The 62171-nt window shown below is 43.3% G+C and overlaps 1 protein-coding gene and 1 pseudogene across 1 annotated transcript; both read right to left on the bottom strand.

Annotated features, from left to right (window-relative positions):
* Positions 1-39129: 39129 nt before the first annotated feature.
* On the bottom strand, positions 39130-40466 carry LOC113612169 (60S ribosomal protein L34 pseudogene; annotated as a pseudogene).
* Positions 40467-40498: 32 nt separating this feature from the next.
* Positions 40499-56172, bottom strand: LOC113612189 (methionine synthase-like; the record flags this gene model as incomplete). The annotated part of the gene is made up of 8 exons (XM_027091859.1): positions 40499-44312; positions 44766-44878; positions 46319-46511; positions 47210-47410; positions 50275-50471; positions 51985-52140; positions 54669-54744; positions 56053-56172. Coding segments are annotated over 8 exons (1143 nt in total), but the record flags the coding sequence as incomplete, so codon positions are not given.
* Between the last annotated feature and the right edge of the window lie 5999 nt (positions 56173-62171).

The following is a 62171-nucleotide window of genomic DNA, read 5'->3' as shown; positions in this document are numbered from 1 at the left end:
AAAAAAAAAAAAAAAAAAAAAAAATCTCCCTGAAAATTGTCTGAGATCTAAAGCATGTAGTCAATGTAGACACATGTGAACTGTGAATGACTGAGTCTCGTAATTTGACCACGGCTCATGTGTTTTGAGCGCTAACTGGGTATCAGGTACAGTGCCAACTATACAATCGCATTATCCTCACAAGAACCTGGTAGGAATGTTCCTTAACATCCCTGTTTTATGAATGAAGAAATCGAGGCTCTGAGAGCTTGAAGGACTTGTCAAACTCACACAGCTAGTTAGTGGGGGAGCCAGGATTGATGCCCAAGTCACACCTGTCTGAGCATCTCAACAGGATGTGGGTTCAGAGGCAATCAGTGCCAGGAAGGTCCCATTCCTAAGCCCCTGTTGTAGCTCTCCCAGGACAAGCGTTTAGACCTAGTCATGGTAACTGGGCCTGGAGCTGCTGAGCTCATAGGTTTTCTCTGCTCCTGACGTGGATTCTGACAGCTTATTACCTTACCGTTATCTCTGCACCGTGTCACTGCTTCCTGGCCTTGGCTGTGTGCTCAGGCAGATTTCCCTGACCCCTTTGGAAATGTGCTGCTTGAGATCATTGAATCAGAGACAATGGTCTGCATCTTCTAGAAGGGAATGCCCAGTTGTCATTATCCCCTGGCTCTGGCTCTGCATGGACCTACCCACCGTTCCATGGTATCTGCTTCAACAACTCAAACTCTGGAGGGTTATGTTTAGCTAGATCTACTTTCTAGTTTGTAAATCTGATGAAGCACTATATTGTGGAATCAGATCCCATTGCCTTAAAATGTATTCCATTTGGCTATTAAACGGTTTTGAGAATAGTGTCAGACCAGTGAGTGTGTGTGTGTGCGTGTGTGTGTGTGTGTGTGCATGTGTGTGTGTCCTGCCCACCCCATCTTCCCTGTCACCCAAACTACAAACTGGGGTCATCTTCAGTTTGCCTGGACACACACACCCACAGCCTGCATCCTTCCCTCAGTCCCCCAGGTGTCCTTTTTGGGGTCTCCTCCTTTCCTCTGGCCCCAGACAACTCTAGCAGTCTCCTGCCCTATCTTCCTTCATCATATTAATGCTGAATCATCACCCAGAAATAAGGTCAGCCATGTGACAGGCCTCCGAATCCCACAGGACTGGTTCCCTGGTCAACACGCAGTAGCATCGCATCCTGAGTCCTGCAAAATCTGTCTCCAGATTTACCCCCCAACCTTATCACCTTAAAATTCATCCCACCAACTGTGTTGAGAACCAACATTTATTGAGCCTCTGCTAAAGGCAGCGACTCTGCACCTGGTAGGGCACTCTGGCAATGGGATGTGAGCCTGTGATCTGTCCTGGTCCTACAGCCCCTGTGCCCTCCTGCGACTCTGTCCAATGCTGGCTCTGTTCCCTCTGTTCTCTTTCTTGCCTATTAAAATCATTCTCATCTTCCAAGTCAGGTGTCTACTCTCTGTGACATTGACCCTAATCCCCTTGAAATTCCCTCCTGGAGCCTGAGTACCTGGGTTTTAGTCCTAATTTGCTACTAGCTAGGTGTGTGACTCTGGGAAATTTTTAAAATCTCACTGAGTCTCAGTTTCCTCATCCTGAAAAATTGCAATAATAAAAAATACTTCCTCACATAGATGTTGAGAGGACTATGTCACAGTGAGTACAAATGAGATTTTTTTCTTAAAGCATTGAAAACTGGGTACAAAATTATTTCTAGAATCTTGGCTCCCAAACGTTGCTTTTATTGCTATTTGCCCTCAGATCATTCTGCCTTCCCTTTGTATCTGCTTCCTCTAGTTGATTTTTAGTTTCTTGAGTCCAGGGACTGTCGTTTTTTATTATTATTTTTTGTGAGGCTGAGAAAAGAGTATTTTATGTTATTTTTTAACATCTTTATTGGAGTATAATTGCTTTACAATGGTGTGGGGACTGTCATTTATCTTTGCATTCTAGTGGGTCAGCTAATAATGAGCTTTGACCATAGTACATGTTGGCTTAGTTGATTTTGATTGCTGCATGATTATAGATATGCTGAGAAATTGTAAGGTCATTTTACCTATTCCCCTGCTTCAGGTAGGACTTTCCTACTTCTGGGTAGATGAGAATCTGGCCCATTGGCAACCTATTCCACTTTCTTTTACTTTAAATGAACTGAAGGAGACCTCAGAGATTATTTCATGCAAGGATAACAAATAGATGCCCTTTTATGTGCTGACTCTAATCAATTAATAATGGCTTTCTTGAGTGCTGGCAGTGCTACAATGGATTAATGATGTCTGCTCCTTGCGCAGGTTGGACAGTTAGTAATGTGCATGTAGTGTATTTACCTTTCCCAATTTAGTCCATCGCTCTCATTTGCACATGAGGAAACTAATGTCCAGAGAAGCTGGGTGCCATACTCAAGGCCAGAGAGTTAGTTAGAAGCAGGGTATAAACTGCAGGAGGTCAGATGTTCTGGAAACTAGTTCAGTGTTTTCTTTTTTCTTTTCCTTTTCAGAGAGACTAGAGTTTGGAAAAGATCCAGTTGTAAGTCTATGGCCCATTTACCCATGGATTTAAATGCTCATTCTCCTCATTCTGTGGCCTGGGGACTGTGTCTCTGAAACACAGCATGTGAGCAGCAATGACCTAGGGGAGGAGTTGCTCCTTCAAACCATGGACACAACCTTCTCTCAGACCATCTGTCCCAACCTGGAATTGCCAGATGGAGCCTGCCCGGACCACAGAATGGCAAGGCTGAGTCCTGGGCTACTTTAGAAGCAGAGACATCTCAAACAAATTCCCATGAATTTTAAACTCTTACAAAATAAGATTAGGTGCATGGTATGCTCCCTGGGGGAATAGCCTCTTCTTTATAGTGTTGAATTTATGATTTCAAATTTGAAATGGAAACATTGAAAAGAATTCTTTGTGGATGGGAAGGGGGATTATTCTGCAATATTCAAAAAAAGTTGTAGATGGGATTTCCCTGGTGGTGAAGTGGTTAAGAATCCGCCTGCCAATGCAGGGAACACAGGTTCAAGCCCTGGTCCGGGAAGATCCCACATGCCACGGAGAAACTAAGCCCGTGTGCCACAACTACTGAGCCTGCACTCTAGAGCCTGCGAGCCACAACTACTGAAGCCTGCGCACCACAACTACTGAAGTTCATGCGCCTAGAGTCTGTGCTCCACAACAAAAGATGCCACTGAAATGAGAAGCCCATGCACCGCAACGAAGAGTAGCCCCCGCTCACTGCAACTAGAGAAAGCCTGCATGCAGCAATGAGACCCAACGCAGCCAAAAATAATAAACAAATAAAATAAAATTTTTTTAAAGTTGTAGAATTCAGAACTTCCAAATAAGCTGAAATTTCTGGAGAATTCAAAATACATATTTTATGTCAATAGAATTTAGACTCTGCTTATGTACACTAAGCACTAAGAGGCAAAATTCATTAAAAACCAGGCATCTGCTCTCAGGAATGATTAATGTTCCAGCTGCAGACTGTGCAGTGCCATTGCTGAGTTACACTGCACTGTAGCTCTCACCTAAATACAGCTTGATGCCAACTATCAAATGGCATGCTTTGTTGTATATCTTAGTACACAAACACCTGTATGTAGAATCATGGGATATTACAGCTGGAGAAGAAGTTAAAGACCATGGCCCAAGCCCCTCTCTTTACAGATGTCCCCAAAAGGTGGAAGGGCTTAGCCGAGGCCACACTGCCGGTTACAGGCAAAGCTTGCCCATATACCTGGGAATCTCCATTCTAAGTCTTTCTGCTGTCCAGTATGCACATCCCAGAGTTACACATTTTCCATGGAAAGAGGGATAGACCATTAGAAAGAAAGTATCCAAAGAAATTTAATTCATCCCCAAAGATCAGTGTTTGCATCACCTGAGTTAACAATTCCATATGTTATCTTTTCCTTTGATACAGCTTCCCAGCCCACCCTGAAGATTTCAGACTTGACAGCCTCCATAATCTTGTGGGCCGGTTCCTTAAAGTCAGCTCTCTCTCCGTCCTACCAGTTCTGTTCCTCTGCAGAACCCTGGCTGATGCACATGGGGCAGGCCCCCTTGGGCACCTTTAGGTCTCCAGCAGAAGCCTTCTCGGCACCCCCCACCCAGGCCCCTCCTCTTGGGGCCCACACACTGACCTCCATTTGCCCTGTGAGAGGTAGGGGGCTGGAGGGCCACCTCCTCCCACACCAGAGCCTGTCCCTGCCTGTTGAGAGCACCTGAGAGCACAGGACGAGGTTGACCATCCCTCAGCTCCTGCCACAAGAAGCTCCACCCCTTTGTATGAGGGGGGAAGGGAGCGGGGGTGCTTTGTAACCAAAGATTCCATTTTACCCCTCCCGCGGATTTGAGCTTCTGCCCCCGTTTTTTAATTTAATTTTATTTTATTTCTTGGCCGCTGTGGCCTGTGGGATCTTAGTTCCCGGACCAGGGATGGAACCCGGGCCCTCGGCAGTGAAAGCACAGAGTCCTAACCACTGGACTGCCAGGGAATTCCCTGAGCTTCTGCCCCGTGGAGAGCAGAGGGGAGGGAACCTGGAGGTCCCCCAGGGGTTAGGGTGTGTGACCAGCTTCTCAGTCTGTACCACTCATACATGTCTGGTCGCCAAGGGAGGGGTTTGCAGCATCCGTGTGGACCACTGTGAGGGGGGCAGGGAGTGGTGGTTCTTGGCACCAAAGGCCTGAGTCCCAGCGAGAGTGTGAATCCTGGAAGTCAGCTGGGCCAGGGCTCCTTCCAAAGCAACTTAAACATCTTTGTTTCCTTCTCTGTGAAATACCCCATTTCACCCTGTATTGATTTGAAAGTCATCCATTCTATTTCTATTCTTCTCATCTATAGAGTAAAGCAGTATCGATTCAGTTGAACCAAGTGAAACTGCCAATATTGGGACATTTTTTATTTACAAACATGTAATTTCATGTGGTCTGACAGGTTCCCCCAGCATACAGCAGGATTCATAAGACACGTTTTATCTCCCTCAGGTACACAGACTTTCAAGCCCCACTTCCTTCATCTCAACATCTTACACTGATACCAATCTCGGGTGGCCTCGGCCTGCAGTGGCTTGAAGCAGGGTTTCGGTTCCTGGCCAGTGATTGAGGTCAGGTCGCGGCAGTGAGAGCACCGAATCCTAGCCACTAGACCAGTGGTCAGTGACAAGGCCCTGGCCCTGTTGCTTCGCAGAAAAAGAATTCTCACAAAGACGGAAAGTAGTGAAACAAGTAAAGTATTTATTAGGAGAAAAAGAGTACAGTACGTGTGGATAGACACATGGGCGGGCTCAGAGAGACGGTCGCACCCTCGTGGCAATTTAAATCACTTATACGGGGCGTTTCTTCCATGTTTCCTTTGACCAATCATTTTGATTTGTCTGATTCAGAGTCCATATTTGGTGTATCTCAGGATTTTCCCATGTGTGCAAGTGCATCTCTTAGCCAAGGTGGATTCTACCGAAGAGGCCTATGGTAGACTTAGCCACTTAGCATCACTCCCCTTTTGACCTCCAAGGAGCCTTTCTGCGAATGTGTAGTCAGGGAGGTCTCCTGACTTCAAGAATGAGGAATATGTGGTCTCTTATCTTCTATCTGGGCAGAGCCCAGCCTCCTCTCTCAATTGTCCTGTTATTCTCATTCTCAGAGTATTGGTCCACAAGGAACGAACTCAAACCGTTTGCCCTGGGGCTCATCTGTCTTCTGCCTCAATATTTTCTGCAAATTTAGGTCCATATTTCTAATAAATGGCTGTTTTTGAAGCAAGGATACATTTTACTTACTTTTTCTCATTGTTACCTCTTGTATGACCCTTCTTGCCACTGCATTCTAGCATCTTCTAATGGGAACACAACCTCTTGTAGTTTTTCGGTGGAATCTATGGGTGGTAACTTCTTAAACACTTCGTATAACTTAAAATGCCTTTATTTCGCTCCCACTTTTAAATGGTTATTTGCCTAGATATAGAAGCACAGTTTACACTTTTTCCCACGGCACCTTAAAGATATTCCTCCCTCATGTCCTGACTTCCAGCGTTGCCAATGAAGAATCTGTTGCTTTTGCAAAATTGTATTTTCTGTTTTCAAGATGTCCAAATAGTCTTTTTTCAAAGCTACATGCTCTTATTTCATAATCACCAGCTTTAGGGATGTGACACCTTCCCTTTATTTGAGAATTTTATTTGTTTTTAGGTGTCATTTGTAATAGCTTTACTGAAGTATAGTTTACATTCCATAAAAAGACATTCATTATAAGTGCACAATACAGTTATTTTTAATAAGTGTGCAGAGTTGTACAACATCACTGCTGTCGAGTTCTAGAACTTTCCCATCACTTGAACAAGTTCTGCCGTAGCGTTTATGTTCAATCTTCAATTGCCTCCAGCCTGAGGGAATCACTGATCTACTTCCTATCTCTGTATTTTTTCTTCCTTTTTTGGAAATTTTATATAAATGGTATCATATAACACATGGCTTTTTGTGTCTGGCTTTTTTCCTCTTAGCATAATGTTTTGGAGGTTTATCCATGTAAGCATGTATCAGTAGTTCTTTATTTATATTGTTGAATAGGATTCCATTGTGCTACATTTTTATCCAGGGCTTCCTATGTGCACTGTTCTAAGCCTCATTCAACGTGGTTTATAGTCTGCATGGGGGATAGAGCCATGACCATCTAATCTGGAGCCATTTCTGGAGGAAGACATGGTCATTTCCATTTCTCCAAGGAAGACATACAGATGGCCAGCAGGCACATGAAAAGATGCTCAATATCGCTAATTATTGGAGAGATGCAAATCAAAACTACAATGAGGTACCACCTCACCCAGGTCAGAAGGGCCATCATTAAAAAGTCTACAAATAACAAATGCTGGAGGGCGTGTGGAGAAAAGAGAACCCTCCTACACTGTTGGTGGTAATGTAAGTTGGTGCAGCCACTATGGAAAACAGTATAAAGGTTCCTTAAAAAGCTAAAAATAGAGTTGCTATATGATCTAGCAATGCCACCTCTGGGCATATATCCAGATAAAACTATAATTCAAAAAGATACATGCACCACTATGTTCATAGAAGCACTATTCACAATAGCCAAGACATGGAAACAACCTAAATGTCCATCGACAGATGAACAAATAAAGAAGATGTGGTACCTATACACAATGGAATATTACTCAGCCATAAAAAAGAATGAAAATGCCATTTGCAGCAACATGGATGAACATAGAGATTATCATACTAAGTGAAGTAAGTCAGAAAGAGAAAGACAAATACCATACACTATCACTTACATGTGGAATCTAAATTAGGACACAAATGAACTTACCTACGAAACAGAAACAGACTCACAGACATAGAGAACAGATTTGTGGTTGCCAAGATGGAGTGGGGAAAGAGGAAGGATAGATTGGGAGTTTGGGATTAGCAGATGCAAACTAGTATATATTGAATGGATAAACAACAATGTCCTACGGTAGAACACAGGGAATTATATTCAATATCCTGTGATAAACCATAATGGAAAAAAAAAAAAAAAAGACATGGTCACTTCTTTAACAGAGCCAAGCCCAGCCTCATCACCGACCACTTCAAGATGAACAATAGTATTTTCCTTCCACAGCTGGTTAGAAAGCAGGTGTCGTCCTGTGAGTCCAAGCCCCTCTCTCCATGGCTCACTGGCTCCTGTGCTAGCTTCCAGGTTAGTGAATCTTAGCTGGTAAAGGCTGGGGGGCGAGGATGGAGGGTAGCTGCCAGCATGCAGCTCTGGGGAGGGGCCTGGAACCTGGACCTTTCCCATTGCTCCTGTAAAGCTATACGTTTTGTTCTGAAGCATGCTGTTTAAAGTTGACTCTTCCTTGAAAGGAAAATGTTCTGAATTTTTTAACGCTTCAAAAAGGAAAGAGAAAGATAAAAAAGAAAGGAAAGAGAGCAGGCAAGGAAGAGCCATTTCCATTTTCCTTCTCCTTTAAATCCATCTCTGGACATATTCAGTGGCAGCCCTGCCAGCTGTTAAAAGTATTTGAGAGTTGGCAGAGGGCTACAGTGAGGAAATCAAATCTCTGCTCCTCCAGAGAACTCCATTAGCGAGATATTTAAACTGTGGCTTCACCTGAAAGAGGAAAGACAGCAGCCCACAAGGCAACCTCCCCGCTCCTTACAGAACTCTGAGAAGCAGCTGGGTCCTGTTTCTCAGGCCTTGACAACACTTCCCACTCCTTCCGCCTACAGGAATATTCTGAAAAAAGACATTAGTGCACTTGAGACATCACCTCTCCTCCCCTGCTCCATGTCATGCAGCCAGAACCTAGCTAGATGCAGTTACTAGTGTTATCAGCAGGCTGGAAGGGGACAGAGGGGGAACAGAAATGTTGCCCTCATGCACAATATTATAGCTCCCCAATGCTGAGAATACACTCTTCATAAGAAGACTGATAAAGTTGGTCTATCTGTAAACAGAAGTATACATTTCCATATTATGAATGTAATACAGAAGAGCCAGTTTATATTTTAAAACCAGCAATGTGATACAATTTTATTTGTGTGGCAGTTTGTTTGGAAAATTCAGCATTCATTTTACAATTAAATACATGCTATAAATACATACCAAAAGCCAAGGAAGTGTTTATAATCATTAACCCTGCAACTCCACTGCAAGGAATGTGCCCTAAGGCCACCAACTCAATGGGAAAAGAGAGCCCAGATGCTCAATGACTGTTCCTATTGTTAAACTGCAGAACTAGATACTGTCATTTGCCACAGAGAAAAATGGTTAATTAAGATAAATCAGCATAGGGGGTGGTGGGGGTGGTAGGACGAATTGGGAGATTGGGATTGACATGTATACACTAATATGCATAAAATAGAGAACTAATAAGAACCTGCTGTATAAAAATAAATAAATAAATACAATTCGAAATTTGGAAAAAAGAGAAATCGGCGTGTTGTGACATGTAAGTATTTTAAATGATTATGATTTGTTATGATGTTATGGGATGTCAATTGTGATTATTATGATATCACATGGGAAATATTTGTGATATAATGTTCAGTGAAATAATCAGAAGATATAGCTGGTATGTGGCCCAAGCTCACAATTTCACAGCAATATTTCTGTACATGGGGGCTTCCCTGGTGGCGCAGTGCTTGGGAGTCCGCCTGCCAATGCAGGGGACACGGGTTCGTGCCCCAGTCTGGGAAGATCCCACGTGCCACGGAGCGACTAGGCCCGTTAGCCATGGCCGCTGAGCCTGCGCGTCCAGAGGCTGTGCTCCGTAACGGGAGAGGCCACAACAGTGAGAGGCCCGCGTACCGCAAAAAAAAAAAAAAATATATATATATATATATATTTTTTTTTTTTTTTCTGTATATGGACTTGCCAAGAGAGTGTTACAGAAAAATGAAATTAGTTGTTTTAAAGTAGTAAGAATATGAGCAAAACTTTTCTTTGGGGACTTCCCTGGTGGTGCAGTGGTTAAGACTTTACCTTCCAATGCAGGGGGTGTAGGTTCAATCCCTGGTCAGGGAGCTAAGATTCTCACATGCCTCGAGGCCAAAAAAAACAAAACAGAAAACAGAAAAAAAAAAAGTTTTCTTTTGATGGGCCGTTTTTAAATAAAAATGGAAAGAAAAAGCAATGCAAATTTTAGTTAGCTCTGTGCATCAATGCATAATAACCCTTTTAACTTACAGGTAGTTCATCTAAGTACTAATCGTTTCCATCCTCAGTTCTAGGGCCTAAAGACAGGCTCTGCAGAAGGAAAATTAAAGAGAGAGAAGGAGTGGGGAGAGAAGACAGAACTGAGGAAGGAGGGGAGGCAGAGGAGAAAACGTAAGTCAGTATGTCCAACCACCTCATCTTTGGTCTCTATTTGCTTTTAAAGTTTTGTCTTAAGCTGAACTTATTTCTTTAACTTCCTCAATCAATTCCTCCCCTGAATTACATTTTTTTTTCTGATTTCATATCTCTCTCTCTCCAACCTGAATATCAGATTCTGTCTTCAATTAATATCATCGTAAACCAAGATCTATGGGTTTTAATAACTACTTGGTTAAAAATCAGCCTGGCAAATGAAAGAGCAAGAAGATTGTCTTCTTTTCAAAGACTACTGCCTTCACCCAACAGTTTACTGCAATAGAGATAATATTTTAAAACCTGGTAATACTTGATTTCTTACCTTCCTAATTGCATGACCTTCTCCCAGCCAGTCCAGAGCATCCAGGCACAAATTGGAAGAAGGGGATGTTTGGGGGAAGATTAAAAATGTCACAGAAAAAGTACAGAGAGAAAGACTTAGTTTCATATTCAGCTTTCCACAGGTAAAGTAGGATTAACTACTAAGGCAATAGTGTTGCAACCAGGCTACAGCTTTACTAGAGGATTTTTAAGATATCTTTCTCTCCTCCACTGGAATATTTAACCATCAAGTCTGGATGACTCGGGTCATGGAGTCATCCATCGAATGAAGAAAAGGCAAATCCATTTGTCCGTAACAACTAGAGGGTGGGGATAACCCTACAACTTGTGTTCCTTTACGGCAGAAGCGGAATAGTTAGAAGTTGAACTGTGTCCTCCTTCCAAATGTATATTTTGAAGTCCTTAAACCCCAGTTTATGACTCAGAACATGTCTTAAACTGACACACTGCAGAAGTAATCAAATTAAAATGAGGTAATAGGGTAGACCCTAATCTAACACGACTGGTGTCCTTTTATAGACGGAAATTTGCACACAGACAGCTATACAAGGAGACTGACATATGAAAATGAAGATGGTTATCTATAGGCCAAGAGGGAGGCTGGAGACAGACCCTTCCCTCACAGCCCTCAGAAGGAACCACTCCTGCCAACACCTTGATTTCAGACTTCTGGCCTCCAGAACTGGGAGACAATAAATATTCTGTTTTTAGGCTACTTGGTTTCTGGTACTTGTTACAGCAGACCTAGCAAACTAATACAGTGCCCAAAGGAAGATAAAAAGAAAATCCCTGCTTTCCACTCTGGGGGGTAATGGGAAGAAGAACAAAAGGACGCTCTTCCCCTCTCCTCATTTGGGGCTCTGGAAAAAGGCCCAGTAGGAGGCTTCCCTGGACCAACCTTGATGCCACCACAGCAGAGCAAACCTGCCACACAGGATGGTCAGGTGAGCAGCCCTTGGGCACATGTTGGCTGGGCTTTCCTCAGTTCAAGTGAAGTACATTGTAGGGGAGGAAAAATAATTTTCCCTCTAAACTTCTAGGTTCTAGGCTGAGATGCCCCCATAATAAAAGACAGATTAGTAGAAGAAAAATAGAAACTTAGTAACATGTAACTGAATAGTTCCCCGAAATGGCCCAAGCCACCACCTTAAATACCACCTCCACCTAAAGACAAAAGGAGATGTTGGCAGGGGGGTTGGGGGGGCCAGTTATGGGAGGTTATCAAGCAAAGCACAGAAAACAAGCATGCGGTTGTTATGCAGGTTTAACTTGCTGTTTTCTCCATTGATAAGCATTTCCAATGATTGAGTCATTATCCTCTTCCTGGTACAACCTTACGAATGGAGATTTCCCTTGTAAATATAAACATCCCAGAGGACCTTCAAGATGGCGGAGGAGTAAGACGTGGAGATCACCTTCTTCCACAAATACATCACAAATACATCTACATGTGGAAGAATTCCTACAGAACACCTACCGAACGCTGGCAGAAGACCTCAGACTTCCTAAAAGACAAAAAAATCCCCATGTACCTGGCCACGTGGCTGACAGGGTCTTGGTGCTCCAGCCATGTGTCAGGCCTGAACCTCTGAGGTGAGAGAGCCGAGTTCAGGACATTGGACCACCAGACACGTCCCGGCCCCATGAAATATCAATTGGCGACGGCTCTCCCAGAGATCTCCATCTCATCGCTAAGACCCAGCTCCACTCAATGACCAGCAAGCTACAGTGCTGGACACCCTATGCCAAACAACTAGCAAGACAGGAACACAACCCCATCCATTAGCAGAGAGGCTGACTAAAATCATAATAAGTTCACAGACACCCCAAAACACACCACCAGAAGTGGCCCTGCCCACCAGAAAGACAAGATCCAGCCTCATCCACCGGAACACAGGCACCAGTACCCTCCACCAGGAAGCCTACACAACCCACTGAACCAAACTTACCCACTGGGGGCAGACACCATAGACAGTGCCTGCGAAGAGGAGACCCCAAAGCACAGTAAGTTAAGCAAAATGAGAAGACAGAGAAATACGCAGCAAATGAAGGAGCAAGGTAAAAACCCACCAGACCAAACAAGTGAAGAGGAAATAGACAGTCTACCTGAAAAAGAATTCAGAGTAATGATAGTAAAGATGATCCAAAAAACTGGAAATAGAATGGAGACAATACAAGAAACATTTAACAAGGACCTAGAAGAACTAAAGAGCAAACAAACAATGATGAACAACACAGTAAATGAAATTAAAAATTCTCTAGAAGGGATCAATAGCAGACTAACTGAGGCAGAAGAACGGATAAATAACTTGGAAGATAAAATAGTGGAAATAACTACCACAGAGCAGATAAAGAAAAAAAGAATGAAAAGAATTTAGGACAGTCTCAGAGACCTCTGGGACAACATTAAACACACCAACGTTCGAACTATAGGGGTCCCAGAAGAAGAAGAGAAAAAAAAAGGGACTGAGAAAGTATTTGAAGAGATTATAGTTGAAAACCTCCCTAATATGGGAAAGGAAATAGTCAGTCAAGTCCAGGAAGCACAGAGAGTCCCATACAGGATAAATCCAAGGAGAAACACGCCAAGACACATATTAATCAAACTATTAAAAATTAAATACAGGGCTTCCCTGGTGGCGCAGTGGTTGAGAGTCCGCCTGTCGATGCAGCAGACACGGGTTCGTGCCCCGGTCTGGGAAGATCCCACATGCCGCGGAGCGGCTGGGCCCGTGAGCCATGGCCACTGAGCCTGCGCGTCTGGAGCCTGTGCTCCGCAACGGGAGAGGCCACAATAGTGAGAGGCCCGCATACCGCAAAAGAGAGAAAAAAAAAAATTAAATACAAAGAAAGCATATTAAAAGCAGCAAGGGAAAAACAACAAATAACACACAAGGGAATCCCCATAAGGTTAACAGCTGATCTTTCAGCAGAAACTCTGCAAGGGAGTGGCAGGATGTATTTAAAGTGATGAAAAAGAAAAACCTACAACCAAGATTACTCTACCCAGTGAGGATCTCATTCAGATTCGATGGAGAAATGTAAACCTTTACAGATAAGCAAAAGCTAAGAAAATTCAGCACCACCAAACCAGCTTTAAAACAAATTCTAAAGGAACTTCTCCAGGAAGGAAACACAAGAGAAGGAAAAGACCTACAATAACAAACCGAAAACAATTAAGAAAATGGAAATAGGAACATGCATATCGATAATTACCTTAAATGTAAATGGATTAAATGCTCCCACCAAAAGACACAGACTGGCTGAATGGATACAAAAACAAGACCCGTATATATGCTGTCTACAAGAGACCCACTTCAGACCTAGGGACACATACAGACTGAAAGTGAGGGGATGGAAAAACATATTCCATGCAAATGGAAATCAAAAGAAAGCTGGAGTAGCAATTCTCATATCGGACAAAATAGACTTTAAAATAAAGACTTTATTACAAGAGACAAAGAAGGACACTACATGATGATCAAGATATCAATCCAAGAAGAAGATATAACAATCGTAAATACTTATGCACCCAGTATAGGAGCACCTCAATACATAAGGCAAATGCTAACAGCCATAAAAGGGGAAATCGAACAGTAGCACAATAATAGTGGGGGACATTAACACCACACTTTCACCAATGGACAGATCATCCAAAATGAAAATAAGGAAACACAAGCTTTAAATGACACATTAGACAAGATGGACTTAATTGATATTTATAGGACATTACACCCCAAAACAACAGAATACACTTTCTTCTCAAGTGCTCATGGAACATTCTCCAGGATAGACCATATCTTGGGTCACAAATGAAGCCTTGGTAAATTTAAGAAAATTGAAATCATATCAGGTATCTTTTCTGACTACAACGCTATGAGACTAGATATCAATTACAGGAAAAAAACTGTAAAAAATACAAACACATGGAGGCTAAACAATATGCTATTAAATAACCAAGAGATCACTGAAGAAATCAAAGAGGACATCAAAAAATACCTAGAAACAAATGACAATGAAAACACGACAACCCAAAACCTATGAGATGCATCAAAAGCAGCTCTAAGAGGGAAGTTTATAGCAATATAATCCTACCTTAAGAAACAGGAAACATCTCGAATAAACAACCTAACCTTACACTTAAAGCAATTAGAGAAAGAAGGACAAAACCCCCCAAAGTTAGCAGAAGGAAGGAAATCATAAAGATCAGATCAGAAATAAATGAAAAGGAAATGAAGGAAACCATAGCAAAGATCAATAAAACTAAAAGTTGGTTCTTTGAGAAGATAAACAAAATTGATAAACCATTAGCCAGACTCATCAAGAAAAAAAGGGAGAAGACTCAAATCAATAGAATTAGAAATGAAAAAGAAGTAACAACTGACACTGCAGAAATACAAAGGATCATGAGACATTACTACAAGCAACTACATGCCAATAAAATGGACAACCTGGAAGAAATGGACAAATTCTTAGAAATGCACAACCTTCCGAGACTGAACCAGGAAGAAATAGAAAATATAAACAGACCAATCACAAGCACTGAAATTGAAACTGTGATTAAAACTCCTCCAACAAACAAAAGCCCAGGACCAGATGGCTTCACAGGAGAATTCTATCAAACATTTAGAGAAGAGCTACCACCTATCCTTCTGAAACTCTTCCAAAATATAGCAGAGGGAGGAGCACTCCCAAACTCATTCTATGAGGCCACCATCACCCTGATAGCAAAACCAGACAAAGATGTCACAAAGAAAGAAAACTACAGGCCAATATCACTGATGAACAGAGATGCAAAAATCCTCAACAAAATAGTAGCAAACAGAATCCAACAGCACATTAAAAGGATCATACACCACGATCAAGTGGGGTTTATCCCAGCAATGCAAGGATTCTTCAATATATGCAAATCAATCAATGTGATACACCATATTAACAAATCAAAGGATAAAAACCATATGATCATCTCAATACATGCAGAAAAAGCTTTTGACAAAATTCAATACCCTTTTATGATAAAAACTACAGAAAGTGGGCATAGAGGGAATTTACCTCAACATAATACAGGCCATATATGACAAACCCACAGCCAACATTGTCCTCAATGGTGAAAAACTGAAACCATTTCCACTAAGATCAGGAACAAGACAAGGTTGCCCACTGTCACCACTATTATTTAACATAGTTTTGGAAGTTTTAGCCACAGCAATCAGAGAAGAAAAAGAAATAAAAGGAATACAAATTGGAAAAGAAGAAGTAAATCTGTCACTGTTTGCAGATGACATGATACTATACATAGAGAATCCTAAAGATGCCACCAGAAAACTACTAGAGCTAATCAATGAATTTGGTAAAGCAGCAGGATACAAAATTAATGCACAGAAATCTCTTGCATTCCTATACACTAATGATGAAAAATCTGAAACAGAAATTAAGGAAACACTCCCATTTACCGTTGCAACAAAAAGAATAAAATAGCTAGGAATAAACCTACCTAAGGAGACAAAAGACCTGTATGCAGAAAACTATAAGACACTGATGAAAGAAATTATAGATGATACAAACATATGTAGAGATATACCATGTTCTTGGATTGGAAGAATCAACATTGTGAAGATGACTATACTACCCAAAGCAATATACAGATTCAATGCAATCCCTATCAAATTACCAATGGCATTTTTCACAGAACTAGAACAAAAAAGTTGCACAATTTGTATGGAACCACAAAAGACCCCGAATAGCCAAAGCAGTCTTGAGAAAGAAAAATGGAGCTGGAGAAACCAGGCTCCCTGACTTCAGACTATACTATACTACAAAGCTACAGTAATCAAGACAGTATGGTACCGGCACAAAAACAGAAATATAGATCAATGGAACAGGATAGAAAGCCCAAAGATAAACCCGTGCACATATGGTCACCCTATCTTTGATAAAGGAGGCAAGGGTATACAATGGAGAAGAGACAGCCTCTTCAAAAAGTGGTGCTGGGAAAACTGGACAGCTATATGGGAAAAAATGAAGTTAGAACACTCCTGAACACCATACACAAAAATAAACTCAAAATGGATTAAAGACCTAAATGTAAGGCCAGACACCATCAAACTCTTAGAGGAAAACATAGGCAGAACACTCTATGACATAAATCTCAGCAAGATCCTTTTTGACCCACCTCCTAGAGAAATGGAAATAAAAACAGAAATAAACAAATGGGACCTAATGAAACTTAAAAGCTTTTGCACAACAAAGGAAACCATAAACAAGACAAAAAAGAACCCTCAGAATGGGAGAAAATATTTGCAAACGAAGCAACTGACAAAGGATTAATCGCCAAAATTTACAAGCTCACACAACTCAATATCAAAAAAAACCAAGCAATCCAATCCAAAAATGGGCAGAAGACCTAAATAGACATTTGTCCAAAGAAGATATACAGATTGCCAACAAACACATGAAAGGATGCTCAACATCACTAATCATTAGAGAAATGCAAATCAAAACTACAATGAGGTATCACCTCACACCAGTCAGAATGGCCATCATCAAAAAATCTACAAACAATAAATGCTGGAGAGGGTGTGGAGAAAAGGGAACCCTCTTGCAGTGTTGGTGGGGATGTAAATTGATACAGCCACTATTGAGAACAGTATGGAGGTTCCTTAAGAAAACTAAAAACAGAACTACCATATGACCCAGCAATCCCACTACTGGGCATATACCCTGAGAAAACCATAATTCAAAAAGAGACATGTACCACAATGTTCATTGCAGCACTATTTACAATAGCCAGGACATGGAACCAACCTAAATGTTCATCAATGGATGAATGGATAAAGAAGATGTGGCACATATATACAATGGAATATTACTCAGCCATAAAAAGAAACGAAATTGAGTTATTTGGAGTGAGGTGGTTGGACCTAGAGTCTGTCATACAGAGTGAAGTAAGTCAGAAAGAGAAAAACAAATACCATATGCTAACATATATATGGAATCTAAAAAAAAAAAAACTGGTTCTGAAGAACCTAGGGGCAGGAGAGGAATAAAGACGCAGACGTAGAGAATGCACTTGAGGACATGGGGAGGGGGAAGGGTAAGCTGGGACGAAGTGAGAGAGTGGCATTGACATATATACACTTCAGAAGGGCTACGTCCTGGCTGGACCCTCACCAGGGAGAGAGAGACCAATTCACAAGTTATGTGGCTGTAGGTTTCAGCTGCAAATGCTAGCAAAGTGAGCAGCTCCCAGATGGACAAGAAACATCACCCCCAAAGACCAGAGCACCACTAAGCACCCCGATCCCCCCCGCCACACGAGATGTGTGTTAAGCCTCACCCGCTCCATATACCATCCTAGAGAGAGAAGGGTGCAGAAAACATATCTGAGAGATGGAGCATTTTTAGTCAGGCGCTGGACAAAACCAAATGATCAGATCAGACTAAACTTCAAGCTGGGATGGACATTTAATTATTTTTGGTCCCACCCTACCAAGTTGTATTCTGAGTTTAAATCCTACAGCATATACACAAAATGCTTCATGATCAGAGGACTTGGGGGCAGTGGGAGAAGTAAAGTGGGACCATTTAACATCAAGGTCACTATTTCAACAAAACAATTTTAGAAACTCCCTCCGGGGGATGGTCATAGTGGCTTCTCTTGTGGTTTCGAGAATGGGCTGGATGGATTCCGAAGATTCTCAAACTGTTTTGGTGTCACTAGCTCCAAGTCGTGGAGTTTCACAGCCTGCAGGGTGCTAATTAAAGTCAATATCAGCTCTGCTAACCTGCCACCACACCCCCAATAAACAAAGGCACGCCCTGGTCTGTCAGCCACATTGGACGCTCAGGAGCGGTACTGAACTGTAAGTGAAAAGCTGTCAGGGCCGAAACTGAAGTTAGCAGAGCTGTGAAGGGCTAGTGAAGCATGAGCTGGGGGTGTGCAAGGTGTGGAGGCTGCCCTTTTCATCTGGGCATACCCGGGAGCCCCGGTGCACTTCCTGCTTGGGATGAAGAAATCCCTCCCAAGAGGGAAGTCCACTAGCCCAAGGCGTTTTCAGGTAGAGGAGGTGAGTCTTTGATGAAGATGAAACGTTCATTGTAAAGAAACAGAACAGTTTTTTAGATATGACACCAAAGTGAACAGCATGACTGACAGATGGGTGGCTGTCTTCAAGAGCCCTGAGAATCCCAGCTCTTAACAGAGACCTTGCCCTAAACAGAGCTCCATCACCCAGTCCCACTTCATATTAATAAAGGCAGCCAGTAGACATGGTCATTGCCCAGGTAGTTACCTAGTAAATACTAACAGGCCAAAAGGCAGCTCTCAGTGACTGGCACGCAGAAGGAGCACACAAGACAACAGTTGCTTTTCTTCCGGGCATTTGGGTCTCCCCAAGTGGGAGGCAGTGTGCGGGGGCACAGGAGGGAAGGGTGACACGCAGATGTTCAGACCCAAAACCTGAAGAAAAGAGAAGCAGCTGTGCATGGTGCAGTGGTTCATTCTTATGTCCATTCGACATGCATTGATTGGACACTGGTCGTGTGCTGGTACAGCAGCAGGCAAAGCGGTATGCTTGCCCTCGTGGAGCTGATGCTCTAATATAGGAGACAGACAGTAGCCGACACGGACTAGAATACCAAGTAGCGACGTGTGTTAGAAGAAAGTCGATCAGCAGGCTAGACCGTGATGGGGTGGAGGAGAGAGGAGCTGCCCTTTTATGAGGCGGCCAGTAACATCTCTCCAAGTGGTGATATTTGAGCAGGGACCTGAATCTCGCTGGGGAGGGAGCCACGAGACCCTCTGTGTGGAGAACATTCCAGCAGGAGAGAGCAGGACCAGGGAGGCTGGGGCTGAGAGCACGCTGGAAGATGAGGACAGACCCAGGGGCTGGGTCCCACAGGGTTTAGACCTGATTCTGGGGGAGAGAAGTCATGGAAGGGTTTTGAGCCACAAGGCTTGTAGTGAACGCCAAGCAGAGCGCAGGATGCAGGGGCAAGAGTGGGAGCACAAGTGCCATTAGGAGACCATGGCCGTGACTCAGGAGATGGGTCCAGGGAGCCAGAGGGGCATGAGAAGGAGCTGGGCTTCTCAACGGGGGTACATTTGCCGAGAGAGGCAACTGCACGTACTGATGGATTGGGTGTGGGTGTGAGAGAAAGAGAGGGGCAAGGATTGGGGGCCTGAGTGTGGAGGGGTACCTGGCTGACGCGGGGATGGGCTGGGGGGCTGTGGTGTCTGCAACGAAGGTCACTGAGCATCCAAGGGCAGAGAGAGAGAGACAGAGAGGATTATATCCGTGTCTCTCCCCTCTCTTCTCCCCATTCTGCACCAGTTCCTCTTCCTTCATCCTTCATCGGTCTTCACTAGCTCTTGCTGTGCTCGCTCTCTTACCCCCACACGCATTTCTCCGTCTCCCTGTGGCACAAGTTCCCCTAGGAACACACCGGTGTCCCCATCTGACCCCGCAGGGCGCCTTCTGTGGTGTCTTCACAGGCGCTTAAAGCAAATTTCCTCTCTCTGGTGAAATACAAAAGGTCGAGCTTGAAACGTCCTTGATGTGAACGCTGCTCTTCCCTGTGCACAAGCCCCTCCCCCAAACCTTCCAGACAGGTTTCTAAGCCTCAAGGCTTTGAGGAAGACTTGGTGCCCACTGTCAAAGCATGAAGTTTACAAAGGTGGGAAGACGGGAGGACTAACTGCCTCCCTCACCCACAAGACACCAGTCTTTTGATTTTCCTTCATCACCCGTTCGTTTCTCTCTTTATTCCTTCATCTCCATGTCAGTATTCGACAGGAACAAGAGTGAGTCATGAAGTTTCCTTCCATTTCCAAAACAAACCTTTAACTTTGGAATGAAGAGGAAAGAATATTTTTTTTCTAAACCAAGAGTGTAAACCGGCTGGACTGTTTTGTAAAATGATCACACCCTCTCAACGCTTCGCAGATTTGCCTGCTACCAGATGAGTGTCTTTTCCCTTCTTTAAATCAACTCAAGTAAATACACAACACTCAGCCAAATCACATCCGCTAGCAGGGGGATAGGTTTTGAGATGTTTTCTTGTTAATTGTTTACCTTCATCTGAGACAGAAAAGGTGGCTCATCAGAACAAAGTTACTAAAAGGATTTTCAGGGGCTGGCAGGGGACAGGCTGCAGCTGGAGGTCTGTTATGTAACTTTTGTTACATGTCTCTTTCCAATTTCAAGGTGTTCAGCAGACCCTGACTAATTAAGACGGGAATTGATTTATGTGCTTGGGCATCCCACCCAGCTGCGACAAGCATTTCAAACTCTGCGTTGGAAGACATTCTCATTGCTTCTTTGGTAATGCAGAGCCCTCGTTGGATGATAATGACAGTCCTCTGTTGTCACTCTGTGAATAACGGAGTAAATTAGAACATGACCCACGGAGGCTCGGTGCTCATGTGATCCTCTGGATGGAGGGACTCTGGTCCAATGACTTCAACGCATCCTGACTCTCCCTGGACACGTCCAGTGAGAGCCAATTCACAACTGTCGGGTAGCTGTTTGCTGTAGTTCAGCTGGGTCGGAGTCAAAGGCAGTTATTCACACAGGTATTTCCCCCTTTGGGGATCCCAGTGGGGACATGTGACTCCAAGGAGCAACTCGAAAGACGCCCATCCAAGTCTGTACTCATCCAAGGTCAGAATTCTCCAATTAGAGCTTGCTCCTTTGAGGTTAAGAGATTGTCATGATCTTTTCATTATTATTTATTGAGCAAACATTTTGTGCCAGCCATTGTGTTATCCTCCAGGACGCAACTTCAGTAAGACCTATTCTTGGTCCACCAGGGGCTTATAGTCTAGTTCATTACATTTTAATTACTCTGAAATAGGCAAAACAGTACCGGTCATTTATAACTTTCATCAATCACACATTAATTTATTCAATGAAAATTTATTGACTAGAAGTGACAGTCTAGTAGGGAGAGAAACATGAATAAGTCATTGTAACAGGAAGTTACAAGGGCTATAATAAAGCATCACTTATTTACTTGATCCTTTTTAAGGTAACTGGGCAAGGAAAGCTTTCAGAAATGTTAATGCAGAAAACCTAAGGGCACTGAACACCTGTAGCAGTGGGAGAAGGATGCTGCCAGGAAGATCTCTTCCTTTCTGATTCTGGTCAAGGGTAGCTCAGCCTGTTGCCAGCTGATGGACTCCAGGAGTCTCTGCACAAGAGCTATAATCATTCTCACCTGTGAAGGTGGTGGTGTGGCTAATGAGAGGTTTTGTGGTATTGGCTTAATGAGGTGAAATGATTAAAATGTAATTAGCACATTTATTATTTTAATATGAATCAGTGCTTCTAAAGCCCCTGAAAAGAATTTAATCTCCAGAATAATTTAAGCCCTTTCTACAAGCTCCTTCATATTATTAAACACACCAATTTTTTTTTCTTGGTATAAGTCACAAGCTTCATCCTCCAAATAGTGCCAAGCATATGAACAGCCAGGCTAAAAGTAATTAAGTTTTATTGTAAATTGTTCTTTGGGCTTTTCTGAGAATCCCAAGGAAAGGCAAGGAAGAGCAGACCTCCTGCTAGAATCAGATTCTGATGGATTGGGATGAAAGAACTATGTTTTGGGTAAAACCAAAGATGATGCTTTCTAGCTGGAAGTCCTGCCTGACTCAGCCCGATGCAGGCAGGCAGGCAGGCAGGCAGGTTTGTGTTTTCTCCAATCACTCGTTGCCTTTGCACCTTCATGCATCAGGCTGAACAGAGAATCAATAACTAGGTGCCTAGCAGGATTTTTAAGGTTATCACTCCCAATCCTTCATTTGATGGTTGCTTAATGTTGATCATATTGACTGAATTGAAAAGTTGCCTTCTGCTGCAGGTTTGATGAGTTACCATTTTCTGCCAGATAAGGAAGTTTCTACAAAGGAAGAAAAATTACTTCTCTGGGATCTTCTCTTGTTCTACAGAAACAGAAATGTAGCTAAGAGGCTTAAAGTGGAAACACCAGACAATTCAGCCTTCACCGAGGACTATGCCTACTTATTTCTGACAGAAAATTCCTCTTGTTCCATGCATATATTTTGAAAATCACTTTTCCTTTCTGTAAGAAAGAATTTTTAAGGTGTATTTTCTTTGAAAACTCCAAAGCAAAGCAAAATCTATTAAATACCTGGGATATGGTCTTAGAATAATCCTAAGCAAGAATCAACATATGTCAAAAGATGTCACTATCAGGGCTTCCCTGATGGCGCGGTGGTTGAGAGTCCACCTGCTGACGCAGGGGACGCAGGTTCGTGCCCCGGTCCAGGAGGATCCCACATGCCACAGAGCGGCTGGGCCCGTGAGCCATGGCCGCTGAGCCTGTGCATCCGGAGCCTGTGCTCCGCAATGGGAGAGGCCACAGCAGTGAGAGGCCCGCGTACCACAAAAATTAAAAAAAAAAAAGGAGTGAAAAAAGATGTCACTATCAAAATTCTGATTTATTTTACAATAAATTCCTATTTATCAAAAGTGTATCTAAATTCCTGGATATTTAAAAAAATTCAGATTAAAAAGAGTTACCAGAGAGTGCCAGCTTTGGCAATAGTCATGCCTCCTTTCCATACATGTAACTGTTTTCTCCAACAGTGAAAAACATATGTTTTACTAACGAAAGTAGTGTTTGTTTCAGCTTTATTGCAGTATAATTGACATATAAAATTGTAATATATAAAGAGTGTACATGTGACAATTTGATGTACATATATTGGGTTGGCCAAAAAGTTTGTGCTGAAAAATCCGAACGAACTTTTTGGCCAAGCCAATACATTGTGACACGATGCCCACAATCAAGTTAATTAACACATCCATCACCTCATACAGTTACCTTTTTGTGTGTGTGTGAGAACACTTAAGTTCTACTCTCTTAGCAAATTTCAGTTGTACACTATAGTATTATAACAATAGTCACCATTTTATACATTAGATCCTCACACATTATTCATCTTATAACTGAAAGTTTGTACCCTTTATCCCCATTTACCCACTTCTGAGCCCTTGGCAACCACCATTCCACTCTCTGTTTCTATAAGTTTGATCTTTGGTTTTTAAAGATTCCACTAATAAGTGATACCATGCAGTATTTGTCTATTTCTGTCTGGCTTATTTAACTTAGCCCTCAAGTTTTGTCTATGTTGCTGCAAATGGCAGGATTTCCTTTTTTATGACTCAATAAAATTCCTGTGTGTGTGTGTTTGTATCTCAAACTTTCTTTATTCATTCTTCTGTCAACAGACACGTATGTTGTTTCCATACCTTAGCTATTGCAAATAATGCTACATTGAATATAAGGACTTGGAGGTACAGATATTTCTTCAAGATAATGATTTTATTTCCTTTGGCTAAATACCCAGAAATGAGATTGTTGGATCACATATTAGATCTATTTTTAACTTTTTGAGGAACCTCCATACTGTTTTCCACAGTGGCTGTACCAATTTACATTCCCTCCAATAGTTTACTAGGGTTCCCTTTTCACCACATCCTTGCCAACATTTATTGTCTTTTTGATGATAGCCATTCTGACAGGTATGAAGTGATATCTCATTGTGGTTTTGATTTGCATTTCCCTGATGATTCATGATGTTAAGCACCTTTTTATGTGCCTATTGTCCATCTGTATGTCTTTGGAAAATGTCTATTCAGGTCTTCTGCCCATTTTTTAATTGGTTTATTTGGTTTTTGATATTGAGTTGTTTGAGCTGTTTATATATTTTGGATATTATTAATCCCTTATCAGACATATCATTTGCAAATATCTTCTCCCATTTAGTATGTTGTCTTTCATTTTATTGATGGTTTCCTATACTGTGCAAAAACTTTTAAGTTTCAGGTTCCATTTCCCCTGCCTGAGGAGACAGAGCCAAAAAATATTGCTAAAACTTATGTAAAAGACTGTACTGGCTATGTCTACTTCTAGGAGTTTTAGGCTTTCTGGTTTACAATTTGGTATTTAGTCCATTTTGAATTTATTGTTGTATTATAATGTGAGAAAATGTTCAAATTTCATTCTTTTACATGTGGCTGTCCAGTTTTCCCAACACCACTTATTGAAAAAACTGTCATTTCCCCATTGTATATTTTTGTCTCCTTTGTTGTAGATTAATTGACCATATGTACATGAAGTTATTTCTGGGTGCTCTTTAATTAATTTGGTTCAATTAATCTATGTGTTTGTTTTTTATTTGTTTTTGTGTCAGTACCATACTGTTTTGATAACTGTAGCTTTGTAGTGTAGTTTGAAATCAGGAATTATGACACTTCCAGCTTCCTTCCTTTTTCTCAAGATTGCTTTGGCTATTTCAAGTCTTCTGTGGTCTGTACAAATTTTAGGATTATTTGTTCCAAGTTCTGTGAAAAATGTCATGAGCACCTTGATACAAATTGCATTAAATCTGTAGATTGCTTTGGGAAGTATGGAAATTTTAATAATATTAATTCTTCTAATCCATGAACATGGGATACCTTTCCATTTATTTGTACTGTCTTCAATTTCCTTCATCAGCATCTTATAGTTTTCAGAATATTGGTCTTTCACTTCCTTGGTTAACTTTATTCCTAGGTATTTTATTATTTTTGATGGAATTATAAATGGGATTGTTTTCTCTTTCTGATAAGTTCATTATAAGTGTATAGAAAAGCAGCAGATTTCTGTACACTGATCTTGTATCCTGCAACTTTACTGAATTCATTAGTTCTAATAGTTTTTTTGGTAGAAACTTCAGGGTTTTCTGTATATAGTATCTGCAAATAGTGATAGTTTTACTTCTCTTCCTATTTGGATGCATTTTCTTTCTTTTTCTTGTTTGATTGTTATGGCTAGGACTTCCACTACTATGTTAAATAGAAATGGCAAGAGTGGTCATCCTTGGCTTCTTCCTGGTTTTAGAGGAAAAGCTTTCAGTTTTTTACCATTGAGTATGATGTTGGCTGTGACTTTGTCATAAATGGCTTTTCTTACGTTGAGATATGTGTCCTCTATGCCAATTTTGTTATAGCAAAAGCTAAGAGAATTCAGCACCACCAAACCAGCTCTACAACAAATGCTAAAGGAACTTCTCTAGGCAGGAAACACAAGAGAAGAAAAGGACCTACAAAAAAAAAAAAACCCAAAACAATTAAGAAAATGGCCATAAGAACATACATATTGATAATTACCTTAAACGTATATGGATTAAAGGCTCCAACCAAAAGACACAGGCTTGCTGAATGGTTACAAAAACAAGACCTATCTAGATGCTGTCTACAAGAGACCCACTTCAGACCTAGGGACACATACAGACTGAAAGTGAGGGGATGGAAAAAGACATTCCATGCAAATGGAAATCAAAAGAAAGCTGGAGTAGCAATACTCATATCAGATAAAATAGACTTTAAACAGACTTTAAAATAAAGAATGTTATAAGAGACAAGGAAGGACACTACACAATCATCAAGGGATCAATCCAAAAAGAAGATATAACAATTATAAATATATATGCACTCAACATAGGAGCACCTCAATACATAAGGCAACTGCTAACAGTTATAAAAGACGAAATTGACAGTAATAATAGTGGGAGACTTTAACACCTCACTTACACCAATGTACAGATCATCCAAAATGAAAATAAATAAGGAAACGGAAGCCTTAAATGACACAATAGACCAGATAGATTTAATTGATATTTATAAGACATTCCATCCAAAACCAGCAGATTACACTTTCTTCTCAAGTGCGCATGGAACATTCTCCAGGATAGATCACATCTTGAGTCACAAATCAAGCCTCAGTAAATTTAAGAAAACTGAAATCATATCAAGCATCTTTTCTGACCAAAACCCTATGAGATTAGAAATGAATTACAGAGAAAAAAACGTAAAAAACACAAACACATGGAGGCTAAACAATACGTTACTAAATAACCAAGAGATCACTGAAGAAATCAAAGAGGAAATCAAAAAATATCTAGAGACAAATGACAATGAAAACACGACGATCCAAAACTTATGGGATGCAACAAAAGCAGTTCTAAGAGGGAAGTTTAGAGCTATACAAGCCCACCTCAAGAAACAAGAAAAATCTCAAATAAACAATTTAACGCTCCACCTAAAGGAACTAGAGAAAGAAGAACAAACAAAACCCAAAGTTACGAGAAGGAAAGAAATCATAAAGATCAGAGCAGAAATAAATGAAATAGAAACAAAGAAAACAACAGCAAAGATCAACAAAACTAAAAGCTGGTTCTTTGAGAAGATAAACAAAATTGATAAACCACTGGCCAGACTCATCAAGAAAAAGAGGGAGAGGACTCAAATCAATAAAATTAGAAATGAAAAAGGAGACGTTACAACAAACACCGCAGAAATACAAATCATCCTAAGAGACTACTACAAGCAACTCTATGCCAATAAAATGGACAACTTGGAAGAAATGGACAAATTCTTAGAGATGTATAACCTTCCAAGACTGAATCAGGAAGAAACAAAAAATATGAACATAACAATCACAAGTAATGAAATTGAAACTGTGATTAAAAATCTTCCAACAGGGCATCCCTGGTGGCGCAGTGGTTGAGAATCCACCTGCTGATGCAGGGGACGTGGGTTCGTGCCCCGGTCTGGGAAGATCCCACATGCTGCAGAGTGGTTGGGCCCGTGAGACATGGCCACTGAGCCTCGGCATCTGGAGCCTGTGCTCCATAATGGGAGGGGCCACAACAGTGAGAAGCCCACGTACTGAAAAAAAAAAAAAAATCTTCCAACAAACAAAAGTCCAGGACCAGAAGGCTTCACAAGTGAATTCTATCAAACATTTAGAGAAGAGCTAACACCCAACCTTCTCAAACTCTTCCAAAAAAGTGGGGAGCAAGAAACACTCCCAAACTCATTCTATGAGGCCATCATCACCCTGATATCAAAATCAGACAAAGATACTACAAAAAAAGAAAATTACAGACCAATATCACTCATGAATATAGATGCAAAAATCCTCAACAAAATAGTAGCAAACAGAATCCAACAGCACATTAAAAGGATCATACACCATGATCAAGTGGGATTTATCCCAGGGATGCAAGGATTCTTCAATATACATAAAGCAATCAATGTGATAAACCATATTAATAAATTGAAGAATAAAAACCATATGATCATCTCAATAGATGCAGAAAAAGTTTCTGACAAAATTCAACACCCATTTATGATAAAAACTCTCCAGAAAGTGGGCATAGAGAGAACCTACCTCAACATAATAAAGGCCATATATGACAAACCTACAGCAAACATCACCCTCAATGGTGAAAAACTGGAAGCATTTCATCTAAGATCAGGAACAAGACAAGGATGTCCACTCTCACCACTATTATTCAACGTAGTTTTGGAAGTCTAAGCCACAGCGATCAGAGAAGAAAAAGAAATAAAAGGAATACAAATTGGAAAAGAAGAAGTAAAACTGTCACTGTTTGCAGATGACATGATACTATACATAGAGAATCCTAAAGATGCCACCAGAAAACTACTAGAGCTAATCAATGAATTTGGTGAAGTTGCAGGATACAAAATTAATGCACAGAAATCTCTTGCATTCCTATACACTAATGATGAAAAATCTGAAACAGAAATTAAGGAAACACTCCCATTTACCATTGCAACAAAAAGGATAAAATACCTAGGAATAAACCTACCTAGGGAGACAAAAGACCTGTATGCAGAAAACTATAAGACACTGATGAAAGAAATTAAAGATGATACCAACAGATGGAGAGATATACCATGTTCTTGGATTGGAAGAACCAATATTGTGAAAATGACTATACTACCCAAAGCAATCTACAGATTCAATGCAATCCCTATCAAACTACCAATGGCATTTTTTACAGAACTAGAACAAAAAATCTTACAATTTGAATGGAAACACAAAAGACCCCACATAGCCAAAACAGTCTTGAGGGAAAAAAACGGAGCTGGAGCAATCAGACTCCCTGACTTCAGACTATACTACAAAGGTACAGTAATCAAGACAATATGGTACTGGCACAAAAACAGAAAACATAGATCAATGGAACAAGATAGAAAGCCCAGAGATAAACCCATGCACCTATGGTCAACTAATCTATGACAAAGGAGGCAAGGATATACAATGGAGAAAAAACAGCCTCTTTAATAAGTGGTGCTGGGAAAAGTGGACAGCTACATGGAAAAAAATGAAGTTAGAACACTCCCTAACACCATACACAAAAATAAACTCAAAATGGATTAGAGACCTAAATGTAAGACCGGACACTACAAAACTCTTAGAGGAAAACATAGGAAGAACACTCTTTGACATAAATCACAGCAAGATCTTTTTTGATCCACCTCCTAGAGTAATGGAAGTAAAAACAAAAATAAACAAATGGGACCTAATGAAACTTCAAAGTTTTTGCACAGCAAAGGAAACCATAAAGAAGACAAAAACACAGCCCTCAGAATGGGAGAAAATATTTGCAAATGAAGCAACTGACAAAGGATTAATCTCCAAAATATATAAACAGCTCATGCAGCTCAATAGAAAAAAACAAAAAACCCAATCCAAAAATGGTTAGAAAACCGAAATAGACATTTCTCCAAAGAAGACATACAGATGGTCAAGAAGGACATGAAAAGCTGCTCAATATCATTGTTAGAGAAATGCAAATCAAAACTACAATGAGGTATCACCTCACACCAGTTAGAATGGGCATCATCAGAAAATCTACAAACAACAAGCGCTGGAGAGGGTGTGGAGAAAAGGGAGCCCTCTTGCACTGTTGGTGGGAATGTAAATTGATACAGCCACTATGGAGAACAGTATGGAGGTTCCTTAAAAAACTAAAAATAGAATTACCATATGATCCCACAATCCCACTACTGGGCATATACCCTGAGAAAACCATAATTCAAAGAGACACATGCACCCCAGTGTTCATTGCAGCATTATTTACAATCGCCAGGTCATGGAGGCAACCTAAATGCCCATCGACAGACGAATGGATAAAGAAGATGTGGGACATATATACAATGGAATATTAGTCAGCCATAAAAAGGAACGAAATTGGGTCGTTTGTAGAGACGTGGATGGATCTAGAGACTGTCATACAGAGTGAAGTAAGTCAGAAAGAGAAAAACAAACATCATATATTAATGCATATATGTGGAACCTAGAAAAATGGTACAGATGAACCGGTTTGCAGGGCAGAAATTTAGACACAGATGTAGAAAACAAATGTATGGACACAAAGGGGGTAAGCGGCAGCGGGGTAGTGTTGGTGGTGTGATGAATTGGGCAATTGGGATTGACATATATACACTGATGTGTATAAAACTGATGACTAATAAGGACCTGCTGTATAAAAAAAATAAAATAAAATTCAAAAATTAAAAAACAAACCTGCCTTTTTTTTCATGTGGAAGTTTTGTCTCTTGAGAATCTAAAGATAAATCAAGTCTAACTGTCTTTAAAACCAACAATCCAACCCAGCATTGACAAAAAAATTAGACTTTTGTACCCAAATAAGCAAGTGGATTCTGCTTCTATGGATGTTCAAGTTCACAGGTATTCTCAGCTGTAAAGATACCCTGCACCTGAAAAAAAAAAAAAATACGTGTAAAAATGTGCTACTCAGCACTCTCACAGTCTGCAGATTGAAACAGCCTTTTGGAAAGTAATTTCGTTAAACACACCAACAGTTTTCAATGTAATGCTCCTTTGAGTAATTCATTCTTAGGACGTTCTCAGAGATGTGGAGAAAGGTGTAGTGTTCATTTATGCTCACACTTTTGTAACCTACAATGGTAAAAAGTTAGAAAGAGCCAAACGTTCCACAAGGAGGAATGGTTATATAAGTTATAGCATGTATTTAGAATAGATTGTTACATAGGCTTAAAAAAATCTTTGAAGAATTTGATTTAAAACAAGGTGGGGAAAAAGTAATATAAAAATAGATATGTATAAATCATAATGAGATATCACTTTACACCCATTAGGATGGCTATTATCAAAAATAAAATAAAATAAAATAACAAATGTTGGCGAGAAACTGGAGCCCTTGAGCACTATAGGTCATAATGTAAAATGGTACAGCTGCTGTGGAAAACAGTATGGCAATTCCTCAAAAAATTAAACATAGAATTACCAAATGATTCAGCAATTCCACTTCTGGCTATATACCCAAAGGAAATGAGAGCAGGGGCACAATCAGATATTTGTACACAATGTTCATAGTAGCGTTATCCAAAATAGCCAAAAGGTGGAAGCAACCCAAGTCTCTATCAATTAATGAATGAGTATACAACATGTGGTGTATTAATACAATGGAATATAATTCAGCCTTAAAAGGGAAGGAAATTCTGACACATGCTACAACATGGATGAACCTTTTAGACATTATTCTTAAGTGAAACAAGATAGTCATAAAAGGACAAATACTGTATGATTCCAAATATATGAGGTACCTAGAGGGGCAGATTCATAGAAACAGGGAGTAGAATGGTGGCTGCCAAGGGTTGGGAGTAGGGGGAGAGGAAATGGGGAGTGACTGTTTAATGTGTATACAGTGTTAGTTGGGGAAGGTGAAAAAGTTCTGAAGATGGATGGTGGTGATGGTTGCATAACAATGTTAAGGTACTTAATGCCACAGAGCTGTGGCACCTAATCACTTAAAATGATTTAGATGGTAAATTTTATGTTATGTATATTTTAACCAAATAAAAAATAACACTGGTACATGGATATATACAATATGTGTATGTATATTATATATATAATATGTACGTGTAGTGTATATACTATGTATGTGTAGTTTTATATATACAGTAACATATAAGTCATATTACAAAAGGTATGTGGTAAGTAGATTGATAGGTATAAAAATTGATACATTCATCGTATATTCATTTCCTGTCACTGCTATAACAAATAACCATGAACTTGGTGGCTTACACAACGTACATTTATTCTCTTACAGTTCTGTGGGTCAGAAATCAGTATCACTGGGCCAGGATCAAGGTGTCAGCAGGACTGCCCTCTTTCCAGAGGCTCTGGAGAGAATCCATTTCCTTGCTTTTGCAGCTTCTGGGAGCTGCCTCCTTTCCTTGGTTCATGGCCCTCTCCTCCATCTCCAAAGGCAGTGGCACAGTGTCTTGCTTCAGTGGTGACTTCGCCTTCCTCTTCTGCGTCAAATCTCCCCCCGCTTCCCTCTTCTAAGGACAGGTGTGACTGCACTTAGGCCTCACTGGATTAGCCAGAATAATCTCCCCATTTCAAGATTCTTAATCACATCTTTTGTCATATAAAGTAATATTCACAGGTTCTGGGGACTAGGTCGTGGACATCTTTGGGGGCCACTACTCAGCTTACCCACACATGGATGGACAGAAGGAAAGAAACAAGAAAAGACTATGGAAAGAAATATAATAAAACATTAATATTAGCTAAACGGGGATTATAGAATCATGAATTGTTCTCCTCTGCATACTTTTATATAGTTTATAAGCTTTTTGCAATGAACAAGTTTTATAATGAAAAATGCTACCTATTTTCATATGAACTTTTAAAATAATGCAAATATAACGTAGTGTATTTGGGGTGCTTTTCCAGGTGTGCTGTGGATTTCACTAAACTACCCATCATGTCTGATAATTCTCCTCATGACTGGAATAATCCATTTGTAAAACGTCAAACCTGTAACAGGAATATTGTCCGTAATTGTAGAACCAAAACAAGTTTCCCACTTATGTCTATTCAGGACTCAATCCCGTCAAAATTAAAATAAAATTTCTATAAAGAGGTTAATGTACAGAAATGTGATGCTACATTTGATAAGATACTTGACAAAACCCAAATCACCTTCTCTTAATTAGCAATGGCCTTGATTTGCACCCAGTTGGCTCATCCGTGATATTTATAGCTCCCTCTGGAAAATTCCCCATATCACCACTATTACATTGCTTGCCCCTGAACTCCCCTTGTGCCTCTGGTATTCATAATTAGAGTCACACACATTGTCTATAAATGAGGTATGTGGTCTATAAATGAGGTATGTCTGATTTTCCGTAAAGCATGGAGAAAATCAAACATCTCCCAAGGGTCTTCATTATCATTCTTCGGTTAATGAAGATTTTTTATGTTAAGCCAGGCACATGCTGGATGCCTTCTGTGGAGGACTTCATCCCAGCTCCTGCTCTATCCTGCCAGGTGAGTGCCAGCATCACTGTCATCTTAGAGAGGAAGAAGCCGCAGCTTATCGAGGCCACGTAGGTTGCCCAATGTCACCCAGCTAGTAATTGTTGGAGGTGTGGGGGGAAGGCATTGGTGAAGAGTACAGAACTTACACTACAGCTAATCACACACTTGTCCACTGAAAGACAAAACCATTCACCTCAGGCCAGACGGTTCATTAACAAACACCTAACATCTGCTCTCCTCAATCTCTTCAAAGTTTCAAAACATGCAAAGAAAGCAGAAGAGATGGCTCTTGCCCTTTTATTTTTTAAGTTTATTTTATTTATTTTTTAAAAGTCTTTATTGAATTTGTTACAATATTACAATACTGCTTCTGTTTTTTGTTGTTGTTGTTATGTTTTGGTTTTTTGGCCCTGAGGCATGTGGGATCTTAGCTCCTGGACCAGGGATCGAACCCGCACCCTCTGCACTGGAAGGCTCTAGAGTGCAGGCTCAGTAGTTGTGGCGCACGGGCTTACCTGCTCCGCGGCATGTGGGATCTTCCAGGACCAGGGATCCAACCTGTGTCCCCTGCATTGGCAGGCGGATTCCCAACCACTGTGCCACCAGGGAAGCCCCACCTCCTCTGCTTTTGAATCTGCAGTGAAGGATGTTCAAGACGTGAATGATACAAAGTACTGGAGGGAGTCAGTTCACTACTACTCTCCATGAGGCCCGGGAATGTGACTCATTGTATACCCAGCCCTTAGAACAGGACCTGGCCCAATAAATGTTTGATAAATGAACATATAAATGAATGGACTGAATGAATACAAATGAAGGCACAAATGCCATATGACAGTAAATTCTTCCCCTCTTGGGGATCTCAGCCAAAGCAAAAGGAGAGGTAATCTGTGCAATCAGCATTTTCTCTCTCTAATGTCATCAGCATTGTTTGAGCTCATGGGAAAAAAAGTTTAAAAGGTAGATGTAAATGGTTTTTCCCCTATTACAGCAAATTTTAGCAGTACAAAATAATCAAAGTTTTTCAGAATTTTACCTTTCAGGAGTCAGCAAAGTGGCCTGTATTCGTAAAATCAAAGCGATTGGCAACACACCCATCCCACTAGAGTAAGCACCCACGTCTTTTCCCTACAGAAGGAAGGCTTGGTCCCACTAGAATCCTTTCCACTCTCTCCCCATTTTTAAGGCACTCATGACTCCGTTATTCTTTCCTATGTTTCCCCTGGCTCCCCACCCTCAAATGTGCCCACAAATGTTGGCTACTTATACTGCCAAACCCTTTGTAAAATTCATTTTTGCTCTCCACCATCCAGAAATCTCAACCTCCCCACCACACACTTTGTGAGTCAAAATTTAACGGTGGCACCCAAAGCCAAACCTCACTTTTCACTTAATAAAACCCAGTAATTACTGTGCTTTCTGAAGTCAGATCCTCCTACTAATCTGATACAAACCATCTAAAATTAGCGTTTTCCTTCCCCCTCCATGTCAAGGGTGCTAAGTGACTCAGCCCTGCCAGGCACCAGCCCCTTCAGCTTCCAGGGTCTGTGCTGACACCCCGTCATGACTCCCTCCCTCTCTCTCTCTCTCTCTCTCTCTCTAGTTTAAACCATGTCAGGCTTGGCTCTTTTGCCACAGATGAGAGCAGAAGACACTCTGTTATCTGACAACGGGGGAAGAATTTCTCTTTTTCTATTTTCTGGTTAAAGGAAAGGAATCACCCTTATCATCCTTGGGTGGCCAGCCTTCAAATACCGTAATTCGCATGGTAAAATGTACCTAATACTGAAGCTATACTGAATTTTCATGAGTCTTGGATGATGAAGGCTCTTGTGGGAATACTGGAATACTTTCGGCTCATCATTATGAGTATCACTGATCACTGAGTTTAAATTTTATTGGTTTTGTAATTGTATAACTCTATTCTGGTTTTATATCAGTATAGGTAAAATAAGCTTGAGGAATTTATCCCTGATTTTATGACAGTACACATGCAAGCAATGTCATAATAAAACTATTTTAAGTCATGCTGCAGGGGAGGGGGGATTGTCTGTGAGAACATGTACTCTTTTAAAGGGGTCCAGGCTTGAAAGACACTGATCTACATATGCATTTCCTTTTAAAATAAATTTGCTGCTTTTGAATCTTATCACTGGTTTAACAGCAATATCTATGATTTCATTCTAAATATATTGAGTTTAGTATCTCAATAGCAAGTAATTCTAAGAAACAGCTAAAGATGATGACTTTAGTGTGTACTATATATTTTATGGTGGCTGAATTTTATATATTACAGTATGTATTATAAGATTTTTAAATTAATGTGCTTTTCACTCAGAACCTCAGGGTGTTTATGTGTATTCATGCATTCTGCATTCAAGTAAGTGAAACTGAAAATCTGGATTTTATACTCATTATTCAAATATAACCTATATTAATAAGCCAAATTACATGAAATACAAGTTTCAGAAAAAGTATCTTACTGAGCTATTAAAGGTTTATCAGTGAAAATAAAGAGTTTTGCAAATACAGCAGACAATGCTTTGGTCTAGATTTCAATACTGGTCCTCTGTTGCCAGGTACTTAGATTTCTTTCAATTCTTGTTTGCCATCTTCCTTGAGAAGAAGCTGATCTTGGTTATAACAACCGAGGAGGCTAGCTTTACACTAGGGGGAGGAAGAAATCCTTTCATCATACTCCAGGAGAGGCTGTCATATATAGAAATCTCCGCATCTGTATCGTCTTCCTTTGCTTTTGCTAAGATCCACCCAGCCAATCTTCCGCCAACAAATGTTTGTGTAAAACATATTTATCCTCTAGGTTGAGGTGTTTTATATTTAATCTCCGAGGAGAGTTCACCTTCGTTAACATCAGTCTCTTCTGAATTTTCCTCAGTCTTTCATCTCAAACACCATCATCCATAAATTCTGCATAAATTGAGGTAAGAAGATGCAAACGTAGCCAAAAGCCTTGGAAACACTTATTATCTGTCCCGTGCGCTCATTTTCGGCAGGGGCAGTTCACATGTCTTTGTCGCTGCCACTTGGTCCCTGTATCTCCCGAGACCTGAAGTACTTTTAATTGATGATATTTAACACTATTCGCCAAGACAACTGGATTTCACATATTTGCTCTGAAAACACGCACAAAATAAATGCCTCTTCTTTCCTCAAAGAGGATTATGTCTCGTGATTAAAGACAGGTAACCACTGAATTTCTTTCAGATAATCTGGAATGAAATGTCACTTTTCTCTATTCTGGTTTCTCTCTGGGTGAAAGAACAAACAGAACTGTAAAAAGTTCAAAGTTCTTTTCTCAGCTGCTGCAAGCTTCATACTCTGTAGGTTGCCATATGTATTTGCGTTACGGAAGGCAAAGACTGTGATAAACATCATTCATGAGTCTGTCTGGTTTTTGTTTCTTCCATTTCATGGCATATCTGCTCTCAAGGTTCTCAAAAATCATTTAATCCAAGATCCTTTCCTAGACAACAATTCCAGAGATTGCTTGTTTTATGAGTCTCCAAAAGGCTATAATAATACTTAAAAGCAAGGGAGGAGGCAAAAGATATCTTTGAAAATTACATTTGAAGAAGGGAGAATGTAAATGGAATTAGCTACTCCAAGTGTTGAGAGATGTGACCAAGTTTAGGGGTTAGTTCACTTAAGTGCTAACTTTTCACTCAGATTATTCAAAATAGCATCTATTTCAACTTGGATTTGTTGCCGAGCTAACCTTTTTAAAAGTACAGTAATGTTTATATCTTTGTTGTAAAAACTCAAAACAGTGCAGAAAGAGTGAGAAATATCCAAACCATGAGGCCCTCACCCCTGGTTCCCCAGTCCTATTGCCCAGAGGGAACCACTTAAGATATTTTGTGGGGCTTCCCTGGCGGTGCAGTGGTTAAGAATCTGCCTGCCAATGCAGGGGACATGGGTTCGAGCCCTGGTCTGGAAAGATCCCACATGCCAAGGAGCAACTAAGCCCATGTGCCACAACTACTGAGCCTGTGCTCTAGAGCCCACAAGCCACAGCTACTGAGCCCACGTGCCACCACTACTGAAGCCTAGAGCCCATGCTCCGCAACGAGAAGCCACCACAATGAGAAACCCGCACACCACAATGAAGAGTAGCCCCCGCTTGCTGCAACTAGAGAAAGCCAGCACACAGCAACGAAGACCCAACGCAGCCAAAAATAAATAAAACAAATTTTTTAAAGAAGATATTTTGTGTATCTTTGTAGACATTTTCACTGCATGTATTTCCTTCACACACACACACACACACAATCATAATATACTCTCTGTTCTGTAATCTGACAATACATAGAGCTGAACAATAGCAAGTGAGCCATTGATAAGCCATTGTAGTGAGGTGGTTTTTCTGCAGGGCTGCCAGTGTGTTGCCTTCATGGGCAGTAAAAAAAAAAAAATTGTGAAGATGGGTGTGGAGGGTGCTAGGGCTTTGATGCCCCAGAGCCTCTTTCTGAGCAAGAGAAAATCATCATGGCTTCCCCTCTGCTCACTTAAAAAACCCATGTACCGAACTACATGGCAGGGGCTGAGTTAGGCTCTGGGGACTCTGAGCCCAGTCAGAGAAGCATGGCCCTTGCCCTCGTGGGGCTCTCAGTCTGCTCTCCTTACAAACCACTGTTCCCAGGAAAGCATCTGCTCATCAACTCTTTCAAGCCAACCTTTACTGAGCACCTATCATGAACCAAGTGCTATTTTAGACACGACAAAGATGAACAAGGTTCCAAACCTACCCTTCAGGATCACAGTCTAAGGGAGAGATAGATTACTGTTACCCCAAGAGCACTGTGAAATACGCATGATGCTATTAAGGAGGTAGGATGAGGTGTGACTTCACTTAGCCCTGAGGGGGGGAGGGGAGGGGAGGGTTGGGAAGCTTTCCTGAAGCCCCAGGGTGGAGTTTGGGTGAGGTAATTTCAGGTGGAGGGGACAAGGCAAGCAGACACCTCTGTCAGGACATGTGGGGAAACGGCAGCATTTTAGGGCTGCTGGAGCGTGTGGAGCGGGGTCAGAATGTGGAGAGCTTTGCACACGTCTGAGGACTTCGGGTATATCCAAGGCAATGGGAGGAAGGGGGGCTTGTTTAGGCAGAAGGATTGGGGTGGGCTTAAAGAATCACAAGAGCTCACTCTTACAGCTGTAGGAGGCTGGGAAACTAACCCAGAGACTGTGGCAGAGGGGTCCAGAGGAGAAATGATGAGACTCTAAGCCAGGCAGGGGTATTTAGTGGGTAAAACTATCTGGGTGTGACAACAAGTTGGATGTGAAGTTTGAAAACAATGGGCGGGTTTCTGGGACTTCCCTGGTGGCACTGTGGTTAAGAATCCACCTGCCAATGCAGGGGACTCGGGTTCGAGCCCTGGTCCAGGAAGATCCCACATGCTGCAGAGCAACAAAGCCCGTGTGCCACAACTACTGAGCCTGTGCTCTAGAGCCCATGAACCACAACTACTGAGCCCGTGTACCACAACTACTGAAGCCCATGCACCTAGAGCCCATGCTCCACAAGAGAAGCCACCGCAATGAGAAGCCCACGCACCACAACCAAGAGTAGCCCACACTTGCTGCAACTAGCGAAAGCCTGTGTGCAGCAACGAAGACCCAACACAGCCAAAAATAAAATATAAATAAAAAAATAAATATTTAAAAAGGGATTTCCCTGGTGGCGCAGTGCTTAAGAATCTGCTAGCCAAAAAAAAAAAAAAAAAAAAAAAAAAAAAAAAAAAAGAATCTGCTAGCCAATGCAGGGGACATGGGTTCGAGCCCTGGTCCAGGAAGATGCCACATGACATAGAGCAACTAAGCCCGTGTGCCACAACTACTGAGCCTGCGCTCTAGAGCCCGTGAGCCACAACTACTGAAGCCTGTGTGCCTATTGCCCGTGTGCCACAACAAAAGAAGCCACCGCAACGTGTAGCCCCTGTTCGCCGCAACTAGGGAAAGCCCGCTCCAAGCAACGAAGACCCAACGCAGCCAAAAATAAATAAATAAATAAACATAAAAGCTAAATAAATAACCACTCAATTCTACCTTCCCATCCCACCCTCTTAAGATAACCAAGTAACCTGCTTCTCCTCCCCCTGTCTTCAACCCAGCACAGCTAGTCCCCACAATGCCCCTGAAACTGCTCTAGCAAGGGTCACCTGTGAGAGGGGTCGAGTTCCCAGAGCTCTCGGCAGCACCAGGCTCCGTGGCCAGGCCTTCAACTCTCTCTTCCTTTGCTTTGCCTGACGTGGCCCCCTCTCCCGGTCTCCTTTACCCCACACGGCGGCTCCTCCATTGGCTTCCCCACCTCCCCGGTCCCTGGTCCTAGAATCAAGTTCCATCTTCTTTTCAGATTCTCCAGATGCGATCCCGTCTGCACCTCCACCTCCACGTGGAAGTCTCCCAGTTCTAACGCCATTCTTCCAAAATCCCAAAGTCAGGTGTCCAACTGCCGGTATTCAGCCACAGGAAACTTGTCCAGAGCTCCTTTCTCCTCCCTGCCTACATTCTCTGCCCGCGTCAATGGTGCCACCGGCGATCATCCTCCAAAGCCCGGTATCTGGAGCCACACTTAGCTCTGGCTGGACAGGGCACAGATGCTCCACTCTCTGTCCCCACCTTTGCATTGCTGTGCACTCTGTCCTTCCTTTCTTTAAAAAATACATTTGACACACACAAAACATTATCTACAAAGTCACCACCCCAGATTTTGGCTTATTATTCCCTTTTTCCTTTATTATTTTTATGTTTAATACATTACATACAACATATTTAATACATACAGAATTCTACGATATACATGAGTTATAAAGCATAATAAACCATAAACCTACCATACAACCTAAGAACGAGAACATTACTAATAACCAGCAACTACCCATGTGTCCCTCTGTTATCCGCTCCCTCTGTTTCCCTCTCAGAGGTAAGCAGTAGGTTAAATTTTGGTTTAGCATTGTTTTGCTTTGTTTCTTACAGCATAGTTTTGCCATTTATGTACGCATAGACAATGTACTCTTTGGTTTTGCTTGGTTTTGAGCTCAATAAAAATAGTCTCAACCATACCCTGGGACTTGCTTTTTTTTCCTTAATATTTTCTGAGATTCATTCTTATTGTCAGGTATAGCTGTAGTTCACCTCTTGTCACTACAGAATAATATCCCGTAGTGTGAATATACCTAATTTACTTAAACATTCTCTTGTAGACAGAATGGCATTTCAGTTTTTCCCGTTATTAACTATTATGAAGATGTTACTATAACCATTTTTGTACACACCTGCTGGTACACAAATGTAAGAGTTTACTGGATACACAACTGGGAGGTGGAGTCATAAGCTAGATCCTGAAGTATGCAAATGTTCAACTCTGTGAGGTGTAGTTGTTCTCTAAAGCCGAGGTGCCTGTCTACACATCCACACAAGGATGAGCTCACATTCAGCACCTGGTGCTGTCAGACTCCTTAATTTTACAAATCTTGTGGATATAAACTGCAAGCTCATTGTGGTCTTTATTCATATCTCCAAGGTTTCTAGTTTCTACTCATTTATAAGCCCTATGTATTTCCTCTTCTTGTGAAATGTCTTTTCAAGTTTCTTCTGTTTTTCTTTTTTTCTGTACTTTCTAATTTTTTTTTATTACTCAAAAAGGGTTCACTTTTAAATACAAAAGCTAAATAAAGCTTTCTGACTCTGTGCTTGTACTTTCAACACTTTCACAACCATTTTCTGCTCCTCAGTAAGGAAAGTGTACCCGATCCTGTCACAGACACATTTAGCACACACGGAACCACCATAGGCCCGGCTGACATGTTTTTTTGTTTTAGACGATCTCACAAGAACTTAAAAGTCTCACAGTGCGAACTCCTTGAAGTCGGCCTGAGCACACGCCACAGGCGGATTTTGGTGTTTTCCTAATCTTCTTGGTATAAAGGTAAACAATTCTATTACCAGGGGTTCGGGACAGGCTGGTTTTGTTAAGAGACTGTATTGTAGGACAGCCTACAATTGTATGTCAAACGCTGGACCATCCTGAATGCCTCTAGATACCGTCCCCGGAAGAGGAAGGCTATTTTCTGTTTTTTTAAAAAAAAATAGGAATTCTCTATGTATTCTGCTTACTACTCCTTTCTCGGTTAACTGTATCGTAAATGTCAAGTCTTGGTTTGTCTTTCCACTACACTAAATTGTTAGCTTAAGTGCTAGTTTTAATATATTTGATTTAATCATCTTTTCTTTTATGATTAGCATATGTCTCAACAGATTCTTTCCGGCCCTAAGGTTTTTTTCCATGCAAACATTTAAGTATTTGCTTTTCGTAATCAAAACCTTAATGTATGTGGAATTGACTGCTAGGTGAGGTGCGAGGCAGAAATCCATTCCATTGTTTTCCATAAGGATAACCCTTATTCTAGCACTACTTATGGAGCCGCGCTTCCTGCCCCCACTGACCTGCCGTGCCACCTCATCACATCTCAAAGGGCAGCATATACACCTGCGCTATTTCTCAGGCTCCTTAGCTCGCTGCACTGCTCAGAGCGCCTACTTCTGCACCACATACAACACAAACTCTGTAATAAAACTTACTGTCTTGTAAAAGGTCCCCTCAACCTCCTCATTATAGTCAGAAGCAGCCCGCCATCTTCGTCCTTTGCTGTTCCACAGATGTTCAGATATCTGCCTGTCACATCCAACAAAACCTGTTGGAATTTCTGCTGGAAATGGCATTGAATCTGTAGATCATTTTGGGGAGGTTTGATACCCTTACTACCTTCATGAACAAAGACACTGTGGTTCTTCATTTGTTTCTACTTGCTTCTTCATCTTTATCCTGCAAATCCTCAGTCAAGCCTTAACCTAAACACTGCCTGCCTCAAACATGCATTTTACCTTCTCAGCTGAAAGGAGGACAAGCGTGTCTTTCATGTGCAAATTTTTTAGATAGCTGCAAGAGTCCAAGAAAAAGATGGGGTGTGTTTGAGGTTTGTTGCTGAGTACACTGAGAATTCGAGAAGAGTAAGATGACACTGGTTTGAGACACACCGAGTCTTCGGTGTGATTCAGTACAGAGGAGTCTGGATAGATTGCCCACTGAAACTGTATGACTAAGAAGTTAACTAGTGACAGGCTCATGAGGACCAGGCTTTAAACGGGCAGAGGAAGAGAAAACTATGAAAGTAGCTAAGAAATTACAAGAAACATGGAAGGTAAAACAGAAGAGTGAAGTCAAGGGGGAACCAGGGAAAGGAGATTTTTGAAGAAGTGGTTAATATTGCCCAAACCCAGAGAAGAAAGATCACTGGAAAGGCCATGGGATCTAACAATTAAGAGGGCACTAATGACAGAAGAGATGGGTAAAAAAAACAAACAACAACAAAAACCTAACTTCACTGAGTTAAAGAGAGTATGGGAGGAGAAGGTGGTCGGCAGAGTAGACACTCGGATATTTGTCGAGGACAAGCCTGAGAGAAATGGAAAGAGGGCAGACTCTTCTCTAAATGAGCTCAGCTGTGAATAGAGGGAGGCTGACGGCAGAATATCTCAGATGAGAAACAGGGCGCTGTAGGACCTGACCTCAACCACCATCCCACACACCAGCCTCCACGTTACAGACAGCAGGGTGAGCAGCAGAGTGAGGAAGGTTCCGAACAAGTGCTTCTTTAGAGGGAAAAAATGAAAATGGGATCCCTAATGGAAATGATGAGAGTGAGTGAGTGGATGTGAGAGCCACGGACGTTGATGACAAGGAGAGGTTCTGGACGTACCTGCAGAGACACAGAAAAGACCCCGGCTGCAGAATGGTCACCTTCCTGCCTTTGAGGTCACCTGACATAAACTAAGGGGTTTTCAAGCTATGTTCTATATTCTTTAATGAACATATAGGCACTTGAACTTGCACAAACTGTTTTTGTCTTTAGATAAAAGGCATCCATCATGGGATTAGATCAACAATACATTTAAGGAAGCCATTCCAACACATAACTAGTTGAGAAAAGATATGGTGCATACTTAAGGAAACTGGGAGACTCTTAGCAACTGTAATTCGGATAAAATACATTAAAATATTTGGAGGGGGTTATTCTTTCTTAAAGAAGGATGTGCCACCACCCAGAATAACATACCTGCTATGGAAGAGAAAATAAGTCCTCCACCTGAGCGTCTCGGGGAAAATGAGTCCCCGTCTCAATCTAGCACAGATTAAATGGACCTAAAGAAAGCATACAATTCTCTTCACTTTAAGGGCAAGCGATGCCTAAGAAGGCATGTTACTCTGCAGGTAAACATGTATATGCTACAGTTATGCAGGATTATCGTTTGCTAAGGTTTTTTTCCCCTTTCACCTCCAATGTACCTGAGTGTATATTTGATATAACTGCTTTGGGGCAAGGCCAGCTTACATCATGAGGGGAGGGGGCACTGTCTCGCAGACAATGAAGGCTGATGGTGCCTATGACATAGACAGTAGCTTCTCTCTCCAGTCACTGTGTTCAATGGGGCTCTAATCCCAGAAAGGGTACCTAGTATATTCAACACGGTCGTTCCCATATGCATTTCCCCAGTATCTTTTCACCTCCATTAATCTCTTATTCCCTTTCCATGAGCACCTACCCTGTGCTGAGCTCGGGGACCCCCTAGAGATCTCTACAGAAGCTGCCGTCTATCAAGCTCTCACTGTGCGCCGCAGCCCATGTTACCTGCCTACGTGCATCACCTCCTTTAATCCACACCTCATGCCTGTGAGAGAGGAGCTAGTCTCTCTTGTCTCCATTTCACAGATGAGAAAATCGTGCTGATACTTCAGTCGCACAGCAAGAACGCGGCAAACCTGAAACGCGAATCTGGGTGTGTCTGACTTCAAAGCCCTGGTTCTTAACCATCTCCCTGCGATGACCACAAACAAGTCCACATGCTGTTCCCATATCGTGCGAGTCTGGAGCTGGGGCAGCGCCAAAAAGGAAGAACTGAGTGGAGTGATGCCGCTCACCTATCCACGCTGCATGGACACGCAGCTGAGCCGAGAGCCTACTCAGTTCCGGAAAACAACCCAAGGCTGTTCACTACGCTTAGCGGCCACTCTCTCCGCCCACCTCCTTTTTCCCCCCTCAGGGTGAGGGAATATGAGATCACGAGAGGACAAAATGCTTGGAGAACGTGACTGTATCTGACCTGCCAGGGCCAGCAGCAGCCTGAGTACCTCTGATAAGCTGGCGGGGAGAGCATGCCTCTGGCCACAGGGACTTCTGCAGGCGTCTAATCGAGGCTTCAGAAAAGGAGGTCTCGGGAGAAAGAGCAGAGTGATGCTTCTCCCCTGTCAGAGTAACCGCTCTAACCACTCAGGACAAAATGCCCCGTTGCTCACAGCATCACTCTGCCACAGGGTCACATACCCCTATTCAACTGACTTTCAGCCTTTTCTCTGAGAAAGAAGAAAGAAAGAAAAGAAGAAAAAAGAAAGAAAGGAAGAAATGGTCTCCTAGGTCTGGGGTAAAAATGAAAAAAGCAAGTTGACTTGCTTTGAAATGCAAAAGACCTCCATCTCTGGCTTGTCCTAGTCCCGAGGGACCAGGGACCCCCCCGGATCTTGCTCACTGCTCTTCATTCAAAGTCCCCTGGGAAACAGCTGCTTGTTTTCCAAGAACTGTAGGAACACTCTGTTCTTCCACAAGGTCCCACCAAACGTCCACAACCTGGAGCGGCACAAAGGTCAACCAGATGCAGACAGGCTCGCGGCCGCTGTGCTGTTATTATTAAGGCACTTTTGACTGTGTTTCTTTGTGGAAACAAGTATAGACAAGGTTAAAAAAAAAAAAAAGAAGTTATTCTGTATCATATCCCAGAATGGGTCCCAGCCATTTCTCAACCTCGGCCACAGACATGCTCTTCCTCAAAGCATAATCCTCAATCTGCAAAAGATTAAAAGCAGTTTATTAAACCAAAATGATAAGACTTTGTGAACTCAAGTTTACACAGCATTCGCCAAGATACATTAAGTACGTTTTATGTCTTTTGCCTTAACAGTAATCCACTGAGTTAAATGGAGACAGATATTTATCTATTCATCGAGGTGCCTTATTTTCCGGGCAGAAAAACAACATGTCGTAACTACCTCAGGCTGAGAGCCTGGCTGGGGTGTGTGTGTGGCAGGGGTGTGGCAGGGTTGGTCTCTGTGTAAACGGCAGGGCGAGAAACGGGGCAGTGGGCTGAAGTCAAATCAGGACATAAACCGGAGTACGTCTCTTCATCCTTTCCCTCTCATTTCCTTCTCACTCACATGTAAAATGAAACAGCTCTAACAGTTCCATTCAAAACAAGACAGGCCTCTAGGGATGCCACACACAATGAAACAGCTAACCTACCTGGTCCTTGGAAATTTTCCCCACGGCAAAATATCTGGACCTCAAATTGGAGAAGTAAAGGCCGGATACCGCTGAAGCAGGTGCCATGGCCAGCGATTCTGTTAACCTGATGCCTGGGGAGAGCAGCATGGGGAGAAACGTTCGTTTATTCAGTGCTGAGACAGGCCTGCCGAGTGGTAGGCTCCCAGCATATTCTTGTTTACAAGTGAATGAGAGTGAGCTTGTGCCTTCCAGGTGGACATGTGAGACAGCATGAAAGATGTGGGCAGACTCGTCTAGCAAATTCCCGCCAAAGGGATGAACAAATTCAGGATGTGCAGATCTCCTCTAACCTGGGGGGAGAGGCCTGGAAAAGACTCTCTACATTCTTATGCCTGCCCTCCAAGATCAGCCATGGAGGCTACGCCTGGGCCTTCTAGACAAGGACTCCAACCCTGCAGATGCGGACACCACCTGGACCTCCAAGTGCACCTGTGAGGCCAAGGCCACTAGGGGAATGACAGACAGCCAGGCCCCACTGAGGATGAGCCCACACCAAGGCTATCTAGTCTACGCCATTCACATTCTGGACAAGGCAACGGAGCGACGTAAAGGCTCGGTGCTTTGCCAAAGGTCGCCCAGCTGGCTTACGGCAGAAACGGGTCCCCAAGTCCCCATCTCCTGTCTCCTGGAGCCGCTGCCATCCTGCCAGCCCAGATTCAATGAGCCTCATAGCTCTTCATGTCCATCTACATTCCTTTAACGTCTTCGGCGTGGATGGCACGCTTTTGATGAACGCCACTGAAAACAGTACACTGTGTTCACAGTGGTGCAGAAGTAAAGAGAGAGGGAGCAGAAGAGAAGGGTGGGAATTCTGTGAGACGAGGGTCCAGAGACACTCCTAGAAGTGGTGGAAGGAGAGAGCGACGTGAAATACATTATTAAAGGTTACAAAGGTCGCTCAATAGTGGAGAGACACACGTGTAATAGGAAAATGGGGCAGGGGATGTACGGGCTGATGTGAGTCAGCTAAGCTCCCATCTATTGTAGGTGAAAAGAAAATAATGAAAACTGATAAACCTGAAAATGGTGATAAAAGACCACTACTCAACAATAATTCTACAGGGCCTCCACGTGCACGAATTGAAATGAGTTTCTTTTCCTCCTGTTAAAATAATAATAATATATGGGCTTCCCTGGTGGCTCAGTGGTTGAGAGATCGCCTGCCGATGTGGGGGACACGGGTTCGTGCCCCGGTCCGGGAAGATTCCACATGCCGCGGAGCGGCTGGGCCCGTGAGCCATGGCCGCTGAGCCTGCGCGTCCGGAGCCTGCGCTCCGCAGCGGGAGAGGCCACGGCAGTGAGAGGCCCACGTACTGCAAAAAATAATAATAATAAATAATAATAATAATATGGAGGTGAAGGACTAGAACACACTGCTGGAAGTGAGAAACGACGGGATCAGGGATCTCACTGTAAGCCTCTCCGTGTCTCCCACCTGCTCCATCCGCACGCCTTCCCTCTGCTACCGTGTGTGTAACATGAGGCAGGATGCGCGCCTGCCCGGTGCTGACCTGTGTGCCGCTCCACGTCCGCCAGCCTCCACATGGTCAGCTTCTCGGTGTGGTCGGGCTGGCTGGGGTAGCCGGGCGCCGGCCGGATGCCCTCGTAGCGCAGCCTCCGCAGGTCGGCCACGGCCAGCTGCTCGCCGCCACAGTAGCCCCACAGCTCCCTGCGGACCCGCACGTGCAGCTCCTCGGCGAAGGCCTGGGGCGGAACACACCGTCGGACGGAGGCGGGAGCCCTTCTCCTGCCTTCCCTCCTGCCCTCTGTCCCGCCCGCAAACACACCTCCCTGACCCGACAGCAGGTGGGGGAACCGGCGAGAGGGATGGGCCGGGGGCTCAACTCATCTGTACTGTCATCAGCTGCTCTGCGGCTCAGTTCTGGCCTCAGCCCAGGCTCTCAAGGATCATATTCAATGATCCGAGGATCCGAGGCCCTTCAGACCTTTCTCTGACGCTCAGGCTACAGCTTGTTGTGGCCAGAAGGAGGAGCGGGGACCATGACAGCAGCCAGTGACTCTGCTGTGAGCCTCGGGAAAAGGGGAGTGGCTCCCATAGCTTAGGCTGCCCCACCCGACAGAGGAAGATGAGGGATCTACAGGCGAGCCCAACATCAGAACGAGAAGCTCTGAAACAGAACCTGTTTGGCTCTTTGCAGGGTCCTCTGGAAAACATCAAATCACAAGCACAGGGCGACGCCAGTACCAAGACAATGAAGTCAAGGCTCCACGGGCCACTCCAACTACAGCATCGCTGAAGGGTACTCTGTGCCCAAAGATGAGGCGTGAGAGTGACTCGAAAATACAGGATTTAAGAGTATGTGTGCTGTCAGAGCCAAACACACACACACGCACATGCACACGTGCGCGCGCACTCTGGCCTCAGGGCACCACGGCTCTACCTCGGCCAGCCGGTCCCCCAGCGCCTTGACCATGATGCTGCTGTAGTCGTCACACTCTTCCTCGTAGGCCTTGCTCAGCTCCTCCACCCCGAAGCAGGCGACGGCAAACAGACCCAGGTAGTCAGGGACGCCCGAGTGCAGAGGGGCGATGAAGTCCGAGAGGCAGAGGTAGGGGTCTGCGCTGGCAGAGTCCTTCTCGGCCTTGAAACACAAGGAGTGGGCAGAGTGGCCATTAGCATGGAACTGGCACCAACACACAGAGAAGAGCAATCGAGCACCTTCCCAGGAATACAGCTTCAAATGGGGCTGTTTTGTTCACTGTTACACCCCCAGCACTTAGGAGAGCGCCTGATATGTAGTGAGTGTTCAATGAACATGTGTTGAATAAATAAATGGAACGAGATTTTTAGAGAGATACGACATGGAACGACGCACACAGTCGAGAGACCAGTCAACTCGCTCGTTCACACGCTGACCGAACATTTACTGAATGCCTACAGGAACTGGAACCCTAAATAGTCATATAAAAAGGTTTTCTTTTCCTCCAAAAGTGTTTTCAATTCAAGACCCACATTAAATCCTAAAGGTATGTTCAAAAGGGGTCCACTAAGTGTGTAAGCCTCTACTTTACATCGACAGAAGCAGTTCAACAAACGGCTAAGGTCAGCAACACAGGGCCACGTGCTGTCCACCACGGGCGGTGGGTCAGGGGATGGCTAAGGACACTGCTGGGCTGGCCTGAAACCAATCAAAAAATTGAGCAGGATCTGCTTCTGGGGTTCTCTCCTCAGGCCAGGTGGCCATCCTCGCCTGCTTTCCATCTTCAGCTGATGACTGACTTATCCCTGCTACTGAGCTGACAAATAAGGTCTTACACATACTTCACAATCAACACGTTTGCTGAGAAGGTAAATAACAAATGACTAATATTTACTGAGTGCTGACTGTGTCAGGCACTGGTCTTGGTGCTTTATATGAATTAACTAATCCAATCCTCTCAACAACCTTGTGAAGTAAGTGACACCACCAGCTCCATTTTATACAAGAAATCCAAGGCAGCGAGAGCTTGAAGAACTAGTTCAAGGTCAGACAGTGGCAGGCCCATGGGTCTGATCCACAACCAATGCTCTTGACCACTATACAACACTGCTTAGGACAGATCAATTAATGAGCAGTCAACCCAGAAGCTTCACAGCTACTTGCTTGCCAGCTCTGGAAACAAGTACAGTCTAATCGACACTGGGCAAAAAACAGTTAACTGGCTGCAGACAAGAAGGTATTTGATAAAGGCAAGTGGAAATGTCACAGAGCCAGGGCCAGCTATGCAGGGAGGAGCTGCCTTCCACTTGTACTCTGCCCAACAACTGCTCTTTGCTAACAAAAGCCAGGAGATACAAAGTTTCCCAGCACCACAAGGAGAGACAGGTCACAGAGCCACACAGCTCTTTAAAATAGACAGCGATCAGAGCCACTCAGAACAGAAGACTCCCGGAGCAGTAAGTCGCTGCAGCCAGAATTTTCCAGCGTACTGGAAAAAAGCACATCCTTAGAAATAGCTATCTGGGTGGGTAATACACGTACTTTGAAAAGTCATTATATTAAATGCCCTAATACAGTCCCTCACAGACTGCCTGGACATGAATGGTGTTGGATGTAAAAAGAGGTCAGAGGACACAGGGCTTGAAGGATGGAAATTCAGGCCAGGGTGGAGGTTTCTGACCTTAATTACTTCTTTAAAAGAAAAGTCACCAGTTCCCTAGTGAGGAGGGGCTAGAACTTAACATTAGAATCCTCTTGTGTTCTGAGGTGTCTGAGCCTGAGTGCACGGAGTGAGGATGCACCAGGCCTGGGTGCAGAGACTGAGGATGTACCGGGCCTGGGTGCACACAGTAATGGTGTAGCTGTCCCCGTTTAACTTGTTATGGTACTGTTTAATGTCCCAAGTTTAAGGATTCCCTCAGACGTTGTTATAGTTAAAACATCTGACATTATGAATTACATTGTGATTATGATTAAAAGCAATACTATCACTCCTGAATGACTGAAAATGGTAATGAGACCATGCGAGAAGCACTTGCTACTGTCCTTTGTTAATGACTGGTGAATTCTGGCTCCGATTCTTGATCAGGGCAGTTTTTTTTTTTTTTTTTGCAGTACGCAGGCCTCTCACTGCTGTGGCCTCTCCCGTTGCGGAGCACAGGCTCCGGACGCGCAGGCTCAGCATCCATGGCTCACAGGCCCAGCCGCTCCGTGGCATGTGGGATCTTCCCGGACCAGGGCACGAACCCGTGTCCCCCACATCGGCAGGCGGACTCTCAACCACTGCGCCACCAGGGAAGCCCCAGCTCATTTTTTATAGCAGCTAAAGGGACATGCTTACAGATTTGCATGTTTAAAGGTGGGGTCATAGGAGAGGGAGCCGTGTGGAGGAGAGCCTGTTCTATGACCCGGGAGAAGCCAGTGGCATGAGAGAACAGCCATCGGGGTGTGGACAGGCTGGGCTCTCCCCTCCAAGCTGCGCAGCTCAGCGCACTCTCCATCAGCTTTCGTTTTCACCTCTGCAAAATGGAAACATATAAACTGCCCAACAACAGGTTGTGTGGAAATGAAACAAGATGGTCCATTAAGTGCCCTGCTAAGCAGCTGGCCCCTGGTAGACATCCAGCGAATGTCTGCTCCCCCCAACCCCGTCTTCGCCTTGAGAAAGGAGCCACCAGCCTATTTTAATGACAGGCCCGGATGCAAACCCATGTTCTTGAGCAAGTGAATGTCCACCTGTGCATGACCCCCCGAGGCAGCAGCAGTGTTTCTCCTCACCCATCCAACCCCGACAGGAAACACCTCCCTCCTGCTGGTGCCCGAGAGGCCCAGCTTCTAAACCCACACTGGCCCTTTCTCTATATCACAAATGCCTTGAGCTCGGGGCTGTGACTGGTCATTTGGGGTGAGGTGGGGAAGAGCTATGCTTACACAAAGTTCAAACTTACATCATTCTTATTTATGTTTTGTGAGTGCTTAAAACAAAGAGTAGGGCAATGTGTCCGCTGGCCGCACGGCCTCCGCACCTGCTGCCTGAGTCCGTAGAAGGTGGCGATGGGCTCCACGGCCTGGGGTGCCGCGCCCTCCGCATACAGGTGGATGTCGTCCTGGCTGCTCTGCGCTGGCCAGAACCCAACCACGCCCCTGGCGTGGAGCTGCTTCTGACTAATCAGTGCCTGCAGCATATTTTGGGCATCATCATAGACTTTTTTGGCTTCTTCACCTGTTAGGAAAATATCGTAAGAATTCACTTAGAAATGCCAATAATAACCAGCAAAGCATGCTTCTTTTTAAAACTACTACCTCTCCTCAGTCATCTTCTCTCTTCACCCCTCTCTTTTCCCCTCAAATACTTTAAAAATCAGTGTTTGCCATCAGCAACCCCAGGTGCATGGCTAAGTGTTCAGCAGTTCTGCTAAGTGCAGCTCCCATACACAGTCTGCTTTGCCAGCTCAAGCCACTTATTTTTCCATTTAACAAAAGGTAGAGAGCCAGCTCTTGGCTCCGCGCAGCAATGTGTCAGACAGAGAGCGAGACAAGGCAGGCCAGACCCTTCCACCACCACGTTCCTCATGCACAGACAGCTCCCCTGACCTCACCGTGACCCCTGGGGATGCAGAACAGCCTGAGGAGTGGAGTGTGACTTCAGTGCTGCTCCTGGATGGCCCAGCCCAGGGCCCATCCGGCCCTCACTTGGTTCCGGCGGGAGCCAGCGGGGTTAGGGTTAGGCTTTCTGTCCGGGCCTGGCCAGCCCTGCTTCAGCCACTCAACTGCTCATCTGTGATCACCCGGGAGCAGATCAGAATGAGAGGCCCTTGCCCACTGCTGCACCTTGGCTAGCCTGGGAGCCGCTGAGTCACAGCACCTAACACGCACCCCAGGGCCCCCCCAGGAAGTGGGCAAGGGCCACTCTCCCAGGCTCCCCTCAGCCCTAACCCCACACACCCACCAGTCCACCCCCCACCTCGCTCTGAGCTGGCTGTTACAGAACCCTTTGAAGGGCTTAGTGTTTTGGTCCCATGTCTCTGGGGGCAGGGCTGACAGCAAGACGCAGGGCTAGCAGTTTATCTATCAACTAGCTTGTCACCCCCAGCCCCTCCCCAGCAGGCACAATAGCCTCCTTGCCGGTCCCCAAATCAGCCCACGTGTCTGTGCCTTCCCACTCGGTCTCCTCGGCCTGGAGTGTCCTTTTCTTCATCACCACCTCACATTCCCAGTCCCAGGCCCAGTAGCTCCCACTAATCTTCAAAAAGCAGTTCAAACACCACCTCCTCCAGGAAGCCTCTCCTGATGTCCCACTCTGAGGTCTGACTCATTTCCCTGTGTCCACAGAAGCTGGGCCTTGGTCCCGCAGCACGAGCTCATCCTGCTGTACGGGAATCACCCTCCAATGCTGCACCAGCCAGCTGGGTACCAGACGGCAGCGATGATACATCTTCTTTTTGATACATTTTTCTTTTGTTTATCCCCAGTGCCCAGCATGTAACTGATGTCAATAAACATTTAGTAAAGAATGGATAAATGAAATGCGAAATGTAGTCAGTAAATAAGGACCAACCCAGCAGATTACAAACTGTCAAAGAGCCGAGCGGATGGAACAGTACCTTTCATCATGTCGTAACAGTAAACTCTCTCCTGCATAATCCACCCCGCTGCTCACCATCTATTCTTGTCTTCAAAGTCCCAAGATCATGTCTCAGATACCAGAGCAGGATGGAAGGACTTACTGAACTAACCTACAGCTTTGTCGTCAAATATCTTGGGAAAGCCTCGGTTTGGGTATTTGCCCCGGAGCTGCCAGACATCGAAGAAAGGCTTCCAGTCAATGTAGTCCACCAGCTTCTGCAGGTCGTAGTCTTCAAAGACCCGAGTCCCAAGGAATGTGGGCTTCACTACAGGACAGAGTGAGAGGCGTGAACCCTGGCGCCGGCCTGGGGCTCAGTGCCACTCATGCCTGGTGCCGCCTGCGGGAGGCCTTCCCGCTCTGTTGGCTCCCACGCTCCGCCTCCCTCCTGTCACCCGGAGGAGTTGTTTTACAAAGAGGGGAACTTGAAATTACTGAGGAGAAGGAGTAATTCGCCAGCACATCTTAAAAAAACCTCTTCTTCCCCTGCAGCTGACTGACTGCACCGCCCTTGGAAACTCTTCCCTCAACCCTCCCCACCAACACCCCCGCCCAAGAAACAAGACAGACTGGGGTTGATCTCACTTGTACAAATGAAGATGATACTAAAAGAAAGAGCACTGGAGAAAGACACATGTAACAGGCCACTTCCATAAAGTTTAAAAACATGAATCAATAATCAATCAATGTATTGCCTACTGAACATATGCACATAATCGAAGTCTGCGGAAATGCACAAAAATGAGGCATCAAATTCAGGATCCTGCAGGGGAGGGAGGGGCTCACAGTAATTCCCACATGTATGGTTTTGTCTTTTTTAAGTGGGCAGTAGCTTATTCCTTAAGTGCCTGGTGGAGATACACGAATGTTCAATACAGTCTTCTTTACGCCTCCTTGTGAATCTAAAAAAGATCCTAAGTGAAATACTGGTGAAGACTTCAGAGACAGACGGTGCCACTGGGCTTCCTGGGGCACCAGTACCGCCCCACGCCACCAAGTCCCGGTTGGTTAGGCTGGGGTCCAAGGTGACCACTCCGCTGCCCGCTTCCCAGCCCTCACGCCCTCAGTTTCCTGATCTGCAAATAAGGATCAGAGAACTTAAACTAAAGCACCACGCTCAGGTGCTCAGGGATAACATGGAAGTCTCAAGAGTGTTTTTCCCTCGTTAGACAGTAACAGTGAGAGGTGAAAGTACAGGAAAAGAAAAGTATGTGCAGCTTCTTAATTTTGCCTGGAAATCTCTACCTTTTGACATAGTTCATGGTAGCTTTCCCCCATGTGTTCCTGGTCATCTTTTTATTATACAGGACAATCCTTGCTTTGTAAATATTCCATTATGCTGGTTTGTTTGGTAATGAAAAAGAAATTACAGCTATTCTCCTGACTGAAGTGCCACCCTGCCTGGAAAGTCAGGGAAACGCTCTGCTTCCGGGTCACTCAAGGGTGTTATTCTTGAATGAGCTTGTCGGCCAGAGTTGGAGATGTGTTTGAGGTTTTACCACCAAAGACCTAGAGAGAAGAACCTTTCCTTCTCTCTTTATTGACTTCTTGCAACTACGCTAAGGCTGGGTTGTCCTTAGGGGCCCTACATGGGGCTTAAACAGCCACTTGAAAAGTGTCACTACTGCCACCTGGTGCTGCAGGCCTTCGGTGGACTATTGCCACTGACATGTATTTTGGACGCTTGGCCTGGCTAAAATGGGCTCCCCCTTGTGATATTTTTCCAATTTCATACTGAAAGGAAAAGAGAAAATAATAGTTTGGACTATATAGTGATTTATATTTTTTCTAAGGTTTACATGTCTTATTTTATCCTCACATTTCCATAAAGTAACTCCTTTTTTACATATTAGAAACTGTCAAACATGGAAGCAATATGCTCAAGGTCACTTGGGATCAGAACCCAAGCCTCCCAGGTCCCCATCTGCCTTCTTCTCACTAAACCGCACTGAACTCAGCAGGACTGAATCTAGAACCCAGCTCATCTACGTTTCCAATTTAATCCACTCTGCTGAGTGTGTGCAGAACACGGGGGTCGTGAGCAATGAAAGTGGATGTGAGATGTTACCTTGGAAATACAGATTCAATTAATATAACCCCTGTTCACCCTGTCTCGATTTTGCATTCGTATCACATGCCTCTTTGAACCTGTCAAAACGTCTTACACATTTTATTCCTTCATGAACACCTATGCAAGGCAAGAAAAGTGGCTAGAAATCAGAAGGGCAAGAAACCAAATGAAAGAAATCAAAAGAGGGAAGCATCCAAGAGAGAATGAGAGTGAACAAAAATAGGAGAGCCTGCTTCACTGCTATGTTTTAAGGTCTGTTCAATGCACAGGCATTTGCAATTTCAGACATTCCACATCTGCACTTGGGCCCGCCTGGGACCTAGGCCAAGGTAGTGACAGCACCACCCAGGCAGGTCTCTAGAACTGGCTTCAACCTGAAGGAGGCCCACTCAAACAAAGCACAGAGGCAAGAGTATGGGTTTAGAAGACAGATCAGAGATAGAATGCTAGTAACCTCCCAAGTTATTACCCGAGACTCAGTTTCTTCAAGTAAAAGTGGGGATAATAGCACTTCCTGTGTCAAGGACTCAGAGCCGCTGCAGGTCAATCTCAGGACAGTGTTTAGTTCTCCATAAATGGCACCTGTAGACTTTTATTTTTGATCATCACTGAACATAATTAAGAGTTTTTAGCTGCCTGTTTGATTCTGCTGCTCAGTAAATGCAAACATCTCTTCAGCGCACAGTTATCACATGCACTTTTCTCTAACCAATAGCCATACAGACCTGGGGGAGGCTCTGACAGCCAGTCAATATGGAAACCGCTTTCTCTAGCTTGCCTTAAAGTTAAGTATCTTCTTTCCTATGAAAAAAGGAAAAGTTATTCAGTCAGAGACTCAGCGTTTCAGCTGCTACTATGAAAGCATGCCCAAGGAAGCTAGTAAATAAGTTTTGCAAGAAAAAATATGCTTTTATTCACGAAAATTCATATCCTAGAAAGCTCTTCCTTTTTCATCCAATATGGCTTCACATCAGCACCAGAACAATAGAGAGTAAAGATGCAATGAGCACCCGTTACGTATGGATACGTAAATGCAAGGCGGACCTGCAGCCTTCACCGTGAGGCCTCCTGCCTGTACTTCACCTGAGGCTGGGATTAACTGGTGGCCACCGACTGCCCTGAGGCCCAGAAGGCAGAACCAAGAAACAGCCAAACGTAGGCAAACTAAGGAAGGGGAAGGCCAACCACAGTGCCCTGGTCCAGCTGACGCCTCAGAAACTTGTTACCGTCTCGCTGTCTGTTATCCCATTTCACTTACCTGGCCACCCCTGAAATACACCCCCCACCTCCCCATACACAAGGCCCAGCAAGCAGATAACCAGGAAGAAATATCCCAACGACCTCTAAGGAGTCATCATGCCTAGTCTCCATGCATCTCCTGAAGCTAGTCTACAGAGGGCCAGTTCTTGAAACATTATTCTGCACAGAGAGCTTCGGGCGATCAGGCAGAGAGACTGACACTGGTCCTGCCTAATGTCTGCATTCTCTTCCATTATTTCCTCAAGCATAAGGATCTGTGGGTGCCACCCCAGTACACTCAGTCCCCATCTCCCTGCTGCCTATGAGCTCATGTTTTATTCATTCTCATAAGTGGCAGCCAGCACAGCACCCAACACCTACTTCTTACTCAGTACATGTTTGGAGGAATAAATAAAATTAACCTTAATATAACCCAAAATTACTGGGAACACTGAAGAACGCTGATGTGAACTAGAAAGAAGGACTTCCCAAAAATGATCCCAAATCTTTCCCTCCTCCAAACAGGAAATTCACATTAAAAACTGTAGGATCGGACTTCCCTGGTGGTCCAGTGGTTAAGAATCCGCCTTCCAATGCAAGGGATGCAGGTTAAATCCCTGGTCAGGAAACTAAGATCCCACATGCTGTGGGGCAACTAAGCCCGTGCGCCACAACTAGAGAGCCCGCGCACCGCGACTACCAAGCCCGTGCACCCTGGAGCCACGGGCCACAACTAGAGAAGCCCGCGTGCCGCAATGAAGATCCTGCGTGCCGCAACTAAGACCTGACGCGGCCAAAAAAAACAAAAAACAAAAAACTGTAGGATCGTTTTATTACCCAAACAAGCGGGGACCTGTTTTTGTCACTTACCTTGAGAGACTCATAATGGTCTTGTCTAATATCTTCATATTCTTCCAGGATCTCCTCAAAGTACTCATCTTTTAGATTCTCATCTAACAGTTGAGAACACTGAAAATGCAAGATCAAAGTTCAATAACCATAGAGCAGCGAAAGAAGATAAAACATGAGTAATACTGGTCAGTCCTAGGGTCACCTCCTTCAGGAAGCCTTCCCATACTAACATCATTTCCTCTCCCTTCACCAGTTGTGCTAATGCCTGCCTGGCTTTACAGTAAAGGGTTAACTCAGCAGGCCTGGGATGCTCCAATGTTGCATGTTACAAAGAAGAGACTGGACTTTGACCGCTCCTGGGAGATAAACTCTAAGCCCTCAGAATATCCTGCCTGATAAAGAATGTCTTTGTCTACCTGGGGCCTCAGGCCATCCCAGAAAGTTTATGCTAATGATGTGAATTATGGGGGAACTTGGCTTACGTGCTATCTAACCTCTGGAGGGGTTGAAGCCTGAGAACCCCCTAAGGTACTCAGACAGGTGAGTATGCCCTGCCTATGTGACTGGCTTCCAATAAAAGCCCAAGACACTAGGGCTCAGGCGAGCGTCCCTGGTTGGCAACACTCTGTACATGCTGTCACACATCATTAGTGGAAGAATTAAGCTCTGTCCGTATGACTCCGAGGGGAGAGACACCTGGATGCTGGTGCCTGGCCTTCTCTAGATTCCACTCAATTTTAATCTGTATCCTTTCATGGTTATAAACCGTGATTGTGAGTATAACAGTGTTTCTGAGTTCTGTGAGTCCTAGCAAATCACTGAAACTGGGGGTGGTCTTGGGGCCCCAAAACACACTGGTTAGGTACCCCCTCTTCAGGGTTTCAAAGATACTCTGTTCATCTCTCCATCACTGCATTTACCACAGGCTTCCAGCATCTGCCTAGGCATCTACCTCCCTGACTAGAGGACAGGCCCTGTGAGGGTAGGATTGCACCTTAACCACCTTCGTGCCCCTGGCTTCTAACGTGGGGCCCAGCACGTAGAAGGTGCATCCTCACAAAATGTTTGCTGATGGAATGAGGCTGATCTTCACAGTCAACCATGAGCTTGTGCTAAAATAAGAAAGGAAACTGATCATCTGAGAAAAGTGAGGCTACTCGGTAAACTGTAAAACTAGAACGAGCTAAATAGTATTTATGACTATGATTATCAAATAGGTAGAACAGCTGCCACCAAAGCTCAAAATAAAATCACAAAGGAAGAGGAAATGGCTGCTGCTGTTCACATCAGTTCCAAAATCACAGCACTGCCCCAACCCTGCATCCTCCAGCAGGATTTTCTAACACACAAAAAGGCAGGGAAGTTCAATACCATTATCTGAAATGGAAGAAGTTCGGCTGGGTGATGGCTAAAGTGCCCATCAGCTTCAAATGTCTATAATTCTGTGTGAATTGTCTGAGTATCTCTAATAAAAATCCAATCACCTGTAAGTTAGTATAAAACCAAATCACTTTATTAAGAAATATAGTATAGGCCATTGTGATAAGCCTAAAAACAGGCTCCCAAAGGGTATGCATACTAGAGTAATTCCCAGTCTTATGTGAACCTCACCTCAATGGAGTCCTCATTTAGGAAATCCAGCAGAGCTCATGAAAACAAGAAAGGATGTCTACTCCTGAGCTCCCCCAAAGTACATGCAATCACTGTTTTAAAACACTGTTGCGTTCTGCTAGAATTTAAACTCTGAGAAAGTAACTCCCCGATTTCCAGAACTTGACAGCATCCAATACAGGAACTACTGGGTAAATGGAAGGGGTTGTTGCTGTTGGCTGGTCCCTTCTACACCCCCCGTGGAGCTCCTGCTGCCAGAGCTGCGGTGACAGGCCCCTCCCTGCCCAGGCTGACTTGCTCAATGGAAACAAGCTCATGGCCAATTATATGGGCTAATCTATGTGGTCCTTCCATCACAAAACCAGAGTCCATCCTGTGTTTTCTTGCCAACCATCAGACATAGTAGAACTTTTCCTTTTTTTTCTTTTTTCTTTCTCACGGCAAATTGCAGCACAATTTACGTTGGGAATATGTTGAAAATTTATTTTCTAATTTAAAGAGGACTGAATATTCACACCTTGTTTTTTATTTTTTTTAAAAAAAGGAAAGAAAGTAAGGGGGCATCCATCATCCGGTCTAAATCTCCAACTATTATGTACGTAATTGCCACATTTTGGAACCTTTCAAATAAATACATGACACAGTAGCTAGAGTGTAAACCTGCGTCATGATCACTGCAGTGAGATCAAAAGACTCTGAACCATCAATCAATCTAAACAAATCAACCTAAACACACTGTACCACTGACTCCCGAAATGTGTCACTGGCAATTACCCAAATGATTTGCCATCAGACTTATGTCTGAGTAATTTCAAAAGGTGGCTGTTTCTTTGTATATGAGAAGAGCCAACTACTGTCGACTGCCTGGCTGGACCGAACGGTAAAAGGCACAGACACCCACGCCTCATCCTCTGCTGGCTTCCAGCTGGGTCCACGGGGCTTTAGCTCTTCCAGACGGTGGAGGAGTGTCCTCGGAAGAGAATCAAGGGACCAAGTCATTCCCAGCTAAAGTCTTCCCCGACCTGTGGGGTCAGTGTTACCACTGTGCATGCAAATGGGACCAAAGGCCTGGTCTCCAAACAGGAAATGTTCAGTCATTCATTAGCATTTGAAAACAGGAATAAGCCTTAAAGAGAGGCTCACTGGTTACTCAACCATGGACCTGACATAACCTCTTTACGATACACTAGCCAAATATAAGATCCAAAAAATTATTTTTAAATTGAGTTGTAGAAATGTAGTTTATTTGCACGTTAGTCTATCTCAATGGCAATTTAAATAACTGCAATTTTATGACTCCAGCCCGATTTAATTTTATCCTTCTTAATAAAGGGGACATTAGATATTAATGGAAACAAGTTTAACTAATGCCTCACAGAGTAAGAGCACGTGCATTCAAATCCACACCTGTTGCTTCAGGGATGTGTGGCCTCAAGAGTTACTAATCTCTTCGTTTCTGTTTCCTCACCTCTAAAATGGGGATAATGAAAGTATCTACTTCATGAGGATAAAAAAATCCATGTGAAGCACTTAGCACAGTGCTGGGTACACTATAAATATTTAATAATGTTACTGATTATTGTATAATTTTCATATAAGTAAATTCAAAGATCTGAAAGAATTCCTTTGGAAAATGGCTCAGGAAATGTGTCGCCCTGGTCCAGGCTGCGTGACAGTGCCTGGTAGTGTCACAAGTCACCAGGCCCCTCGCCTGCAAATGTGAAGGTTGGACTAGATTAATGGTGCTTAAATAGCGCTCTTCCAATGAGAACCAGGAATGGGATGAGGGGTGGAAGGGGCTGCTCTCCTTTGTATACTACTGAGTTTTCAGGGGAGACATCACTTGCAAACAAGGTTTCTGTGGCTAAAACAAACTTGGAAACCACTGCACCACATGGTCACTCAGATTCCCACAACCTATTATATCCCATTATTCAGTGAAAATAATGAAACACATAAGAAGAGACGATGTTAGGCTTCACTGATGGAGAAAAGCAGGAAAAACCACTTAGGTAAGTTCTTTATTATATTTACCAAATTCTGTGTTTTCAACATATATCTGTGAATGCTTTTCTGCCCTTGGGTAGGGTCAACTGGCCCATTCCAGATTAAACGTTTTTCTACCTGGAAATGGGTCATTAAAAAAAATTCTACATTCCTTACTACTCAGCCATAAAAAAGAACAAAATAATGCCATTTGCAGAAATATGGATGGACCAAGAGATTTTCATACTGAGTGAAGTAAATCAGAAAGAGAAAGACAAATTCCATACGATATCACCTATATGTGGAATCTAAAATAAGACACAAATGAACTTATCTATGAAACAAAAACAGAATCATGGACATACAGAACAGACTGGTGTTTGCCAAGGGGGAGGGGGTTAGAAGATGTAAGCTTTTATATAGAGAATAGATAGACAACAGAGTACTACTGTATAGCACAGAGAACTGTATTCAATGTCCTATATTCAATAATGCAAAAGAGAATCAGGCTCCCTGACTTCAGACTATACTACAAAGCTACAGTAATCAAGACAGTATGGTACTGGCACAAAAACAGAAATATACATCAATGGAACAGGATAGAAAGCCCAGAGATAAACTCACGCACATATGGTCACCTTATCTTTGATAAAGGAGGCAGGAATGTACAGTGGAGGAAAGATAGCCTCTTCAATAAGTGGTGCTGGGAAAACTGGACAGGTACATGTAAAAGTATGAAATTAGAACACTCCCTAACACCATACACAAAAATAAACTCAAAATGGATTAAAGACTTTCATGTAAGGCCAGACACTATCAAACTCTTAGAGGAAAACATAGGCAGAACACTCTGACATAAATCACAACAAGATCCTTTTTGACCCACTTCCTAGAGAAATGGAAATAAAAACAAAAATAAACAAATGAGACCTAATGAAACTTCAAATCTTTTGCATAGCAAAGGAAACCACAAACAAGACAAAAAGACAACCCTCAGAATGGGAGAAAATATTTGCAAATGAAGCAACTGACAAAGGATTAATCTTTAAAATTTATAAGCAGCTCATGCAGCTCAATATAAAAAAAACAAACAACTCAATCCAAAAATGGGCAGAAGACCTAAATAGACATTTCTCCAAAGAAGATATACAGATTGCCAACAAACACATGAAAGAATGCTCAACATCATTAATCATTAGAGAAATGCAAATCAAAACTACAATGAGGGGGCTTTCCTGGTGGCGCAGTCGTTGAGAGTCCGCCTGCCGATGCAGGGGACACAGGTTCGTGCCCCGGTCCGGGAAGATCCCACATGCCGCGGAGCGGCTGGGCCCAAGAGCCATGGCCGCTGAGCCTGCGCGTCTGGAGCCTGTGCTCCGCAACGGGACAGGCAACACAGTGAGAGGCCCGCGTACCGCAAAAAACAAAACAAAACAAAAAAAGAGATGAATGGATAAAAAAAATGTGGCACATATATACAATGGAATATTACTCATAAAAAGAAACGAAATTGAGTTATTTGTAGTGAGGTGGATGTACCCAGAATCTGTCATACAGAGTGAAGTAAAAGTCGAAGGAGAAAAACAAATACCATATGCTAACACATATATGTGGAATCTAAGAAAAAAAAAAGGTCATGAAGAACCTAGGGGCAAGACAAGAATAAAGACACAGACCTACTAGAGAATGGACTTGAGGATAAGGGGAGAGGGAAGGGTAAGCTGTGACAAAGTGAGAGAGTGGCACAGACATATATACACTATCAAATGTAAAATACATAGCTAGTGAGAAGCAGCCGCATAGCACAGGGAGATCAGCTCAGTGGTTTGTGACCACCTAGAGGGGTGGGATAGGGAGGGAGGGAGGGAGACGCAAGAGGGAAGAGATATGGGAACATATGTATATGTATAACTGATTCATTTTGTTATAAAGCAGAAACTAACATACCATTGTAAAGCAATTATACTCCAATAAACATGTTAAAAATATATAAATAATGCAAAAGATTATTAAAAAGAATGCATATATATGCATAACTGAATTACTTTGCTGTACAGCAGAAACTAACACAACGTTGTAAAAAACTATACTTCAAATAAAATTGATTAAAAAATTCTGCATTCCTTTCATCTCTGGCACAGAGTTAAGAAGTGCCCATTCATGTTTGTAAATATTTGTCAATGGCCGAAATCTCTCTGGGTTGGTGTGAAGGTCCAAGTGTCCTGGCACCCTTCCTATTACTCAGGCCAGCACTGCTGCAGTTGGCTCGGGGGTGGTGCCGGAAAACACAGGACACACACACCCGTCCTCCTTCCGGCAATGAACACACCCGCAGTGACCACGACACGAGCCCAAGGATATTTTTTCACATTCCCCTAGTACAATTAAACAGAAGATCAGCTCTGTGCTTTGTGACCACAGGGTGGTGTGGGATAGGGAGGGTGGGAGGGAGGGAGACGCAAGAGAGAAGAGATAAGGAAACATATGTATATATATAACTGATTGATTTTGTTGTAAATCAGAAACTAACACACCATTGT

This window comes from Aethalodelphis obliquidens, unplaced genomic scaffold (assembly GCF_003676395.1).
Source record: "Aethalodelphis obliquidens isolate GAN/ISIS:26980383/991018 unplaced genomic scaffold, ASM367639v1 scaffold73, whole genome shotgun sequence".
In the NCBI taxonomy this organism is placed as follows: domain Eukaryota; kingdom Metazoa; phylum Chordata; class Mammalia; order Artiodactyla; family Delphinidae; genus Aethalodelphis; species Aethalodelphis obliquidens.
The sequence above is the reverse complement of the archived record's forward strand: the minus strand, read 5'-3'. Positions and strand labels throughout refer to the sequence as shown.